Below are 72,089 nucleotides of genomic sequence, written 5' to 3' on the forward strand. Positions count from 1 at the left end.
GAAAATGGGGACGTTCAGAATCCTCACTGAAACTTGGGACGTTCAGACTCCTCACTGAAACGTGGGACATTCAGACTCCTCACTGAAACGGGTGACATTCAGACTCCTCACTGAAACGGGGGACGTTCCGACTCCTCACTGAAATGGGGGACGTTCAGACTCCTCACTGAAATTGGGGACGATCTTTCTGCTCACTGAAACTGGGGATGTTCAGATTCCTCATTGAAATGGGGGACATTCAAACTCCTCACTGAAACAGGGACGTTCAGATTCCTCACTGAAATGGGGCAGATTCAAACTCCTCACTGAAACGGGGGACATTCAAACTCCTCACTGAATCAGGGACGTTCAGTCTCCTCACTGAATTGGGGCAGATTCAAACTCCTCACTGAAACGGGGGACGTTCAGACTGTTCACTGAAAAGGGGGACATTCAGACTCCTCACTGAAATGGGGGACGTTCCGACAGCTCACTGAAACGGGGGACGTTCGGACTCCTTACTGAAACGGGGGACGTTCAGACTCCTCACTGAAACGGGGGACGTTCAGACTCTTCACGGAAACGGGAGACGTCCAGACGGTTCACTGAAACGGGGGACATTCAGACTCCTCACTGAAATGGTGGACGTTCCGACTGCTCATTGAAACAGGGAACATTCGGACTCCTCACTGAAAAGGGGGACATTAAGACTCCTCACTGAAACGGAGTGGTTCAGATTCCTCACATAAATGTGGGACGTTCAGACTCCACACTGAAACGGGGGACCTTCAGACTCCTCACTGAAACGGGGTTCCTTCAGACTCCTCACTGAAGTGGGGGACGTTCGGACTCCTCATTGAAATGCGGGACATTCAAACTCCTCACTGAAACAGGGACGTTCAGACTCCTCACTGAAATGGGGCAGATTCAAACTCCTCACTGAAACCAGGGACTTTAAGTCTCCTCACTGAAACAGGGACGTTCAGACGCCTGACTGAAACGGGGGACTTTCAGAATCCTCACTGAAAATGGGGACGTTCAGACTCCTCATTGAAATGGGGGACGTTCAGACTCCACACTGACACGGGGGACGCTCAGACTCCTCACGGAAATGGGGGACGTTCAGACTCCTCATTGAAATGGGGGACATTCAAATTCCTCACTGAATCAGGGACGTTCAGACTCCGCACTGAAAGGGGGACTTTCAAAATCCTCACTGAAAATGGGGACGTTCAGAATCCTCACTGAAACTTGGGACGTTCAGACTCCTCACTGAAACGTGGGACATTCAGACTCCTCACTGAAATGGGGGACGTTCAGACTACTCACTGAAACGCGGGACATTCAGACTCCTCACTGAAACGGGTGACATTCAGACTCCTCACTGAAACGGGGGACGTTCCGACTCCTCACTGAAATGGGGGACGTTCAGACTCCTCACTGAAATTGGGGACGATCCTTCTGCTCACTGAAACTGGGGATGTTCAGACTCCTCATTGAAATGGGGGCATTCAAACTCCGCACTGAAACAGGGACGTTAAGACTCCTCACTGAAATGGGGCAGATTCAAACTACTCACTGAAGTGGGGGACGTTCGGACTCCTCATTGAAATGCGGGACATTCAAACTCCTCACTGAAACTGGGACGTTCAGACTCCTAACTGAAATGGGGCAGATTCAAACTCCTCACTGAAACCAGGGACTTTCAGACTCCTCACTGAAACAGGGACGTTCAGACGCCTGACTGAAACGGGGGACTTTCAGAATCCTCACTGAAAATGGGGACGTTCAGACTCGTCACTGAAACGGGGGACGTTCGGACCCCTCACTGAAACGGGGGACGTTCAGACTCCTCATTGAAATGGGGGACGTTCGGACTCCTTACTGAAACGGGGGACGTTCAGACTCCTCACTGAAACGGGGGACGTTCAGACAGTTCACTGAAACGGGGGACATTCAGACTCCTCACTGAAATGGGGGACGTTCCGACAGCTCACTGAAACGGGGGACGTTCGGACTCCTTACTGAAACGGGGGACGTTCAGACTCCTCACTGAAACGGGGGACGTTCAGACTCTTCACGGAAACGGGAGACGTCCAGACGGTTCACTGAAACGGGGGACATTCAGACTCCTCACTGAAATGGTGGACGTTCCGACTGCTCATTGAAACAGGGAACATTCGGACTCCTCACTGAAAAGGGGGACATTAAGACTCCTCACTGAAACGGAGTGGTTCAGATTCCTCACAGAAATGTGGGACGTTCAGACTCCACACTGAAACGGGGGACCTTCAGACTCCTCACTGAAACGGGGTTCCTTCAGACTCCTCACTGAAGTGGGGGACGTTCGGACTCCTCATTGAAATGCGGGACATTCAAACTCCTCACTGAAACAGGGACGTTCAGACTCCTCACTGAAATGGGGCAGATTCAAACTCCTCACTGAAACCAGGGACTTTAAGTCTCCTCACTGAAACAGGGACGTTCAGAGGCCTGACTGAAAATGGGGACGTTCAGACTCCTCATTGAAATGGGGGACGTTCAGACTCCACACTGACACGGGGGACGCTCAGACTCCTCACGGAAATGGGGGACGTTCAGACTCCTCATTGAAATGGGGGACATTCAAATTCCTCACTGAATCAGGGACGTTCAGACTCCGCACTGAAAGGGGGACTTTCAAAATCCTCACTGAAAATGGGGACGTTCAGAATCCTCACTGAAACTTGGGACGTTCAGACTCCTCACTGAAACGTGGGACATTCAGACTCCTCACTGAAATGGGGGACGTTCAGACTACTCACTGAAACGCGGGACAATCAGACTCCTCACTGAAACGGGTGACATTCAGACTCCTCACTGAAACGGGGGACGTTCCGACTCCTCACTGAAATGGGGGACGTTCAGACTCCTCACTGAAATTGGGGACGATCCTTCTGCTCACTGAAACTGGGGACGTTCAGACTCCTCATTGAAATGGGGGCATTCAAACTCCACACTGAAACAGGGACGTTAAGACTCCTCACTGAAATGGGGCAGATTCAAACTACTCACTGAAACGGGGGACTTTCAGACTCCTCACTGAAACTTGGGAGGTTCAGACTCCTCACTGAAACGGGGGGCATTCAGACTCCGCACTGAAATGGGGGACGTTCCGACTGCTCATTGAAACAGGGAACATTCGGACTCCTCACTGAAAAGGGGGACATTAAGACTCCTCACTGAAACGGAGTGGTTCAGATTCCTCACAGAAATGTGGGACGTTCAGACTGTTCACTGAAACGGGGGACCTTCAGACTCCTCACTGAAACGGGGTTCCTTCAGACTCCTCACTGAAGTGGGGGACGTTCGGACTCCTCATTGAAATGCGGGACATTCAAACTCCTCACTGAAACAGGGACGTTCAGACTCCTCACTGAAATGGGGCAGATTCAAACTCCTCACTGAAACCAGGGACTTTAAGTCTCCTCACTGAAACAGGGACGTTCAGACGCCTGACTGAAACGGGGGACTTTCAGAATCCTCACTGAAAATGGGGACGTTCAGAATCGTCACTGAAACGGGGGACGTTCGGACCCCTCACTGAAACGGGGGACGTTCAGACTCCTCATTGAAATGGGGGACGTTCAGACTCCACACTGACACGGGGGACGCTCAGACTCCTCACGGAAATGGGGGACGTTCAGACTCCTCATTGAAATGGGGGACATCCAAATTCCTCACTGAATCAGGGACGTTCAGACTCCGCACTGAAAGGGGGACTTTCAAAATCCTCACTGAAAATCGGGACGTTCAGAATCCTCACTGAAACTTGGGACGTTCAGACTCCTCACTGAAACGTGGGACATTCAGACTCCTCACTGAAATGGGGGACGTTCAGACTCCTCACTGAAACGCGGGACATTCAGACTCCTCACTGAAACGGGTGACATTCAGACTCCTCACTGAAACGGGGGACGTTCCGACTCCTCACTGAAATGGGGGACGTTCAGACTCCTCACTGAAATTGGGGACGATCCTTCTGCTCACTGAAACTGGGGATGTTCAGATTCCTCATTGAAATGGGGGACATTCAAACTCCTCACTGAAACAGGGACGTTCAGACTCCTCACTGAAATGGGGCAGATTCAAACTCCTGACTGAAACCAGGGACTTTCAGACTCCTCATTGAAATGGGGGACATTGAAACTCCTCACTGAAACAGGGACGTTCAGACTCCACACTGAAACGGGGGACGTTCAGACTCCTCATTGAAATGGGGGCATTCAAACTCCACACAGAAACAGGGACGTTAAGACTCCTCACTGAAATGGGGCAGATTCAAACTACTCACTGAAACGGGGGACTTTCAGACTCCTCACTGAAACTTGGGAGGTTCAGACTCCTCACTGAAACGGGGGCATTCAGACTCCGCACTGAAATGGGGGACGTTCCGACTGCTCACTGAAACGGGGGACGTTCGGACTCTTTACTGAAAAGGGGGACGTTCAGACTCCTCACTGAAACGGGGGACGTTCAGACTGTTCACTGAAACGGCGGACGTTCAGACTGTTCACTGAAACGGGGGACATTCAGACTCCTCACTGAAACGGGGGACATTCAGACTCCTCACTGAAACGGTGTGTTTCAGATTCCTCACTGAAATGGGGGACGTTCAGGCTCCTCATTGAAATGGGGGACATTGAAACTCCTCACTGAAACAGGGACGTTCAGACTCCTCACTGAAATGGGGCAGATTCAAACTCCTCACTGAAACCAGGGACTCTCAGACTCCTCACTGAAACGGGGGACGTTCAGATTCCTCACTGAAATGTGGGACGTTCAGACTCCACACTGAAACGGGGGACGTTCAGACTCCACACTGAAACGGGGGACGTTCAGACTCCTCACTGAAATGGGGGACGTTCAGACTCCTCATTGAAATGGGGGACATTCAGACTCCTCACTGAAATAGGGGACGTTTCGACTGATCACTGAAACGGGGGACGTTCGGACTCCTTACTGAAACGGGGGACGTTCAGACTCCTCACTGAAACGGGAGACGTCCAGACGGTTCACTGAAACGGGGGACATTCAGACTCCTCACTGAAATGGTGGACGTTCCGACTGCTCATTGAAACAGGGAACATTCGGACTCCTCACTGAAAAGGGGGACATTCAGACTCCTCACTGAAACGGAGTGGTTCAGATTCCTCACCGAAATGTGGGACGTTCAGACTGCTCACTGAAACGGGGGACCTTCAGACTCCTCACTGAAGTGGGGGACGTTCGGACTCCTCATTGAAATGGGGGACATTCAAACTCCTCACTGAAACAGGGACGTTCAGACTCCTCACTGAAATGGGGCAGATTCAAACTCCTCACTGAAACCAGGGACTTTCAGACTCCTCACTGAAACAGGGACGTTCAGACGCCTGACTGAAACGGGGGACTTTCAGAATCCTCACTGAAAATGGGGACGTTCAGACTCGTCACTGAAACGGGGGACGTTCGGACCCCTCACTGAAACGGGGGACGTTCAGACTCCTCATTGAAATGGGAGACGTTCAGACTCCACACTGACACGGGGGACGTTCAGACTCCTCACGGAAATGGGGGACGTTCAGACTCCTCATTGAAATGGGGGACATTCAAATTCCTCACTGAATCAGGGACGTTCAGACTCCTCACTGAAAGGGGGACTTTCAAAATCCTCACTGAAAATGGGGACGTTCAGAATCCTCACTGAAACTTGGGACGTTCAGACTCCTCACTGAAACGCGGGACATTCAGACTCCTCACTGAAACGGGTGACATTCAGACTCCTCACTGAAACGGGGGACGTTCCGACTCCTCACTGAAATGGGGGACGTTCAGACTCCTCACTGAAATTGGGGACGATCCTTCTGCTCACTGAAACTGGGGATGTTCAGATTCCTCATTGAAATGGGGGACATTCAAACTCCTCACTGAAACAGGGACGTTCAGATTCCTCACTGAAATGGGGCAGATTCAAACTCCTCACTGAAACGGGGGACATTCAAACTCCTCACTGAATCAGGGACGTTCAGACTCCTCACTGAATTGGGGCAGATTCAAACTCCTCACTGAAACGGGGGACGTTCAGACTGTTCACTGAAAAGGGGGACATTCAGACTCCTCACTGAAATGGGGGACGTTCCGACAGCTCACTGAAACGGGGGACGTTCGGACTCCTTACTGAAACGGGGGACGTTCAGACTCCTCACTGAAACGGGGGACGTTCAGACTCTTCACGGAAACGGGAGACGTCCAGACGGTTCACTGAAACGGGGGACATTCAGACTCCTCACTGAAATGGTGGACGTTCCGACTGCTCATTGAAACAGGGAACATTCGGACTCCTCACTGAAAAGGGGGACATTAAGACTCCTCACTGAAACGGAGTGGTTCAGATTCCTCACAGAAATGTGGGACGTTCAGACTCCACACTGAAACGGGGGACCTTCAGACTCCTCACTGAAACGGGGTTCCTTCAGACTCCTCACTGAAGTGGGGGACGTTCGGACTCCTCATTGAAATGCGGGACATTCAAACTCCTCACTGAAACAGGGACGTTCAGACTCCTCACTGAAATGGGGCAGATTCAAACTCCTCACTGAAACCAGGGACTTTAAGTCTCCTCACTGAAACAGGGACGTTCAGACGCCTGACTGAAACGGGGGACTTTCAGAATCCTCACTGAAAATGGGGACGTTCAGACTCGTCACTGAAACGGGGGACGTTCGGACCCCTCACTGAAACGGGGGACGTTCAGACTCCTCATTGAAATGGGGGACGTTCAGACTCCACACTGACACGGGGGACGCTCAGACTCCTCACGGAAATGGGGGACGTTCAGACTCCTCATTGAAATGGGGGACATTCAAATTCCTCACTGAATCAGGGACGTTCAGACTCCGCACTGAAAGGGGGACTTTCAAAATCCTCACTGAAAATGGGGACGTTCAGAATCCTCACTGAAACTTGGGACGTTCAGAATCCTCACTGAAACGTGGGACATTCAGACTCCTCACTGAAATGGGGGACGTTCAGACTCCTCACTGAAACGCGGGACATTCAGACTCCTCACTGAAACGGGTGACATTCAGACTCCTCACTGAAACGGGGGACGTTCCGACTCCTCACTGAAATGGGGGACGTTCAGACTCCTCACTGAAATTGGGGACGATCCTTCTGCTCACTGAAACTGGGGATGTTCAGATTCCTCATTGAAATGGGGGACATTCAAACTCCTCACTGAAACAGGGACGTTCAGACTCCTCACTGAAATGGGGCAGATTCAAACTCCTGACTGAAACCAGGGACTTTCAGACTCCTCATTGAAATGGGGGACATTGAAACTCCTCACTGAAACAGGGACGTTCAGACTCCACACTGAAACGGGGGACGTTCAGACTCCTCATTGAAATGGGGGCATTCAAACTCCACACTGAAACAGGGACGTTAAGACTCCTCACTGAAATGGGGCAGATTCAAACTACTCACTGAACCGGGGGACTTTCAGACTCCTCACTGAAACTTGGGAGGTTCAGACTCCTCACTGAAACGGGGGCATTCAGACTCCGCACTGAAATGGGGGACGTTCCGACTGCTCACTGAAACGGGGGACGTTCGGACTCTTTACTGAAAAGGGGGACGTTCAGACTCCTCACTGAAACGGGGGACGTTCAGACTGTTCACTGAAACGGCGGACGTTCAGACTGTTCACTGAAACGGGGGACATTCAGACTCCTCACTGAAATGGGGGACGTTCCGACTGCTCATTGAAACAGGGGACATTCAGACTCCTCACTGAAACGGGGGACGTTCCGACTCCTCACTGAAATGGGGGACGTTCAGACTCCTGACTGAAATTGGGGACGATCCTTCAGCTCACTGAAACTGGGGATGTTCAGATTCCTCATTGAAATGGGGGACATTCAAACTCCTCACTGAAACAGGGACGTTCAGACTCCTCACTGAAATGGGGCAGATTCAAACTCCTGACTGAAACCAGGGACTTTCAGACTCCTCATTGAAATGGGGGACATTGAAACTCCTCACTGAAACAGGGACGTTCAGACTCCACACTGAAACGGGGGACGTTCAGACTCCTCATTGAAATGGGGGCATTCAAACTCCACACTGAAACAGGGACGTTAAGACTCCTCACTGAAATGGGGCAGATTCAAACTACTCACTGAACCGGGGGACTTTCAGACTCCTCACTGAAACTTGGGAGGTTCAGACTCCTCACTGAAACGGGGGCATTCAGACTCCGCACTGAAATGGGGGACGTTCCGACTGCTCACTGAAACGGGGGACGTTCGGACTCTTTACTGAAAAGGGGGACGTTCAGACTCCTCACTGAAACGGGGGACGTTCAGACTGTTCACTGAAACGGCGGACGTTCAGACTGTTCACTGAAACGGGGGACATTCAGACTCCTCACTGAAATGGGGGACGTTCCGACTGCTCATTGAAACAGGGGACATTCAGACTCCTCACTGAAACGGGGGACGTTCCGACTCCTCACTGAAATGGGGGACGTTCAGACTCCTCACTGAAATTGGGGACGATCCTTCAGCTCACTGAAACTGGGGATGTTCAGATTCCTCATTGAAATGGGGGACATTCAAACTCCTCACTGAAACAGGGACGTTCAGACTCCTCACTGAAATGGGGCAGATTCAAACTCCTGACTGAAACCAGGGACTTTCAGACTCCTCATTGAAATGGGGGACATTGAAACTCCTCACTGAAACAGGGACGTTCAGACTCCACACTGAAACGGGGGACGTTCAGACTCCTCACTGAAACGGGGGGCATTCAGACTCCGCACTGAAATGGGGGACGTTCCGACTGCTCACTGAAACGGGGGACGTTCGGACTCTTTACTGAAAAGGGGGACGTTCAGACTCCTCACTGAAACGGGGGACGTTCAGACTGTTCACTGAAACGGCGGACGTTCAGACTGTTCACTGAAACGGGGGACATTCAGACTCCTCACTGAAACGGGGGACATTCAGACTCCTCACTGAAACGGTGTGGTTCAGATTCCTCACTGAAATGGGGGACGTTCAGGCTCCTCATTGAAATGGGGGACATTGAAACTCCTCACTGAAACAGGGACGTTCAGACTCCTCACTGAAATGGGGCAGATTCAAACTCCTCACTGAAACCAGGGACTCTCAGACTCCTCACTGAAACGGGGGACGTTCAGATTCCTCACTGAAATGTGGGACGTACAGAATCCACACTGAAACGGGGGACGTTCAGACTCCACACTGAAACGGGGGACGTTCAGACTCCTCACTGAAATGGGGGACGTTCAGACTCCTCATTGAAATGGGGGACATTCAGACTCCTCACTGAAATAGGGGACGTTTCGACTGATCACTGAAACGGGGGACGTTCGGACTCCTTACTGAAACGGGGGACGTTCAGACTCCTCACTGAAACGGGGGACGTTCAGACTGTTCACGGATACGTGAGACGTCCAGACGGTTCACTGAAACGGGGGACATTCAGACTCCTCACTGAAATGGTGGACGTTCCGACTGCTCATTGAAACAGGGAACATTCGGACTCCTCACTGAAAAGGGGGACATTCAGACTCCTCACTGAAACGGAGTGGTTCAGATTCCTCACAGAAATGTGGGACGTTCAGACTGCACACTGAAACGGGGGACCTTCAGACTCCTCACTGAAGTGGGGGACGTTCGGACTCCTCATTGAAATGGGGGACATTCAAACTCCTCACTGAAACAGGGACGTTCAGACTCCTCACTGAAATGGGGCAGATTCAAACTCCTCACTGAAACCAGGGACTTTCAGACTCCTCACTGAAACAGGGACGTTCAGACGCCTGACTGAAACGGGGGACTTTCAGAATCCTCACTGAAAATGGGGACGTTCAGACTCGTCACTGAAACGGGGGACGTTCGGACCCCTCACTGAAACGGGGGACATTCAGACTCCTCATTGAAATGGGAGACGTTCAGACTCCACACTGACACGGGGGACGTTCAGACTCCTCACGGAAATGGGGGACGTTCAGACTCCTCATTGAAATGGGGGACATTCAAATTCCTCACTGAATCAGGGACGTTCAGACTCCTCACTGAAAGGGGGACTTTCAAAATCCTCACTGAAAATGGGGACGTTCAGAATCCTCACTGAAACTTGGGACGTTCAGACTCCTCACTGAAACGCGGGACATTCAGACTCCTCACTGAAACGGGTGACATTCAGACTCCTCACTGAAACGGGGGACGTTCCGACTCCTCACTGAAATGGGGGACGTTCAGACTCCTCACTGAAATTGGGGACGATCCTTCTGCTCACTGAAACTGGGGATGTTCAGATTCCTCATTGAAATGGGGGACATTCAAACTCCTCACTGAAACAGGGACGTTCAGATTCCTCACTGAAATGGGGCAGATTCAAACTGCTCACTGAAACGGGGGACATTCAAACTCCTCACTGAATCAGGGACGTTCAGACTCCTCACTGAATTGGGGCAGATTCAAACTCCTCACTGAAACGGGGGACGTTCAGACTGTTCACTGAAAAGGGGGACATTCAGACTCCTCACTGAAATGGGGGACGTTCCGACAGCTCACTGAAACGGGGGACGTTCGGACTCCTTACTGAAACGGGGGACGTTCAGACTCCTCACTGAAACGGGGGACGTTCAGACTCTTCACGGAAACGGGAGACGTCCAGACGGTTCACTGAAACGGGGGACATTCAGACTCCTCACTGAAATGGTGGACGTTCCGACTGCTCATTGAAACAGGGAACATTCGGACTCCTCACTGAAAAGGGGGACATTAAGACTCCTCACTGAAACGGAGTGGTTCAGATTCCTCACAGAAATGTGGGACGTTCAGACTCCACACTGAAACGGGGGACCTTCAGACGCCTCACTGAAACGGGGGACCTTCAGACTCCTCACTGAAGTGGGGGACGTTCGGACTCCTCACTGAAATGCGGGACATTCAAACTCCTCACTGAAACAGGGACGTTCAGACTCCTCACTGAAATGGGGCAGATTCAAACTCCTCACTGAAACCAGGGACTTTAATTCTCCTCACTGAAACAGGGACGTTTAGACGCCTGACTGAAACGGGGGACTTTCAGAATCCTCACTGAAAATGGGGACGTTCAGACTCGTCACTGAAACGGGGGACGTTCGGACCCCTCAGTGAAACGGGGGACGTTCAGACTCCTCATTGAAATGGGGGACGTTCAGACTCCACACTGAGACGGGGGACGCTCAGACTCCTCACGGAAATGGGGGACGTTCAGACTCCTCATTGAAATGGGGGACATTCAAATTCCTCACTGAATCAGGGACGTTCAGACTCCGCACTGAAAGGGGGACTTTCAAAATCCTCACTGAAAATGGGGACGTTCAGAATCCTCACTGAAACTTGGGACGTTCAGACTCCTCACTGAAACGTGGGACATTCAGACTCCTCACTGAAATGGGGGACGTTCAGACTCCTCACTGAAACGCGGGACATTCAGACTCCTCACTGAAACGGGTGACATTCAGACTCCTCACTGAAACGGGGGACGTTCCGACTCCTCACTGAAATGGGGGACGTTCAGACTCCTCACTGAAATTGGGGACGATCCTTCTGCTCACTGAAACTGGGGATGTTCAGATTCCTCATTGAAATGGGGGACATTCAAACTCCTCACTGAAACAGGGACGTTCAGACTGTTCACTGAAACGGCGGACGTTCAGACTGTTCACTGAAACGGGGGACATTCAGACTCCTCACTGAAATGGGGGACGTTCCGACTGCTCATTGAAACAGGGGACATTCAGACTCCTCACTGAAACGGGGGACGTTCCGACTCCTCACTGAAATGGGGGACGTTCAGACTCCTCACTGAAATTGGGGACGATCCTTCAGCTCACTGAAACTGGGGATGTTCAGATTCCTCATTGAAATGGGGGACATTCAAACTCCTCACTGAAACAGGGACGTTCAGACTCCTCACTGAAATGGGGCAGATTCAAACTCCTGACTGAAACCAGGGACTTTCAGACTCCTCATTGAAATGGGGGACATTGAAACTCCTCACTGAAACAGGGACGTTCAGACTCCACACTGAAACGGGGGACGTTCAGACTCCTCACTGAAACGGGGGGCATTCAGACTCCGCACTGAAATGGGGGACGTTCCGACTGCTCACTGAAACGGGGGACGTTCGGACTCTTTACTGAAAAGGGGGACGTTCAGACTCCTCACTGAAACGGGGGACGTTCAGACTGTTCACTGAAACGGCGGACGTTCAGACTGTTCACTGAAACGGGGGACATTCAGACTCCTCACTGAAACGGGGGACATTCAGACTCCTCACTGAAACGGTGTGGTTCAGATTCCTCACTGAAATGGGGGACGTTCAGGCTCCTCATTGAAATGGGGGACATTGAAACTCCTCACTGAAACAGGGACGTTCAGACTCCTCACTGAAATGGGGCAGATTCAAACTCCTCACTGAAACCAGGGACTCTCAGACTCCTCACTGAAACGGGGGACGTTCAGATTCCTCACTGAAATGTGGGACGTACAGAATCCACACTGAAACGGGGGACGTTCAGACTCCACACTGAAACGGGGGACGTTCAGACTCCTCACTGAAATGGGGGACGTTCAGACTCCTCATTGAAATGGGGGACATTCAGACTCCTCACTGAAATAGGGGACGTTTCGACTGATCACTGAAACGGGGGACGTTCGGACTCCTTACTGAAACGGGGGACGTTCAGACTCCTCACTGAAACGGGGGACGTTCAGACTGTTCACGGATACGTGAGACGTCCAGACGGTTCACTGAAACGGGGGACATTCAGACTCCTCACTGAAATGGTGGACGTTCCGACTGCTCATTGAAACAGGGAACATTCGGACTCCTCACTGAAAAGGGGGACATTCAGACTCCTCACTGAAACGGAGTGGTTCAGATTCCTCACAGAAATGTGGGACGTTCAGACTGCACACTGAAACGGGGGACCTTCAGACTCCTCACTGAAGTGGGGGACGTTCGGACTCCTCATTGAAATGGGGGACATTCAAACTCCTCACTGAAACAGGGACGTTCAGACTCCTCACTGAAATGGGGCAGATTCAAACTCCTCACTGAAACCAGGGACTTTCAGACTCCTCACTGAAACAGGGACGTTCAGACGCCTGACTGAAACGGGGGACTTTCAGAATCCTCACTGAAAATGGGGACGTTCAGACTCGTCACTGAAACGGGGGACGTTCGGACCCCTCACTGAAACGGGGGACATTCAGACTCCTCATTGAAATGGGAGACGTTCAGACTCCACACTGACACGGGGGACGTTCAGACTCCTCACGGAAATGGGGGACGTTCAGACTCCTCATTGAAATGGGGGACATTCAAATTCCTCACTGAATCAGGGACGTTCAGACTCCTCACTGAAAGGGGGACTTTCAAAATCCTCACTGAAAATGGGGACGTTCAGAATCCTCACTGAAACTTGGGACGTTCAGACTCCTCACTGAAACGCGGGACATTCAGACTCCTCACTGAAACGGGTGACATTCAGACTCCTCACTGAAACGGGGGACGTTCCGACTCCTCACTGAAATGGGGGACGTTCAGACTCCTCACTGAAATTGGGGACGATCCTTCTGCTCACTGAAACTGGGGATGTTCAGATTCCTCATTGAAATGGGGGACATTCAAACTCCTCACTGAAACAGGGACGTTCAGATTCCTCACTGAAATGGGGCAGATTCAAACTGCTCACTGAAACGGGGGACATTCAAACTCCTCACTGAATCAGGGACGTTCAGACTCCTCACTGAATTGGGGCAGATTCAAACTCCTCACTGAAACGGGGGACGTTCAGACTGTTCACTGAAAAGGGGGACATTCAGACTCCTCACTGAAATGGGGGACGTTCCGACAGCTCACTGAAACGGGGGACGTTCGGACTCCTTACTGAAACGGGGGACGTTCAGACTCCTCACTGAAACGGGGGACGTTCAGACTCTTCACGGAAACGGGAGACGTCCAGACGGTTCACTGAAACGGGGGACATTCAGACTCCTCACTGAAATGGTGGACGTTCCGACTGCTCATTGAAACAGGGAACATTCGGACTCCTCACTGAAAAGGGGGACATTAAGACTCCTCACTGAAACGGAGTGGTTCAGATTCCTCACAGAAATGTGGGACGTTCAGACTCCACACTGAAACGGGGGACCTTCAGACGCCTCACTGAAACGGGGGACCTTCAGACTCCTCACTGAAGTGGGGGACGTTCGGACTCCTCACTGAAATGCGGGACATTCAAACTCCTCACTGAAACAGGGACGTTCAGACTCCTCACTGAAATGGGGCAGATTCAAACTCCTCACTGAAACCAGGGACTTTAATTCTCCTCACTGAAACAGGGACGTTTAGACGCCTGACTGAAACGGGGGACTTTCAGAATCCTCACTGAAAATGGGGACGTTCAGACTCGTCACTGAAACGGGGGACGTTCGGACCCCTCAGTGAAACGGGGGACGTTCAGACTCCTCATTGAAATGGGGGACGTTCAGACTCCACACTGAGACGGGGGACGCTCAGACTCCTCACGGAAATGGGGGACGTTCAGACTCCTCATTGAAATGGGGGACATTCAAATTCCTCACTGAATCAGGGACGTTCAGACTCCGCACTGAAAGGGGGACTTTCAAAATCCTCACTGAAAATGGGGACGTTCAGAATCCTCACTGAAACTTGGGACGTTCAGACTCCTCACTGAAACGTGGGACATTCAGACTCCTCACTGAAATGGGGGACGTTCAGACTCCTCACTGAAACGCGGGACATTCAGACTCCTCACTGAAACGGGTGACATTCAGACTCCTCACTGAAACGGGGGACGTTCCGACTCCTCACTGAAATGGGGGACGTTCAGACTCCTCACTGAAATTGGGGACGATCCTTCTGCTCACTGAAACTGGGGATGTTCAGATTCCTCATTGAAATGGGGGACATTCAAACTCCTCACTGAAACAGGGACGTTCAGACTCCTCACTGAAATGGGGCAGATTCAAACTCCTCACTGAAACCAGGGACTTTCAGACTCCTCATTGAAATGGGGGACATTGAAACTCCTCACTGAAACAGGGACGTTCAGACTCCACACTGAAACGGGGGACTTTCAGACTCCTCATTGAAATGGGGGCATTCAAACTCCTCACTGAAACAGGGACGTTAAGACTCCTCACTGAAATGGGGCAGATTCAAACTACTCACTGAAACGGGGGACTTTCAGACTCCTCACTGAAACTTGGGAGGTTCAGACTCCTCACTGAAACGGGGGGCATTCAGACTCCGCACTGAAATGGGGGACGTTCCGACTGCTCACTGAAACGGGGGACGTTCGGACTCTTTACTGAAAAGGGGGACGTTCAGACTCCTCACTGAAACGGGGGACGTTCAGACTGTTCACTGAAACGGCGGACGTTCAGACTGTTCACTGAAACGGGGGATATTCAGACTCCTCACTGAAATGGGGGACGTTCCGACTGCTCATTGAAACAGGGGACATTCAGACTCCTCACTGAAAAGGGGGACATTCAGACTCCTCACTGAAACGGTGTGGTTCAGATTCCTCACTGAAATGGGGGACGTTCAGGCTCCTCATTGAAATGGGGGACATTCAAGCTCCTCACTGAAACAGGGACGTTCAGACTCCTCACTGAAATGGGGCAGATTCAAACTCCTCACTGAAACCAGGGACTCTCAGACTCCTCACTGAAACGGGGGACGTTCAGATTCCTCACTGAAATGTGGGACGTTCAGACTCCACACTGAAACGGGGGACGTTCAGACTCCTCATTGAAATGGGGGACATTCAAACTCCTCACTTAAACAGGGACGTTCAAACTCCTCACTGAAATGGGGCAGATTCAAACACCTCACTGAAACGGGGGACTTTCAGATTCCTCACTGAAACTTGGGACGCTCAGACTCCTTACTGAAACGGGGGACATTCAGACTCCTCACTGAAATAGGGGACGTTTCGACTGATCACTGAAACGGGGGACGTTCGGACTCCTTACTGAAACGGGGGACGTTCAGACTCCTCACTGAAACGGGGGACGTTCAGACTGTTCACTGAAACGGGGGACGTTCAGACTGTTCACTGAAAAGGGGGACATTCAGACTCCTCACTGAAATGGGGGACGTTCCGACTGCTCACTGAAACGGGGGACGTTCGGAATCCTTACTGAAACGGGGGACGTTCAGACTCCTCACTGAAACGGGGGACGTTCAGACTGTTCACGGATACGGGAGACGTCCAGACGGTTCACTGAAACGGGGGACATTCAGACTCCTCACTGAAATGGTGGACGTTCCGACTGCTCATTGAAACAGGGAACATTCGGACTCCTCACTGAAAAGGGGGACATTCAGACTCCTCACTGAAACGGAGTGGTTCAGATTCCTCACAGAAATGTGGGACGTTCAGACTCCACACTGAAACGGGGGACCTTCAGACGCCTCACTGAAACGGGGGACCTTCAGACTCCTCACTGAAGTGGGGGACGTTCGGACTCCTCATTGAAATTGGGGACATTCAAACTCCTCACTGAAACAGGGACGTTCAGACTCCTCACTGAAATGGGGCAGATTCAAACTCCTCATTGAAACCAGGGACTTTCAGACTCCTCACTGAAACAGGGACGTTCAGACGCCTGACTGAAACGGGGGACTTTCAGAATCCTCACTGAAAATGGGGACGTTCAGACTCGTCACTGAAACGGGGGACGTTCGGACCCCTCACTGAAACGGGGGACGTTCAGACTCCTCATTGAAACGGGGGACGTTCAGAATCCACACTGACACGCGGGACATTCAGACTCCTCACTGAAACGGGTGACTTTCAGACTCCTCACTGAAACGGGGGACGTTCCGACTCCTCACTGAAATGGGGGACGTTCAGACTCCTCACTGAAATTGGGGACGATCCTTCTGCTCACTGAAACTGGGGATGTTCAGATTCCTCATTGAAATGGGGGACATTCAAACTCCTCACTGAAACAGGGACGTTCAGACTCCTCACTGAAATGGGGCAGATTCAAACTCCTCACTGAAACCAGGGACTTTCAGACTCCTCATTGAAATGGGGGACATTGAAACTCCTCACTGAAACAGGGACGTTCAGACTCCACACTGAAACGGGGGACGTTCAGACTCCTCATTGAAATGGGGGCATTCAAACTCCTCACTGAAACAGGGACGTTAAGACTCCTCACTGAAATGGGGCAGATTCAAACTACTCACTGAAACGGGGGACTTTCAGACTCCTCACTGAAACTTGGGAGGTTCAGACTCCTCACTGAAACGGGGGGCATTCAGACTCCGCACTGAAATGGGGGACGTTCCGACTGCTCACTGAAACGGGGGACGTTCGGACTCTTTACTGAAAAGGGGGACGTTCAGACTCCTCACTGAAACGGGGGACGTTCAGACTGTTCACTGAAACGGCGGACGTTCAGACTGTTCACTGAAACGGGGGATATTCAGACTCCTCACTGAAATGGGGGACGTTCCGACTGCTCATTGAAACAGGGGACATTCAGACTCCTCACTGAAAAGGGGGACATTCAGACTCCTCACTGAAACGGTGTGGTTCAGATTCCTCACTGAAATGGGGGACGTTCAGGCTCCTCATTGAAATGGGGGACATTCAAGCTCCTCACTGAAACAGGGACGTTCAGACTCCTCACTGAAATGGGGCAGATTCAAACTCCTCACTGAAACCAGGGACTCTCAGACTCCTCACTGAAACGGGGGACGTTCAGATTCCTCACTGAAATGTGGGACGTTCAGACTCCACACTGAAACGGGGGACGTTCAGACTCCTCATTGAAATGGGGGACATTCAAACTCCTCACTTAAACAGGGACGTTCAAACTCCTCACTGAAATGGGGCAGATTCAAACACCTCACTGAAACGGGGGACTTTCAGACTCCTCACTGAAACTTGGGACGCTCAGACTCCTTACTGAAACGGGGGACATTCAGACTCCTCACTGAAATAGGGGACGTTTCGACTGATCACTGAAACGGGGGACGTTCGGACTCCTTACTGAAACGGGGGACGTTCAGACTCCTCACTGAAACGGGGGACGTTCAGACTGTTCACTGAAACGGGGGACGTTCAGACTGTTCACTGAAAAGGGGGACATTCAGACTCCTCACTGAAATGGGGGACGTTCCGACTGCTCACTGAAACGGGGGACGTTCGGAATCCTTACTGAAACGGGAGACGTTCAGACTCCTCACTGAAACGGGGGACGTTCAGACTGTTCACGGATACGGGAGACGTCCAGACTGTTCACTGAAACGGGGGACATTCAGACTCCTCACTGAAATGGTGGACGTTCCGACTGCTCATTGAAACAGGGAACATTCGGACTCCTCACTGAAAAGGGGGACATTCAGACTCCTCACTGAAACGGAGTGGTTCAGATTCCTCACAGAAATGTGGGACGTTCAGACTCCACACTGAAACGGGGGACCTTCAGACGCCTCACTGAAACGGAGGACCTTCAGACTCCTCACTGAAGTGGGGGACGTTCGGACTCCTCATTGAAATGCGGGACATTCAAACTCCTCACTGAAACAGGGACGTTCAGACTCCTCACTGAAATGGGGCAGATTCAAACTCCTCACTGAAACCAGGGACTTTCAGACTCCTCACTGAAACAGGGACGTTCAGACGCCTGACTGAAACGAGGGACTTTCAGAATCCTCACTGAAAATGGGGACGTTCAGACTCGTCACTGAAACGGGGGACGTTCGGACCCCTCACTGAAACGGGGGACGTTCAGACTCCTCATTGAAATGGGGGACGTTCAGAATCCACACTGACACGGGGGACGTTCAGACTCCTCACGGAAATGGGGGACGTTCAGACGCCTCATTGAAATGGGGGACATTCAAATTCCTCACTGAATCAGGGACGTTCAGACTCCTCACTGAAAAGGGGGACATTAAGACTCCTCACTGAAACGGAGTGGTTCAGATTCCTCACAGAAATGTGGGACGTTCAGACTGCTCATTGAAACAGGAAACATTCGGACTCCTCACTGAAAAGGGGGACATTAAGACTCCTCACTGAAACGGAGTGGTTCAGATTCCTCACAGAAATGTGGGACGTTCAGACTGCTCATTGAAACAGGAAACATTCGGACTCCTCACTGAAAAGGGGGACATTAAGACTCCTCACTGAAACGGAGTGGTTCAGATTCCTCACTGAAATGTGGGACGTTCAGACTCCACACTGAAACGGGGGACCTTCAGACTCCTCACTGAAACGGGGGACCTTCAGACTCCTCACTGAAGTGTGGGACGTTCGGTCTCCTCATTGAAATGCGGGACATTCAAACTCCTCACTGAAACAGGGACGTTCAGACTCCTCACTGAAATGGGGCAGATTCAAACTCCTCACTGAAACCAGGGACTTTCAGACTCCTCACTGAAACAGGGACGTTCAGACGCCTGACTGAAACGGGGGACTTTCAGAATCCTCACTGAAAATGGGGACGTTCAGACTCGTCACTGAAACGGGGGACGTTCGGACCCCTCACTGAAACGGGGGACGTTCAGACTCCTCATTGAAATGGGGGACGTTCAGAATCCACACTGACACGCGGGACATTCAGACTCCTCACTGAAACGGGTGACATTCAGACTCCTCACTGAAACGGGGGACGTTCCGACTCCTCACTGAAATGGGGGACGTTCAGACTCCTCACTGAAATTGGGGACGATCCTTCTGCTCACTGAAACTGGGGATGTTCAGATTCCTCATTGAAATGGGGGACATTCAAACTCCTCACTGAAACAGGGACGTTCAGACTCCTCACTGAAATGGGGCAGATTCAAACTCCTCACTGAAACCAGGGACTTTCAGACTCCTCATTGAAATGGGGGACATTGAAACTCCTCACTGAAACAGGGACGTTCAGACTCCACACTGAAACGGGGGACGTTCAGACTCCTCATTGAAATGGGGGCATTCAAACTCCTCACTGAAACAGGGACGTTAAGACTCCTCACTGAAATGGGGCAGATTCAAACTCCTCACTGAAACGGGGGACTTTCAGACTCCTCACTGAAACTTGGGAGGTTCAGACTCCTCACTGAAACGGGGGGCATTCAGACTCCGCACTGAAATGGGGGACGTTCCGACTGCTCACTGAAACGGGGGACGTTCGGACTCTTTACTGAAAAGGGGGACGTTCAGACTCCTCACTGAAACGGGGGACGTTCAGACTGTTCACTGAAACGGCGGACGTTCAGACTGTTCACTGAAACGGGGGATATTCAGACTCCTCACTGAAATGGGGGACGTTCCGACTGCTCATTGAAACAGGGGACATTCAGACTCCTCACTGAAAAGGGGGACATTCAGACTCCTCACTGAAACGGTGTGGTTCAGATTCCTCACTGAAATGGGGGACGTTCAGGCTCCTCATTGAAATGGGGGACATTCAAGCTCCTCACTGAAACAGGGACGTTCAGACTCCTCACTGAAATGGGGCAGATTCAAACTCCTCACTGAAACCAGGGACTCTCAGACTCCTCACTGAAACGGGGGACGTTCAGATTCCTCACTGAAATGTGGGACGTTCAGACTCCACACTGAAACGCGGGACGTTCAGACTCCTCATTGAAATGGGGGACATTCAAACTCCTCACTTAAACAGGGACGTTCAAACTCCTCACTGAAATGGGGCAGATTCAAACACCTCACTGAAACGGGGGACTCTGAGACTCCTCACTGAAACTTGGGACGCTCAGACTCCTTACTGAAACGGGGGACATTCAGACTCCTCACTGAAATAGGGGACGTTTCGACTGATCACTGAAGCGGGGGACGTTCGGACTCCTTACTGAAACGGGGGACGTTCAGACTGTTCACTGAAACGGGGGACGTTCAGACTGTTCACTGAAACGGGGGACATTCAGACTCCTCAATGAAATGGTGGACGTTCCGACTGCTCATTGAAACAGGGAACATTCGGACTCCTCACTGAAAAGGGGGACATTCAGACTCCTCACTGAAACGGAGTGGTTCAGATTCCTCACAGAAATGTGGGACGTTCAGACTCCACACTGAAACGGGGGACCTTCAGACGCCTGACTGAAACGGGGGACTTTCAGAATCCTCACTGAAAATGGGGACGTTCAGACTCGTCACTGAAACGGGGGACGTTCGGACCCCTCACTGAAACGGGGGACGTTCAGACTCCTCATTGAAATGGGGGACATTCAGACTCCACACTGACACGGGGGACGTTCAGACTCCTCACGGAAATGGGGGACGTTCAGACTCCTCATTGAAATGGGGGACATTCAAATTCCTCACTGAATCAGGGACGTTCAGACTCCTCACTGAAAGGGGGACTTTCAAAATCCTCACTGAAAATGGGGACATTCAGAATCCTTACTGAAACTTGGGACGTTCAGACTCCTCACTGAAACGGGGGACGTTCCGATTCCTCACTGAAATGGGGGACTTTCAGACTCCTCCCTGAAATTGGGGACGATCCTTCTGCTAACTGAAACTGGGGTTGTTCAGATTCCTCATTGAAATGGGGGACATTCAAACTCCTCACTGAAACAGGGACGTTCAGACTCCTCACTGAAATGGGGCAGATTCAAACTCCTCACTGAAACCAGGGACTTTCAGACTCCTCACTGAAACAGGGACGTTCAGACGCCTGACTGAAACGGGGGACTTTCAGAATCCTCACTGAAAATGGGGACGTTCAGACTCGTCACTGAAACGGGGGACGTTCGGACCCCTCACTGAAACGGGGGACGTTCAGACTCCTCATTGAAATGGGGGACATTCAGTCTCCACACTGACACGGGGGACGTTCAGACTCCTCACGGAAATGGGGGACGTTCAGACTCCTCATTGAAATGGGGGACATTCAAATTCCTCACTGAATCAGGGACGTTCAGACTCCTCACTGAAAGGGGGACTTTCAAAATCCTCACTGAAAATGGGGACATTCAGAATCCTTACTGAAACCTGGGACGTTCAGACTCCTCACTGAAACGGGGGACGTTCCGATTCCTCACTGAAATGGGGGACTTTCAGACTCCTCCCTGAAATTGGGGACGATCCTTCTGCTAACTGAAACTGGGGTTGTTCAGATTCCTCATTGAAATGGGGGACATTCAAACCCCTCACTGAAACAGGGACGTTCAGATTCCTCACTGAAATGGGGCAGATTCAAACTCCTCACTGAAACGGGGGACATTCAAACTCCTCACTGAATCAGGGACGTTCAGACTCCTCACTGAATTGGGGCAGATTCAAACTCCTCACTGAAACGGGGGACGTTCTGACTCCTCACTGAAACGGGGGACGTTCAGACTGTTCACTGAAAAGGGGGACATTCAGACTCCTCACTGAAATGGGGGACGTTCCGACAGCTCACTGAAACGGGGGACGTTCGGACTCCTTACTGAAACGGGGGACGTTCAGACTCCTCACTGAAATGGTGGACGTTCCGACTGCTCATTGAAACAGGAAACATTCGGACTCCTCACTGAAAAGGGGGACATTAAGACTCCTCACTGAAACGGAGTGGTTCAGATTCCTCACAGAAATGTGGGACGTTCAGACTGCTCATTGAAACAGGAAACATTCGGACTCCTCACTGAAAAGGGGGACATTAAGACTCCTCACTGAAACGGAGTGGTTCAGATTCCTCACTGAAATGTGGGACGTTCAGACTCCACACTGAAACGGGGGACCTTCAGACTCCTCACTGAAACGGGGGACCTTCAGACTCCTCACTGAAGTGGGGGACGTTCGGTCTCCTCATTGAAATGCGGGACATTCAAACTCCTCACTGAAACAGGGACGTTCAGACTCCTCACTGAAATGGGGCAGATTCAAACTCCTCACTGAAACCAGGGACTTTCAGACTCCTCACTGAAACAGGGACGTTCAGACGCCTGACTGAAACGGGGGACTTTCAGAATCCTCACTGAAAATGGGGACGTTCAGACTCGTCACTGAAACGGGGGACGTTCGGACCCCTCACTGAAACGGGGGACGTTCAGACTCCTCATTGAAATGGGGGACGTTCAGAATCCACACTGACACGGGGGACGTTCAGACTCCTCACGGAAATGGGGGACGTTCAGACTCCTCATTTAAATGGGGGACATTCAAATTCCTCACTGAATCAGGGAGGTTCAGACTCCTCACTGAAAGGGGGACTTTCAAAATCCTCACTGAAAATGGGGACGTTCAGAATCCTCACTGAAACTTGGGACGTTCAGACTCCTCACTGAAACGTGGGACATTCAGACTCCTCACTGAAATGGGGGACGTTCAGACTCCTCACTGAAACGCGGGACATTCAGACTCCTCACTGAAACGGGTGACATTCAGACTCCTCACTGAAACGGGGGACGTTCCGCCTCCTCAATGAAATGGGGGACGTTCAGACTCCTCACTGAAATTGGGGACGATCCTTCTGCTCACTGAAACTGGGGATGTTCAGATTCCTCATTGAAATGGGGGACATTCAAACTCCTCACTGAAACAGGGACGTTCAGACTCCTCACTGAAATGGGGCAGATTCAAACTCCTCACTGAAACCAGGGACTTTCAGACTCCTCATTGAAATGGGGGACATTCAGACTCCTCACTGAAATGGTGGACGTTCCGACTGCTCATTGAAACAGGGAACATTCGGACTCCTCACTGAAAAGGGGGACATTAAGACTCCTCACTGAAACGGAGTGGTTCAGATTCCTCACAGAAATGTGGGACGTTCAGACTCCACACTGAAACGGGGGACCTTCAGACGCCTCACTGAAACGGGGGACCTTCAGACTCCTCACTGAAGTGGGGGACGTTCGGACTCCTCATTGAAATGCGGGACATTCAAACTCCTCACTGAAACAGGGACGTTCAGACTCCTCACTGAAATGGGGCAGATTCAAACTCCTCACTGAAACCAGGGACTTTCAGACTCCTCACTGAAACAGGGACGTTCAGACGCCTGACTGAAACGGGGGACTTTCAGAATCCTCACTGAAAATGGGGACGTTCAGACTCGTCACTGAAACGGGGGACGTTCGGACCCCTCACTGAAACGGGGGACGTTCAGACTCCTCATTGAATTGGGGGACGTTCGGACTCCTTAATGAAACGGGGGACGTTCAGACAGTTCACTGAAACGAGGGACATTCAGACTCCTCACTGAAATGGTGGACGTTCCGACTGCTCATTGAAACAGGGAACATTCGGACTCCTCACTGAAAAGGGGGACATTAAGACTCCTCACTGAAACGGAGTGGTTCAGATTCCTCACAGAAATGTGGGACGTTCAGACTCCACACTGAAACGGGGGACCTTCAAACTCCTCACTGAAACAGGGACGTTCAGACTCCTCACTGAAATGGGGCAGATTCAAACTCCTCACTGAAACCAGGGACTTTCAGACTCCTCACTGAAACAGGGACGTTCAGACGCCTGACTGAAACGGGGGACTTTCAGAATCCTCACTGAAAATGGGGACGTTCAGACTCGTCACTGAAACGGGGGACGTTCGGACCCCTCACTGAAACGGGGGACGTTCAGACTCCTCATTGAAATGGGGGACGTTCAGAATCCACACTGACACGGGGGACGTTCAGACTCCTCACGGAAATGGGGGACGTTCAGACGCCTCATTGAAATGGGGGACATTCAAATTCCTCACTGAATCAGGGACGTTCAGACTCCTCACTGAAAGGGGGACTTTCAAAATCCTCACTGAAAATGGGGACGTTCAGAATCCTCACTGAAACTTGGGACGTTCAGACTCCTCACTGAAACGGGGGACGTTCCGACTCCTCACTGAAATGGGGGACGTTCAGACTCGTCACTGAAATTGGGGACGATCCTTCTGCTCACTGAAACTGGGGATGTTCAGATTCCTCATTGAAATGGGGGACATTCAAACTCCTCACTGAAACAGGGACGTTCAGACTCCTCACTGAAATGGGGCAGATTCAAACTCCTCACTGAAACCAGGGACTTTCAGACTCCTCATTGAAATGGGGGACATTGAAACTCCTCACTGAAACAGGGACGTTCAGACTCCACACTGAAACGGGGGACGTTCAGATTCCTCACTGAAATGGGGGACGTTCAGGCTCCTCATTGAAATGGGGGACATTCAAGCTCCTCACTGAAACAGGGACGTTCAGACTCCTCACTGAAATGGGGCAGATTCAAACTCCTCACTGAAACCAGGGACTCTCAGACTCCTCACTGAAACGGGGGACGTTCAGATTCCTCACTGAAATGTGGGACGTTCAGACTCCACACTGAAACGCGGGACGTTCAGACTCCTCATTGAAATGGGGGACATTCAAACTCCTCACTTAAACAGGGACGTTCAAACTCCTCACTGAAATGGGGCAGATTCAAACACCTCACTGAAACGGGGGACTTTGAGACTCCTCACTGAAACTTGGGACGCTCAGACTCCTTACTGAAACGGGGGACATTCAGACTCCTCACTGAAATAGGGGACGTTTCGACTGATCACTGAAGCGGGGGACGTTCGGACTCCTTACTGAAACGGGGGACGTTCAGACTCCTCACTGAAACGGGGGACGTTCAGACTGTTCACTGAAACGGGGGACGTTCAGACTGTTCACTGAAACGGGGGACATTCAGACTCCTCACTGAAATGGTGGACGTTCCGACTGCTCATTGAAACAGGGAACATTCGGACTCCTCACTGAAAAGGGGGACATTCAGACTCCTCACTGAAACGGAGTGGTTCAGATTCCTCACAGAAATGTGGGACGTTCAGACTCCACACTGAAACGGGGGACCTTCAGACGCCTCACTGAAACGGGGGACCTTCAGACTCCTCACTGAAGTGGGGGACGTTCGGACTCCTCATTGAAATTGGGGACATTCAAACTCCTCACTGAAACAGGGACGTTCAGACTCCTCACTGAAATGGGGCAGATTCAAACTCCTCACTGAAACCAGGGACTTTCAGACTCCTCACTGAAACAGGGACGTTCAGACGCCTGACTGAAACGGGGGACTTTCAGAATCCTCACTGAAAATGGGGACGTTCAGACTCGTCACTGAAACGGGGGACGTTCGGACCCCTCACTGAAACGGGGGACGTTCAGACTCCTCATTGAAATGGGGGACATTCAGACTCCACACTGACACGGGGGACGTTCAGACTCCTCACGGAAATGGGGGACGTTCAGACTCCTCATTGAAATGGGGGACATTCAAATTCCTCACTGAATCAGGGACGTTCAGACTCCTCACTGAAAGGGGGACTTTCAAAATCCTCACTGAAAATGGGGACATTCAGAATCCTTACTGAAACTTGGGACGTTCAGACTCCTCACTGAAACGGGGGACGTTCCGATTCCTCACTGAAATGGGGGACTTTCAGACTCCTCCCTGAAATTGGGGACGATCCTTCTGCTAACTGAAACTGGGGTTGTTCAGATTCCTCATTGAAATGGGGGACATTCAAACTCCTCACTGAAACAGGGACGTTCAGACTCCTCACTGAAATGGGGCAGATTCAAACTCCTCACTGAAACCAGGGACTTTCAGACTCCTCACTGAAACAGGGACGTTCAGACGCCTGACTGAAACGGGGGACTTTCAGAATCCTCACTGAAAATGGGGACGTTCAGACTCGTCACTGAAACGGGGGACGTTCGGACCCCTCACTGAAACGGGGGACGTTCAGACTCCTCATTGAAATGGGGGACATTCAGACTCTACACTGACACGGGGGACGTTCAGACTCCTCACGGAAATGGGGGACGTTCAGACTCCTCATTGAAATGGGGGACATTCAAATTCCTCACTGAATCAGGGACGTTCAGACTCCTCACTGAAAGGGGGACTTTCAAAATCCTCACTGAAAATGGGGACATTCAGAATCCTTACTGAAACCTGGGACGTTCAGACTCCTCACTGAAACGGGGGACGTTCCGATTCCTCACTGAAATGGGGGACTTTCAGACTCCTCCCTGAAATTGGGGACGATCCTTCTGCTAACTGAAACTGGGGTTGTTCAGATTCCTCATTGAAATGGGGGACATTCAAACTCCTCACTGAAACAGGGACGTTCAGATTCCTCACTGAAATGGGGCAGATTCAAACTCCTCACTGAAACGGGGGACATTCAAACTCCTCACTGAATCAGGGACGTTCAGACTCCTCACTGAATTGGGGCAGATTCAAACTCCTCACTGAAACGGGGGACGTTCTGACTCCTCACTGAAACGGGGGACGTTCAGACTGTTCACTGAAAAGGGGGACATTCAGACTCCTCACTGAAATGGGGGACGTTCCGACAGCTCACTGAAACGGGGGACGTTCGGACTCCTTACTGAAACGGGGGACGTTCAGACTCCTCACTGAAATGGTGGACGTTCCGACTGCTCATTGAAACAGGAAACATTCGGACTCCTCTCTGAAAAGGGGGACATTAAGACTCCTCACTGAAACGGAGTGGTTCAGATTCCTCACAGAAATGTGGGACGTTCAGACTGCTCATTGAAACAGGAAACATTCGGACTCCTCACTGAAAAGGGGGACATTAAGACTCCTCACTGAAACGGAGTGGTTCAGATTCCTCACTGAAATGTGGGACGTTCAGACTCCACACTGAAACGGGGGACCTTCAGACTCCTCACTGAAACGGGGGACCTTCAGACTCCTCACTGAAGTGTGGGACGTTCGGTCTCCTCATTGAAATGCGGGACATTCAAACTCCTCACTGAAACAGGGACGTTCAGACTCCTCACTGAAATGGGGCAGATTCAAACTCCTCACTGAAACCAGGGACTTTCAGACTCCTCACTGAAACAGGGACGTTCAGACGCCTGACTGAAACGGGGGACTTTCAGAATCCTCACTGAAAATGGGGACGTTCAGACTCGTCACTGAAACGGGGGACGTTCGGACCCCTCACTGAAACGGGGGACGTTCAGACTCCTCATTGAAATGGGGGACGTTCAGAATCCACACTGACACGGGGGACGTTCAGACTCCTCACGGAAATGGGGGACGTTCAGACTCCTCATTTAAATGGGGGACATTCAAATTCCTCACTGAATCAGGGAGGTTCAGACTCCTCACTGAAAGGGGGACTTTCAAAATCCTCACTGAAAATGGGGACGTTCAGAATCCTCACTGAAACTTGGGACGTTCAGACTCCTCACTGAAACGTGGGACATTCAGACTCCTCACTGAAATGGGGGACGTTTAGACTCCTCACTGAAACGCGGGACATTCAGACTCCTCACTGAAACGGGTGACATTCAGACTCCTCACTGAAACGGGGGACGTTCCGCCTCCTCAATGAAATGGGGGACGTTCAGACTCCTCACTGAAATTGGGGACGATCCTTCTGCTCACTGAAACTGGGGATGTTCAGATTCCTCATTGAAATGGGGGACATTCAAACTCCTCACTGAAACAGGGACGTTCAGACTCCTCACTGAAATGGGGCAGATTCAAACTCCTCACTGAAACCAGGGACTTTCAGACTCCTCATTGAAATGGGGGACATTCAGACTCCTCACTGAAATGGAGGACGTTCCGACTGCTCATTGAAACAGGGAACATTCGGACTCCTCACTGAAAAGGGGGACATTAAGACTCCTCACTGAAACGGAGTGGTTCAGATTCCTCACAGAAATGTGGGACGTTCAGACTCCACACTGAAACGGGGGACCTTCAGACGCCTCACTGAAACGGGGGACCTTCAGACTCCTCACTGAAGTGGGGAACGTTCGGACTCCTCATTGAAATGCGGGACATTCAAACTCCTCACTGAAACAGGGACGTTCAGACTCCTCACTGAAATGGGGCAGATTCAAACTCCTCACTGAAACCAGGGACTTTCAGACTCCTCACTGAAACAGGGACGTTCAGACGCCTGACTGAAACGAGGGACTTTCAGAATCCTCACTGAAAATGGGAACGTTCAGACTCGTCACTGAAACGGGGGACGTTCGGACCCCTCACTGAAACGGGGGACGTTCAGACTCCTCATTGAAATGGGGGACGTTCAGAATCCACACTGACACGGGGGACGTTCAGACTCCTCACGGAAATGGGGGACGTTCAGACGCCTCATTGAAATGGGGGACATTCAAATTCCTCACTGAATCAGGGACGTTCAGACTCCTCACTGAAAGGGGGACTTTCAAAATCCTCACTGAAAATGGGGACGTTCAGAATCCTCACTGAGACTTGGGACGTTCAGACTCCTCACTGAAACGGGGGACGTTCCGACTCCTCACTGAAATGGGGGACGTTCAGACTCGTCACTGAAATTGGGGACGATCCTTCTGCTCACTGAAACTGGGGATGTTCAGATTCCTCATTGAAATGGGGGACATTCAAACTCCTCACTGAAACAGGGACGTTCAGACTCCTCACTGAAATGGGGCAGATTCAAACTCCTCACTGAAACCAGGGACTTTCAGACTCCTCATTGAAATGGGGGACATTGAAACTCCTCACTGAAACAGGGACGTTCAGACTCCACACTGAAACGGGGGACGTTCAGACTCCTCACTGAAATGGGGGACGTTCAGACTCCTCATTGAAATGGGGGCATTCAAACTCCTCTCTGAAACAGGGACGTTAAGACTCCTCACTGAAATGGGGCAGATTCAAACACCTCACTGAAACGGGGGACCTTCTGACTCCTCACTGAAACGGGGTTCCTTCAGACTCCTCACTGAAACAGGGACGTTCAGACGCCTGACTGAAACGGGGGACTTTCAGAATCCTCACTGAAAATGGGGACGTTCAGACTCGTCACTGAAACGGGGGACGTTCGGACCCCTCACTGAAACGGGGGACGTTCAGACTCCTCATTGAAATGGGGGACGTTCAGACTCCACACTGACACGGGAGACGCTCAGACTCCTCACGGAAATGGGGGACGTTCAGACTCCTCATTGAAATGGGGGACATTCAAATTCCTCACTGAATCAGGGACGTTCAGACTCCGCACTGAAATGGGGACTTTCAAAATCCTCACTGAAAATGGGGACGTTCAGAATCCTCACTGAAACTTGGGACGTTCAGACTCCTCACTGAAACGTGGGACATTCAGACTCCTCACTGAAATGGGGGACGTTCAGACTCCTCTCTGAAACGCGGGACATTCAGACTCCTCACTGAAACGGGTGACATTCAGACTCCTCACTGAAACGGGGGACGTTCCGACTCCTCACTGAAATGGGGGACGATCAGACTCCTCACTGAAATTGGGGACGATCCTTCTGCTCACTGAAACTGGGGCTGTTCAGATTCCTCATTGAAATGGGGGACATTCAAACTCCTCACTGAAACAGGGACGTTCAGACTCCTCACTGAAATGGGGCAGATTCAAACTCCTCACTGAAACCAGGGACTTTCAGACTCCTCATTGAAATGGGGGACATTGAAACTCCTCACTGAAACAGGGACGTTCAGACTCCACACTGAAACGGGGGACGTTCAGACTCCTCATTGAAATGGGGGCATTCAAACTCCTCACTGAAACCAGGGACTCTCAGACTCCTCACTGAAACGGGGGACGTTCAGATTCCTCACTGAAATGTGGGACGTTCAGACTCCACACTGAAACGGGGGACGTTCAGACTCCTCACTGAAATGGTGGACGTTCCGACTGCTCATTGAAACAGGAAACATTCGGACTCCTCACTGAAAAGGGGGACATTAAGACTCCTCACTGAAACGGAGTGGTTCAGATTCCTCACAGAAATGTGGGACGTTCAGACTGCTCATTGAAACAGGAAACATTCGGACTCCTCACTGAAAAGGGGGACATTAAGACTCCTCACTGAAACGGAGTGGTTCAGATTCCTCACTGAAATGTGGGACGTTCAGACTCCACACTGAAACGGGGGACCTTCAGACTCCTCACTGAAACGGGGGACCTTCAGACTCCTCACTGAAGTGTGGGACGTTCGGTCTCCTCATTGAAATGCGGGACATTCAAACTCCTCACTGAAACAGGGACGTTCAGACTCCTCACTGAAATGGGGCAGATTCAAACTCCTCACTGAAACCAGGGACTTTCAGACTCCTCACTGAAACAGGGACGTTCAGACGCCTGACTGAAACGGGGGACTTTCAGAATCCTCACTGAAAATGGGGACGTTCAGACTCGTCACTGAAACGGGGGACGTTCGGACCCCTCACTGAAACGGGGGACGTTCAGACTCCTCATTGAAATGGGGGACGTTCAGAATCCACACTGACACGGGGGACGTTCAGACTCCTCACGGAAATGGGGGACGTTCAGACTCCTCATTTAAATGGGGGACATTCAAATTCCTCACTGAATCAGGGAGGTTCAGACTCCTCACTGAAAGGGGGACTTTCAAAATCCTCACTGAAAATGGGGACGTTCAGAATCCTCACTGAAACTTGGGACGTTCAGACTCCTCACTGAAACTTGGGACATTCAGACTCCTCACTGAAATGGGGGACGTTTAGACTCCTCACTGAAACGCGGGACATTCAGACTCCTCACTGAAACGGGTGACATTCAGACTCCTCACTGAAACGGGGGACGTTCCGCCTCCTCAATGAAATGGGGGACGTTCAGACTCCTCACTGAAATTGGGGACGATCCTTCTGCTCACTGAAACTGGGGATGTTCAGATTCCTCATTGAAATGGGGGACATTCAAACTCCTCACTGAAACAGGGACGTTCAGACTCCTCACTGAAATGGGGCAGATTCAAACTCCTCACTGAAACCAGGGACTTTCAGACTCCTCATTGAAATGGGGGACATTCAGACTCCTCACTGAAATGGAGGACGTTCCGACTGCTCATTGAAACAGGGAACATTCGGACTCCTCACTGAAAAGGGGGACATTAAGACTCCTCACTGAAACGGAGTGGTTCAGATTCCTCACAGAAATGTGGGACGTTCAGACTCCACACTGAAACGGGGGACCTTCAGACGCCTCACTGAAACGGGGGACCTTCAGACTCCTCACTGAAGTGGGGGACGTTCGGACTCCTCATTGAAATGCGGGACATTCAAACTCCTCACTGAAACAGGGACGTTCAGACTCCTCACTGAAATGGGGCAGATTCAAACTCCTCACTGAAACCAGGGACTTTCAGACTCCTCACTGAAACAGGGACGTTCAGACGCCTGACTGAAACGAGGGACTTTCAGAATCCTCACTGAAAATGGGGACGTTCAGACTCGTCACTGAAACGGGGGACGTTCGGACCCCTCACTGAAACGGGGGACGTTCAGACTCCTCATTGAAATGGGGGACGTTCAGAATCCACACTGACACGGGGGACGTTCAGACTCCTCACGGAAATGGGGGACGTTCAGACGCCTCATTGAAATGGGGGACATTCAAATTCCTCACTGAATCAGGGACGTTCAGACTCCTCACTGAAAGGGGGACTTTCAAAATCCTCACTGAAAATGGGGACGTTCAGAATCCTCACTGAGACTTGGGACGTTCAGACTCCTCACTGAAACGGGGGACGTTCCGACTCCTCACTGAAATGGGGGACGTTCAGACTCGTCACTGAAATTGGGGACGATCCTTCTGCTTACTGAAACTGGGGATGTTCAGATTCCTCATTGAAATGGGGGACATTCAAACTCCTCACTGAAACAGGGACGTTCAGACTCCTCACTGAAATGGGGCAGATTCAAACTCCTCACTGAAACCAGGGACTTTCAGACTCCTCATTGAAATGGGGGACATTGAAACTCCTCACTGAAACAGGGACGTTCAGACTCCACACTGAAACGGGGGACGTTCAGACTCCTCACTGAAATGGGGGACGTTCAGACTCCTCATTGAAATGGGGGCATTCAAACTCCTCTCTGAAACAGGGACGTTAAGACTCCTCACTGAAATGGGGCAGATTCAAACACCTCACTGAAACGGGGGACCTTCTGACTCCTCACTGAAACGGGGTTCCTTCAGACTCCTCACTGAAACAGGGACGTTCAGACGCCTGACTGAAACGGGGGACTTTCAGAATCCTCACTGAAAATGGGGACGTTCAGACTCGTCACTGAAACGGGGGACGTTCGGACCCCTCACTGAAACGGGGGACGTTCAGACTCCTCATTGAAATGGGGGACGTTCAGACTCCACACTGACACGGGAGACGCTCAGACTCCTCACGGAAATGGGGGACGTTCAGACTCCTCATTGAAATGGGGGACATTCAAATTCCTCACTGAATCAGGGACGTTCAGACTCCGCACTGAAATGGGGACTTTCAAAATCCTCACTGAAAATGGGGACGTTCAGAATCCTCACTGAAACTTGGGACGTTCAGACTCCTCACTGAAACGTGGGACATTCAGACTCCTCACTGAAATGGGGGACGTTCAGACTCCTCTCTGAAACGCGGGACATTCAGACTCCTCACTGAAACGGGTGACATTCAGACTCCTCACTGAAACGGGGGACGTTCCGACTCCTCACTGAAATGGGGGACGATCAGACTCCTCACTGAAATTGGGGACGATCCTTCTGCTCACTGAAACTGGGGCTGTTCAGATTCCTCATTGAAATGGGGGACATTCAAACTCCTCACTGAAACAGGGACGTTCAGACTCCTCACTGAAATGGGGCAGATTCAAACTCCTCACTGAAACCAGGGACTTTCAGACTCCTCATTGAAATGGGGGACATTGAAACTCCTCACTGAAACAGGGACGTTCAGACTCCACACTGAAACGGGGGACGTTCAGACTCCTCATTGAAATGGGGGCATTCAAACTCCTCACTGAAACCAGGGACTCTCAGACTCCTCACTGAAACGGGGGACGTTCAGATTCCTCACTGAAATGTGGGACGTTCAGACTCCACACTGAAACGGGGGACGTTCAGACTCCTCACTGAAATGGGGGACGTTCAGACTCCTCATTGAAATGGGGGACATTCAGACTCCTCACTGAAATAGGGGACGTTTCGACTGATCACTGAAACGGGGGACGTTCGGACTCCTTACTGAAACGGGGGACGTTCAGACTCCTCACTGAAACGGGGGACGTTCAGACTGTTCACGGATACGGGAGACGTCCAGACGGTTCACTGAAACGGGGGACATTCAGACTCTTCACTGAAATGGTGGACGTTCCGACTGCTCATTGAAACAGGGAACATTCGGACTCCTCACTGAAAAGGGGGACATTCAGACTCCTCACTGAAACGGAGTGGTTCAGATTCCTCACAGAAATGTGGGACGTTCAGACTGCACACTGAAACGGGGGACCTTCAGACTCCTCACTGAAGTGGGGGACGTTCGGACTCCTCATTGAAATGGGGGACATTCAAACTCCTCACTGAAACAGGGACGTTCAGACTCCTCACTGAAATGGGGCAGATTCAAACTCCTCACTGAAACCAGGGACTTTCAGACTCCTCACTGAAACAGGGACGTTCAGACGCCTGACTGAAACGGGGGACTTTCAGAATCCTCACTGAAAATGGGGACGTTCAGACTCGTCACTGAAACGGGGGACGTTCGGACCCCTCACTGAAACGGGGGACGTTCAGACTCCTCATTGAAATGGGAGACGTTCAGACTCCACACTGTCACGGGGGACGTTCAGACGCCTCACGGAAATGGGGGACGTTCAGACTCCTCATTGAAATGGGGGACATTCAAATTCCTCACTGAATCAGGGACGTTCAGACTCCTCACTGAAAGGGGGACTTTCAAAATCCTCACTGAAAATGGGGACGTTCAGAATCCTCACTGAAACTTGGGACGTTCAGACTCCTCACTGAAACGCGGGACATTCAGACTCCTCACTGAAACGGGTGACATTCAGACTCCTCACTGAAACGGGGGACGTTCCGACTCCTCACTGAAATGGGGGACGTTCAGACTCCTCACTGAAATTGGGGACGATCCTTCTGCTCACTGAAACTGGGGATGTTCAGATTCCTCATTGAAATGGGGGACATTCAAACTCCTCACTGAAACAGGGACGTTCAGATTCCTCACTGAAATGGGGCAGATTCAAACTCCTCACTGAAACGGGGGACATTCAAACTCCTCACTGAATCAGGGACGTTCAGACTCCTCACTGAATTGGGGCAGATTCAAACTCCTCACTGAAACGATGGATGTTCAGACTGTTCACTGAAAAGGGGGACATTCAGACTCCTCACTGAAATGGGGGACGTTCCGACAGCTCACTGAAACGGGGGACGTTCGGACTCCTTACTGAAACGGGGGACGTTCAGACTCCTCACTGAAACGGGGGACGTTCAGACTCTTCACGGAAACGGGAGACGTCCAGACGGTTCACTGAAACGGGGGACATTCAGACTCCTCACTGAAATGGTGGACGTTCCGACTGCTCATTGAAACAGGGAACATTCGGACTCCTCACTGAAAAGGGGGACATTAAGACTCCTCACTGAAACGGAGTGGTTCAGATTCCTCACAGAAATGTGGGACGTTCAGACTCCACACTGAAACGGGGGACCTTCAGACTCCTCACTGAAACGGGGTTCCTTCAGACTCCTCACTGAAGTGGGGGACGTTCGGACTCCTCATTGAAATACGGGACATTCAAACTCCTCACTGAAACAGGGACGTTCAGACTCCTCACTGAAATGGGGCAGATTCAAACTCCTCACTGAAACCAGGGACTTTAAGTCTCCTCACTGAAACAGGGACGTTCAGACGCCTGACTGAAACGGGGGACTTTCAGAATCCTCACTGAAAATGGGGACGATCAGACTCGTCACTGAAACGGGGGACGTTCGGACCCCTCACTGAAACGGGGGACGTTCAGACTCCTCATTGAAATGGGGGACGTTCAGACTCCACACTGACACGGGGGACGCTCAGACTCCTCACGGAAATGGGGGACGTTCAGACTCCTCATTGAAATGGGGGACATTCAAATTCCTCACTGAATCAGGGACGTTCAGACTCCTCACTGAAAGGGGGACTTTCAAAATCCTCACTGAAAATGGGGACGTTCAGAATCCTCACTGAAACTTGGGACGTTCAGACTCCTCACTGAAACGTGGGACATTCAGACTCCTCACTGAAATGGGGGACGTTCAGACTCCTCACTGAAACGCGGGACATTCAGACTCCTCACTGAAACGGGTGACATTCAGACTCCTCACTGAAACGGGGGACGTTCCGACTCCTCACTGAAATGGGGGACGTTCAGACTCCTCACTGAAATTGGGGACGATCCTTCTGCTCACTGAAACTGGGGATGTTCAGATTCCTCATTGAAATGGGGGACATTCAAACTCCTCACTGAAACAGGGACGTTCAGACTCCTCACTGAAATGGGGCAGATTCAAACTCCTCACTGAAACCAGGGACTTTCAGACTCCTCATTGAAATGGGGGACATTGAAACTCCTCACTGAAACAGGGACGTTCAGACTCCACACTGAAACGGGGGACGTTCAGACTCCTCATTGAAATGGGGGCATTCAAACTCCTCACTGAAACAGGGACGTTAAGACTCCTCACTGAAATGGGGCAGATTCAAACTACTCACTGAAACGGGGGACTTTCAGACTCCTCACTGAAACTTGGGAGGTTCAGACTCCTCACTGAAACGGGGGGCATTCAGACTCCGCACTGAAATGGGGGACGTTCCGACTGCTCACTGAAACGGGGGACGTTTGGACTCTTTACTGAAAAGGGGGACGTTCAGACTCCTCACTGAAACGGGGTAAGTTCAGACTGTTCACTGAAACGGCGGACGTTCAGACTGTTCACTGAAACGGCGGACGTTCAGACTGTTCACTGAAACGGGGGATATTCAGACTCCTCACTGAAAAGGGGGACATTCAGACTCCTCACTGAAACGGTGTGGTTCAGATTCCTCACTGAAATGGGGGACGTTCAGGCTCCTCATTGAAATGGGGGACATTCAAGCTCCTCACTGAAACAGGGACGTTCAGACTCCTCACTGAAATGGGGCAGATTCAAACTCCTCACTGAAACCAGGGACTCTCAGACTCCTCACTGAAACGGGGGACGTTCAGATTCCTCACTGAAATGTGGGACGTTCAGACTCCACACTGAAAAGGGGGACGTTCAGACTCCTCACTGAAACGGGGGACGTTCAGACTGTTCACTGAAACGGCGGACGTTCAGACTGTTCACTGAAACGGGGGATATTCAGACTCCTCACTGAAATGGGGGACGTTCCGACTGCTCATTGAAACAGGGGACATTCAGACTCCTCACTGAAAAGGGGGACATTCAGACTCCTCACTGAAACGGTGTGGTTCAGATTCCTCACTGAAATGGGGGACGTTCAGGCTCCTCATTGAAATGGGGGACATTCAAGCTCCTCACTGAAACAGGGACGTTCAGACTCCTCACTGAAATGGGGCAGATTCAAACTCCTCACTGAAACCAGGGACTCTCAGACTCCTCACTGAAACGGGGGACGTTCAGATTCCTCACTGAAATGTGGGACGTTCAGACTCCACACTGAAACGGGGGACGTTCAGACTCCTCATTGAAATGGGGGACATTCAAACTCCTCACTTAAACAGGGACGTTCAAACTCCTCACTGAAATGGGGCAGATTCAAACACCTCACTGAAACGGGGGACTTTCAGACTCCTCACTGAAACTTGGGACGCTCAGACTCCTTACTGAAACGGGGGACATTCAGACTCCTCACTGAAATAGGGGACGTTTCGACTGATCACTGAAACGGGGGACGTTCGGACTCCTTACTGAAACGGGGGACGTTCAGACTCCTCACTGAAACGGGGGACGTTCAGACTGTTCACTGAAACGGGGGACGTTCAGACTGTTCACTGAAAAGGGGGACATTCAGACTCCTCACTGAAATGGGGGACGTTCCGACTGCTCACTGAAACGGGGGACGTTCGGAATCCTTACTGAAACGGGGGACGTTCAGACTCCTCACTGAAACGGGGGACGTTCAGACTGTTCACGGATACGGGAGACGTCCAGACGGTTCACTGAAACGGGGGACATTCAGACTCCTCACTGAAATGGTGGACGTTCCGACTGCTCATTGAAACAGGGAACATTCGGACTCCTCACTGAAAAGGGGGACATTAAGACTCCTCACTGAAACGGAGTGGTTCAGATTCCTCACAGAAATGTGGGACGTTCAGACTCCAAACTGAAACGGGGGACCTTCAGACGCCTCACTGAAACGGGGGACCTTCAGACTCCTCACTGAAGTGGGGGACGTTCGGACTCCTCATTGAAATTGGGGACATTCAAACTCCTCACTGAAACAGGGACGTTCAGACTCCTCACTGAAATGGGGCAGATTCAAACTCCTCACTGAAACCAGGGACTTTCAGACTCCTCACTGAAACTGGGACGTTCAGACGCCTGACTGAAACGGGGGACTTTCAGAATCCTCACTGAAAATGGGGACGTTCAGACTCGTCACTGAAACGGGGGACGTTCGGACCCCTCACTGAAACGGGGGACGTTCAGACTCCTCATTGAAATGGGGGACGTTCAGAATCCACACTGACACGCGGGACATTCAGACTCCTCACTGAAACGGGTGACATTCAGACTCCTCACTGAAACGGGGGACGTTCCGACTCCTCACTGAAATGGGGGACGTTCAGACTCCTCACTGAAATTGGGGACGATCCTTCTGCTCACTGAAACTGGGGATGTTCAGATTCCTCATTGAAATGGGGGACATTCAAACTCCTCACTGAAACAGGGACGTTCAGACTCCTGACTGAAACGGGGGACTTTCAGAATCCTCACTGAAAATGGGGACGATCAGACTCGTCACTGAAACGGGGGACGTTCGGACCCCTCACTGAAACGGGGGACGTTCAGACTCCTCATTGAAATGGGGGACGTTCAGACTCCACACTGACACGGGGGACGCTCAGACTCCTCACGGAAATGGGGGACGTTCAGACTCCTCATTGAAATGGGGGACATTCAAATTCCTCACTGAATCAGGGACGTTCAGACTCCTCACTGAAAGGGGGACTTTCAAAATCCTCACTGAAAATGGGGACGTTCAGAATCCTCACTGAAACTTGGGACGTTCAGACTCCTCACTGAAACGTGGGACATTCAGACTCCTCACTGAAATGGGGGACGTTCAGACTCCTCACTGAAACGCGGGACATTCAGACTCCTCACTGAAACGGGTGACATTCAGACTCCTCACTGAAACGGGGGACGTTCCGACTCCTCACTGAAATGGGGGACGTTCAGACTCCTCACTGAAATTGGGGACGATCCTTCTGCTCACTGAAACTGGGGATGTTCAGATTCCTCATTGAAATGGGGGACATTCAAACTCCTCACTGAAACAGGGACGTTCAGACTCCTCACTGAAATGGGGCAGATTCAAACTCCTCACTGAAACCAGGGACTTTCAGACTCCTCATTGAAATGGGGGACATTGAAACTCCTCACTGAAACAGGGACGTTCAGACTCCACACTGAAACGGGGGACGTTCAGACTCCTCATTGAAATGGGGGCATTCAAACTCCTCACTGAAACAGGGACGTTAAGACTCCTCACTGAAATGGGGCAGATTCAAACTACTCACTGAAACGGGGGACTTTCAGACTCCTCACTGAAACTTGGGAGGTTCAGACTCCTCACTGAAACGGGGGGCATTCAGACTCCGCACTGAAATGGGGGACGTTCCGACTGCTCACTGAAACGGGGGACGTTTGGACTCTTTACTGAAAAGGGGGACGTTCAGACTCCTCACTGAAACGGGGTAAGTTCAGACTGTTCACTGAAACGGCGGACGTTCAGACTGTTCACTGAAACGGCGGACGTTCAGACTGTTCACTGAAACGGGGGATATTCAGACTCCTCACTGAAAAGGGGGACATTCAGACTCCTCACTGAAACGGTGTGGTTCAGATTCCTCACTGAAATGGGGGACGTTCAGGCTCCTCATTGAAATGGGGGACATTCAAGCTCCTCACTGAAACAGGGACGTTCAGACTCCTCACTGAAATGGGGCAGATTCAAACTCCTCACTGAAACCAGGGACTCTCAGACTCCTCACTGAAACGGGGGACGTTCAGATTCCTCACTGAAATGTGGGACGTTCAGACTCCACACTGAAAAGGGGGACGTTCAGACTCCTCACTGAAACGGGGGACGTTCAGACTGTTCACTGAAACGGCGGACGTTCAGACTGTTCACTGAAACGGGGGATATTCAGACTCCTCACTGAAATGGGGGACGTTCCGACTGCTCATTGAAACAGGGGACATTCAGACTCCTCACTGAAAAGGGGGACATTCAGACTCCTCACTGAAACGGTGTGGTTCAGATTCCTCACTGAAATGGGGGACGTTCAGGCTCCTCATTGAAATGGGGGACATTCAAGCTCCTCACTGAAACAGGGACGTTCAGACTCCTCACTGAAATGGGGCAGATTCAAACTCCTCACTGAAACCAGGGACTCTCAGACTCCTCACTGAAACGGGGGACGTTCAGATTCCTCACTGAAATGTGGGACGTTCAGACTCCACACTGAAACGGGGGACGTTCAGACTCCTCATTGAAATGGGGGACATTCAAACTCCTCACTTAAACAGGGACGTTCAAACTCCTCACTGAAATGGGGCAGATTCAAACACCTCACTGAAACGGGGGACTTTCAGACTCCTCACTGAAACTTGGGACGCTCAGACTCCTTACTGAAACGGGGGACATTCAGACTCCTCACTGAAATAGGGGACGTTTCGACTGATCACTGAAACGGGGGACGTTCGGACTCCTTACTGAAACGGGGGACGTTCAGACTCCTCACTGAAACGGGGGACGTTCAGACTGTTCACTGAAACGGGGGACGTTCAGACTGTTCACTGAAAAGGGGGACATTCAGACTCCTCACTGAAATGGGGGACGTTCCGACTGCTCACTGAAACAGGGGACGTTCGGAATCCTTACTGAAACGGGGGACGTTCAGACTCCTCACTGAAACGGGGGACGTTCAGACTGTTCACGGATACGGGAGACGTCCAGACGGTTCACTGAAACGGGGGACATTCAGACTCCTCACTGAAATGGTGGACGTTCCGACTGCTCATTGAAACAGGGAACATTCGGACTCCTCACTGAAAAGGGGGACATTAAGACTCCTCACTGAAACGGAGTGGTTCAGATTCCTCACAGAAATGTGGGACGTTCAGACTCCAAACTGAAACGGGGGACCTTCAGACGCCTCACTGAAACGGGGGACCTTCAGACTCCTCACTGAAGTGGGGGACGTTCGGACTCCTCATTGAAATTGGGGACATTCAAACTCCTCACTGAAACAGGGACGTTCAGACTCCTCACTGAAATGGGGCAGATTCAAACTCCTCACTGAAACCAGGGACTTTCAGACTCCTCACTGAAACTGGGACGTTCAGACGCCTGACTGAAACGGGGGACTTTCAGAATCCTCACTGAAAATGGGGACGTTCAGACTCGTCACTGAAACGGGGGACGTTCGGACCCCTCACTGAAACGGGGGACGTTCAGACTCCTCATTGAAATGGGGGACGTTCAGAATCCACACTGACACGCGGGACATTCAGACTCCTCACTGAAACGGGTGACATTCAGACTCCTCACTGAAACGGGGGACGTTCCGACTCCTCACTGAAATGGGGGACGTTCAGACTCCTCACTGAAATTGGGGACGATCCTTCTGCTCACTGAAACTGGGGATGTTCAGATTCCTCATTGAAATGGGGGACATTCAAACTCCTCACTGAAACAGGGACGTTCAGACTCCTCACTGAAATGGGGCAAATTCAAACTCCTCACTGAAACCAGGGACTTTCAGACTCCTCATTGAAATGGGGGACATTGAAACTCCTCACTGAAACAGGGACGTTCAGACTCCACACTGAAACGGGGGACGTTCAGACTCCTCATTGAAATGGGGGCATTCAAACTCCTCACTGAAACAGGGACGTTAAGACTCCTCACTGAAATGGGGCAGATTCAAACTACTCACTGAAACGGGGGGCATTCAGACTCCGCACTGAAATGGGGGACGTTCCGACTGCTCACTGAAACGGGGGACGTTCGGACTCTTTACTGAAAAGGGGGACGTTCAGACTCCTCACTGAAACGGGGGACGTTCAGACTGTTCACTGAAACGGCGGACGTTCAGACTGTTCACTGAAACGGGGGATATTCAGACTCCTCACTGAAATGGGGGACGTTCCGACTGCTCATTGAAACAGGGGACATTCAGACTCCTCACTGAAAAGGGGGACATTCAGACTCCTCACTGAAACGGTGTGGTTCAGATTCCTCACTGAAATGGGGGACGTTCAGGCTCCTCATTGAAATGGGGGACATTCAAGCTCCTCACTGAAACAGGGACGTTCAGACTCCTCACTGAAATGGGGCAGATTCAAACTCCTCACTGAAACCAGGGACTCTCAGACTCCTCACTGAAACTGGGGACGTTCAGACGCCTGACTGAAACGGGGGACTTTCAGAATCCTCACTGAAAATGGGGACGTTCAGACTCGTCACTGAAACGGGGGACGTTCGGACCCCTCACTGAAACGGGGGACGTTCAGACTCCTCATTGAAATGGGGGACGTTCAGAATCCACACTGACACGGGGGACGTTCAGACTCCTCACGGAAATGGGGGACGTTCAGACGCCTCATTGAAATGGGGGACATTCAAAATCCTCACTGAATCAGGGACGTTCAGACTCCTCACTGAAAGGGGGACTTTCAAAATCCTCACTGAAAATGGGGACGTTCAGAATCCTCACTGAAACTTGGGACGTTCAGACTCCTCACTGAAACGGGGGACGTTCCGACTCCTCACTGAAATGGGGGACGTTCAGACTCGTCACTGAAATTGGGGACGATCCTTCTGCTCACTGAAACTGGGGATGTTCAGATTCCTCATTGAAATGGGGGACATTCAAAGTCCTCACTGAAACAGGGACGTTCAGACTCCACACTGAAACGGGGGACGTTCAGACTCCTCACTGAAATGGGGGACGTTCAGACTCCTCATTGAAATGGGGGCATTCAAACTCCTCTCTGAAACAGGGACGTTAAGACTCCTCACTGAAATGGGGCAGATTCAAACTCCTCACTGAAACGGGGGACTTTCAGACTCCTCACGGAAACTTGGGAGGTTCAGACTCCTCACTGAAACGGGGGGCATTCAGACTCCTCACTGAAATGGGGGACGTTCCGACTGCTCACTGAAACGGGGGACGTTCGGATTCTTTACTGAAAAGGGGGACGTTCAGACTCCTCACTGAAACGGGGGAAGTTCAGACTATTCACTGAAACGGCGGACGTTCAGACTGTTCACTGAAACGGGGGACATTCAGACTCCTTACTGAAATGGGGGTCGTTCCGACTGCTCATTGAAACAGGGGACATTCAGACTCCTCACTGAAAAGGGGGACATTCAGACTCCTCACTGAAACGGGTGACATTCAGACTCCTCACTGAAACGGGGGACGTTCCGCCTCCTCAATGAAATGGGGGACGTTCAGACTCCTCACTGAAATTGGGGACGATCCTTCTGCTCACTGAAACTGGGGATGTTCAGATTCCTCATTGAAATGGGGGACATTCAAACTCCTCACTGAAACAGGGACGTTCAGACTCCTCACTGAAATGGGGCAGATTCAAACTCCTCACTGAAACCAGGGACTTTCAGACTCCTCATTGAAATGGGGGACATTCAGACTCCTCACTGAAATGGTGGACGTTCCGACTGCTCATTGAAACAGGGAACATTCGGACTCCTCACTGAAAAGGGGGACATTAAGACTCCTCACTGAAACGGAGTGGTTCAGATTCCTCACAGAAATGTGGGACGTTCAGACTCCACACTGAAACGGGGGACCTTCAGACGCCTCACTGAAAAGGGGGACCTTCAGACTCCTCACTGAAGTGGGGGACGTTTCGACTGATCACTGAAACGGGGGACGTTCGGACTCCTTACTGAAACGGGGGACGTTCAGACTCCTCACTGAAACGGGGGACGTTCAGACTGTTCACTGAAACGGGGGACGTTCAGACTGTTCACTGAAAAGGGGGACATTCAGACTCCTCACTGAAATGGGGGACGTTCCGACTGCTCACTGAAACGGGGGACGTTCGGAATCCTTACTGAAACGGGGGACGTTCAGACTCCTCACTGAAACGGGGGACGTTCAGACTGTTCACGGATACGGGAGACGTCCAGACGGTTCACTGAAACGGGGGACATTCAGACTCCTCACTGAAATGGTGGACGTTCCGACTGCTCATTGAAACAGGGAACATTCGGACTCCTCACTGAAAAGGGGGACATTCAGACTCCTCACTGAAACGGAGTGGTTCAGATTCCTCACAGAAATGTGGGGCGTTCAGACTCCACACTGAAACGGGGGACCTTCAGACGCCTCACTGAAACGGGGGACCTTCAGACTCCTCACTGAAGTGGGGGACGTTCGGACTCCTCATTGAAATTGGGGACATTCAAACTCCTCACTGAAACAGGGACGTTCAGACTCCTCACTGAAATGGGGCAGATTCAAACTCCTCACTGAAACCAGGGACTTTCAGACTCCTCACTGAAACAGGGACGTTCAGACGCCTGACTGAAACGGGGGACTTTCAGAATCCTCACTGAAAATGGGGACGTTCAGACTCGTCACTGAAACGGGGGACGTTCGGACCCCTCACTGAAACGGGGGACGTTCAGACTCCTCATTGAAATGGGGGACGTTCAGAATCCACACTGACACGGGGGACGTTCAGACTCCTCACGGAAATGGGGGACGTTCAGACTCCTCATTGAAATGGGGGACATTCAAATTCCTCACTGAATCAGGGAGGTTCAGACTCCTCACTGAAAGGGGGACTTACAAAATCCTCACTGAAAATGGGGACGTTCAGAATCCTCACTGAAACTTGGGACGTTCAGACTCCTCACTGAAACGTGGGACATTCAGACTCCTCACTGAAATGGGGGACGTTCAGACTCCTCACTGAAACGCGGGACATTCAGACTCCTCACTGAAACGGGTGACATTCAGACTCCTCACTGAAACGGGGGACGTTCCGCCTCCTCAATGAAATGGGGGACGTTCAGACTCCTCACTGAAATTGGGGACGATCCTTCTGCTCACTGAAACTGGGGATGTTCAGATTCCTCATTGAAATGGGGGACATTCAAACTCCTCACTGAAACAGGGACGTTCAGACTCCTCACTGAAATGGGGCAGATTCAAACTCCTCACTGAAACCAGGGACTTTCAGACTCCTCATTGAAATGGGGGACATTCAGACTCCTCACTGAAATGGTGGACGTTCCGACTGCTCATTGAAACAGGGAACATTCGGACTCCTCACTGAAAAGGGGGACATTAAGACTCCTCACTGAAACGGAGTGGTTCAGATTCCTCACAGAAATGTGGGACGTTCAGACTCCACACTGAAACGGGGGACCTTCAGACGCCTCACTGAAACGGGGGACCTTCAGACTCCTCACTGAAGTGGGGGACGTTCGGACTCCTCATTGAAATGCGGGACATTCAAACTCCTCACTGAAACTGGGACGTTCAGACTCCTAACTGAAATGGGGCAGATTCAAACTCCTCACTGAAACCAGGGACTTTCAGACTCCTCACTGAAACAGGGACGTTCAGACGCCTGACTGAAACGGGGGACTTTCAGAATCCTCACTGAAAATGGGGACGTTCAGACTCGTCACTGAAACGGGGGACGTTCGGACCCCTCACTGAAACGGGGGACGTTCAGACTCCTCATTGAAATGGGGGACGTTCGGACTCCTTACTGAAACGGGGGACGTTCAGACTCCTCACTGAAACGGGGGACGTTCAGACAGTTCACTGAAACGGGGGACATTCAGACTCCTCACTGAAATGGTGGACGTTCCGACTGCTCATTGAAACAGGGAACATTCGGACTCCTCACTGAAAAGGGGGACATTAAGACTCCTCACTGAAACGGAGTGGTTCAGATTCCTCACAGAAATGTGGGACTTTCAGACTCCACACTGAAACGGGGGACCTTCAGACTCCTCACTGAAACGGGGGACCTTCAGACTCCTCACTGAAGTGGGGGACGTTCGGACTCCTCATTGAAATGCGGGACTTTCAAACTCCTCACTGAAACAGGGACGTTAAGACTCCTCACTGAAATGGGGCAGATTCAAACTCCTCACTGAAACCAGGGACTTTCAGACTCCTCACTGAAACAGGGACGTTCAGACGCCTCATTGAAATGGGGGTCATTCAAATTCCTCACTGAATCAGGGACGTTCAGACTCCTCACTGAAAGGGGGACTTTCAAAATCCTCACTGAAAATGGGGACGTTCAGAATCCTCACTGAAACTTGGGACGTTCAGACTCCTCACTGAAACGGGGGACGTTCCGACTCCTCACTGAAATGGGGGACGTTCAGACTCGTGACTGAAATTGGGGACGATCCTTCTGCTCACTGAAACTGGGGATGTTCAGATTCCTCATTGAAATGGGGGACATTCAAACTCCTCACTGAAACAGGGACGTTCAGACTCCTCACTGAAATGGGGGACGTTCAGACTCCTCATTGAAATGGGGGCATTCAAACTCCTCTCTGAAACAGGGACGTTAAGACTCCTCACTGAAATGGGGCAGATTCAAACTCCTCACTGAAACGGGGGACTTTCAGACTCCTCACTGAAACTTGGGAGGTTCAGACTCCTCACTGAAACGGGGGGCATTCAGACTCCTCACTGAAATGGGGGACGTTCCGACTGCTCACTGAATCGGGGGACGTTCGGACTCTTTACTGAAAAGGGGGACGTTCAGACTCCTCACTGAAACGGGGGAAGTTCAGACTATTCACTGAAACGGCGGACGTTCAGACTGTTCACTGAAACGGGGGACATTCAGACTCCTTACTGAAATGGGGGTCGTTCCGACTGCTCATTGAAACAGGGGACATTCAGACTCCTCACTGAAAAGGGGGACATTCAGACTCCTCACTGAAACGGGTGACATTCAGACTCCTCACTGAAACGGGGGACGTTCCGCCTCCTCAATGAAATGGGGGACGTTCAGACTCCTCACTGAAATTGGGGACGATCCTTCTGCTCACTGAAACTGGGGATGTTCAGATTCCTCATTGAAATGGGGGACATTCAAACTCCTCACTGAAACAGGGACGTTCAGACTCCTCACTGAAATGGGGCAGATTCAAACTCCTCACTGAAACCAGGGACTTTCAGACTCCTCATTGAAATGGGGGACATTCAGACTCCTCACTGAAATGGTGGACGTTCCGACTGCTCATTGAAACAGGGAACATTCGGACTCCTCACTGAAAAGGGGGACATTAAGACTCCTCACTGAAACGGAGTGGTTCAGATTCCTCACAGAAATGTGGGACGTTCAGACTCCACACTGAAACGGGGGACCTTCAGACGCCTCACTGAAACGGGGGACGTTCCGACTCCTCACTGAAGTGGGGGACGTTCGGACTCCTCATTGAAATGCGGGACATTCAAACTCCTCACTGAAACAGGGACGTTCAGACTCCTCACTGAAATGGGGCAGATTCAAACTCCTTACTGAATCCAGGGACTTTCAGACTCCTCACTGAAACAGGGACGTTCAGACGCCTGACTGAAACGGGGGACTTTCAGAATCCTCACTGAAAATGGGGACGTTCAGACTCGTCACTGAAACGGGGGACGTTCGGACCCCTCACTGAAACGGGGGACGTTCAGACTCCTCATTGAAATGGGGGACGTTCGGACTCCTTACTGAAACGGGGGACGTTCAGCCTCCTCACTGAAACGGGGGACGTTCAGACAGTTCACTGAAACGGGGGACATTCAGACTCCTCACTGAAATGGTGGACGTTCCGACTGCTCATTGAAACAGGGAACATTCGGACTCCTCACTGAAAAGGGGGACATTAAGACTCCTCACTGAAACGGAGTGGTTCAGATTCCTCACAGAAATGTGGGACGTTCAGACTCCTCACTGAAAGGGGGACTTTCAAAATCCTCACTGAAAATGGGGACGATCCTTCTGCTCACTGAAACTGGGGATGTTCAGATTCCTCACTGAAATGGGGCAGATTCAAACTCCTCACAGAAACCAGGGACTTTCAGACTCCTCATTGAAATGGGGGACATTGAAACTCCTCACTGAAACAGGGACGTTCAGACTCCACACTGAAACGGGGGACGTTCAGACTCCTCACTGAAATGGGGGACGTTCAGACTCCTCATTGAAATGGGGGCATTCAAACTCCTCTCTGAAACAGGGACGTTAAGACTCCTCACTGAAATGGGGCAGATTCAAACTCCTCACTGAAACGGGGGACTTTCAGACTCCTCACTGAAACTTGGGAGGTTCAGACTCCTCACTGAAACGGGGGTCATTCAGACTCCTCACTGAAATGGGGGACGTTCCGACTGCTCACTGAAACGGGGGACGTTCGGACTGTTCACTGAAACGGCGGACGTTCAGACTGTTCACTGAAACGGGGGACATTCAGACTCCTTACTGAAATGGGGGTCGTTCCGACTGCTCATTGAAACAGGGGACATTCAGACTCCTCACTGAAAAGGGGGACATTCAGACTCCTCACTGAAACGGTGTGGTTCAGATTCCTCACTGAAATGGGGGATGTTCAGGCTCCTCATTGAAATGGGGGACATTCAAACTCCTCACTGAAACAGGGACGTTCAGACTCCTCACTGAAATGGGGCAGATTATAACTCCTCACTGAAACCAGGAACTCTCAGACTGTTCACTGAAAAGGGGGACATTCAGACTCCTCACTGAAATGGGGGACGTTCCGACTGCTCACTGAAACGGGGGACGTTCGGAATCCTTACTCAAACGGGGGACGTTCAGACTCCTCACTGAAACGGGGGACGTTCAGACTTTTCACGGATACGGGAGACGTCCAGACGGTTCACTGAAACGGGGGACATTCAGACTCCTCACTGAAATGGTGGACGTTCCGACTGCTCATTGAAACAGGGAACATTCGGACTCCTCACTGAAAAGGGGGACATTCAGACTCCTCACTGAAACGGAGTGGTTCAGATTCCTCACTGAAATGGGGGACGTTCAGGCTCCTCATTGAAATGGGGGACATTCAAGCTCCTCACTGAAACAGGGACGTTCAGACTCCTCACTGAAATGGGGCAGATTCAAACTCCTCACTGAAACCAGGGACTCTCAGACTCCTCACTGAAACTGGGGACGTTCAGACGCCTGACTGAAACGGGGGACTTTCAGAATCCTCACTGAAAATGGGGACGTTCAGACTCGTCACTGAAACGGGGGACGTTCGGACCCCTCACTGAAACGGGGGACGTTCAGACTCCTCATTGAAATGGGGGACGTTCAGAATCCACACTGACACGGGGGACGTTCAGACTCCTCACGGAAATGGGGGACGTTCAGACGCCTCATTGAAATGGGGGACATTCAAAATCCTCACTGAATCAGGGACGTTCAGACTCCTCACTGAAAGGGGGACTTTCAAAATCCTCACTGAAAATGGGGACGTTCAGAATCCTCACTGAAACTTGGGACGTTCAGACTCCTCACTGAAACGGGGGACGTTCCGACTCCTCACTGAAATGGGGGACGTTCAGACTCGTCACTGAAATTGGGGACGATCCTTCTGCTCACTGAAACTGGGGATGTTCAGATTCCTCATTGAAATGGGGGACATTCAAAGTCCTCACTGAAACAGGGACGTTCAGACTCCACACTGAAACGGGGGACGTTCAGACTCCTCACTGAAATGGGGGACGTTCAGACTCCTCATTGAAATGGGGGCATTCAAACTCCTCTCTGAAACAGGGACGTTAAGACTCCTCACTGAAATGGGGCAGATTCAAACTCCTCACTGAAACGGGGGACTTTCAGACTCCTCACGGAAACTTGGGAGGTTCAGACTCCTCACTGAAACGGGGGGCATTCAGACTCCTCACTGAAATGGGGGACGTTCCGACTGCTCACTGAAACGGGGGACCTTCAGACTCCTCACTGAAGTGGGGGACGTTCGGACTCCTCATTGAAATGCGGGACATTCAAACTCCTCACTGAAACTGGGACGTTCAGACTCCTAACTGAAATGGGGCAGATTCAAACTCCTCACTGAAACCAGGGACTTTCAGACTCCTCACTGAAACAGGGACGTTCAGACGCCTGACTGAAACGGGGGACTTTCAGAATCCTCACTGAAAATGGGGACGTTCAGACTCGTCACTGAAACGGGGGACGTTCGGACCCCTCACTGAAACGGGGGACGTTCAGACTCCTCATTGAAATGGGGGACGTTCGGACTCCTTACTGAAACGGGGGACGTTCAGACTCCTCACTGAAACGGGGGACGTTCAGACAGTTCACTGAAACGGGGGACATTCAGACTCCTCACTGAAATGGTGGACGTTCCGACTGCTCATTGAAACAGGGAACATTCGGACTCCTCACTGAAAAGGGGGACATTAAGACTCCTCACTGAAACGGAGTGGTTCAGATTCCTCACAGAAATGTGGGACTTTCAGACTCCACACTGAAACGGGGGACCTTCAGACTCCTCACTGAAACGGGGGACCTTCAGACTCCTCACTGAAGTGGGGGACGTTCGGACTCCTCATTGAAATGCGGGACTTTCAAACTCCTCACTGAAACAGGGACGTTAAGACTCCTCACTGAAATGGGGCAGATTCAAACTCCTCACTGAAACCAGGGACTTTCAGACTCCTCACTGAAACAGGGACGTTCAGACGCCTCATTGAAATGGGGGTCATTCAAATTCCTCACTGAATCAGGGACGTTCAGACTCCTCACTGAAAGGGGGACTTTCAAAATCCTCACTGAAAATGGGGACGTTCAGAATCCTCACTGAAACTTGGGACGTTCAGACTCCTCACTGAAACGGGGGACGTTCCGACTCCTCACTGAAATGGGGGACGTTCAGACTCGTGACTGAAATTGGGGACGATCCTTCTGCTCACTGAAACTGGGGATGTTCAGATTCCTCATTGAAATGGGGGACATTCAAACTCCTCACTGAAACAGGGACGTTCAGACTCCTCACTGAAATGGGGGACGTTCAGACTCCTCATTGAAATGGGGGCATTCAAACTCCTCTCTGAAACAGGGACGTTAAGACTCCTCACTGAAATGGGGCAGATTCAAACTCCTCACTGAAACGGGGGACTTTCAGACTCCTCACTGAAACTTGGGAGGTTCAGACTCCTCACTGAAACGGGGGGCATTCAGACTCCTCACTGAAATGGGGGACGTTCCGACTGCTCACTGAATCGGGGGACGTTCGGACTCTTTACTGAAAAGGGGGACGTTCAGACTCCTCACTGAAACGGGGGAAGTTCAGACTATTCACTGAAACGGCGGACGTTCAGACTGTTCACTGAAACGGGGGACATTCAGACTCCTTACTGAAATGGGGGTCGTTCCGACTGCTCATTGAAACAGGGGACATTCAGACTCCTCACTGAAAAGGGGGACATTCAGACTCCTCACTGAAACGGGTGACATTCAGACTCCTCACTGAAACGGGGGACGTTCCGCCTCCTCAATGAAATGGGGGACGTTCAGACTCCTCACTGAAATTGGGGACGATCCTTCTGCTCACTGAAACTGGGGATGTTCAGATTCCTCATTGAAATGGGGGACATTCAAACTCCTCACTGAAACAGGGACGTTCAGACTCCTCACTGAAATGGGGCAGATTCAAACTCCTCACTGAAACCAGGGACTTTCAGACTCCTCATTGAAATGGGGGACATTCAGACTCCTCACTGAAATGGTGGACGTTCCGACTGCTCATTGAAACAGGGAACATTCGGACTCCTCACTGAAAAGGGGGACATTAAGACTCCTCACTGAAACGGAGTGGTTCAGATTCCTCACAGAAATGTGGGACGTTCAGACTCCACACTGAAACGGGGGACCTTCAGACGCCTCACTGAAACGGGGGACGTTCCGACTCCTCACTGAAGTGGGGGACGTTCGGACTCCTCATTGAAATGCGGGACATTCAAACTCCTCACTGAAACAGGGACGTTCAGACTCCTCACTGAAATGGGGCAGATTCAAACTCCTTACTGAATCCAGGGACTTTCAGACTCCTCACTGAAACAGGGACGTTCAGACGCCTGACTGAAACGGGGGACTTTCAGAATCCTCACTGAAAATGGGGACGTTCAGACTCGTCACTGAAACGGGGGACGTTCGGACCCCTCACTGAAACGGGGGACGTTCAGACTCCTCATTGAAATGGGGGACGTTCGGACTCCTTACTGAAACGGGGGACGTTCAGCCTCCTCACTGAAACGGGGGACGTTCAGACAGTTCACTGAAACGGGGGACATTCAGACTCCTCACTGAAATGGTGGACGTTCCGACTGCTCATTGAAACAGGGAACATTCGGACTCCTCACTGAAAAGGGGGACATTAAGACTCCTCACTGAAACGGAGTGGTTCAGATTCCTCACAGAAATGTGGGACGTTCAGACTCCTCACTGAAAGGGGGACTTTCAAAATCCTCACTGAAAATGGGGACGATCCTTCTGCTCACTGAAACTGGGGATGTTCAGATTCCTCACTGAAATGGGGCAGATTCAAACTCCTCACAGAAACCAGGGACTTTCAGACTCCTCATTGAAATGGGGGACATTGAAACTCCTCACTGAAACAGGGACGTTCAGACTCCACACTGAAACGGGGGACGTTCAGACTCCTCACTGAAATGGGGGACGTTCAGACTCCTCATTGAAATGGGGGCATTCAAACTCCTCTCTGAAACAGGGACGTTAAGACTCCTCACTGAAATGGGGCAGATTCAAACTCCTCACTGAAACGGGGGACTTTCAGACTCCTCACTGAAACTTGGGAGGTTCAGACTCCTCACTGAAACGGGGGTCATTCAGACTCCTCACTGAAATGGGGGACGTTCCGACTGCTCACTGAAACGGGGGACGTTCGGACTGTTCACTGAAACGGCGGACGTTCAGACTGTGCACTGAAACGGGGGACATTCAGACTCCTTACTGAAATGGGGGTCGTTCCGACTGCTCATTGAAACAGGGGACATTCAGACTCCTCACTGAAAAGGGGGACATTCAGACTCCTCACTGAAACGGTGTGGTTCAGATTCCTCACTGAAATGGGGGATGTTCAGGCTCCTCATTGAAATGGGGGACATTCAAACTCCTCACTGAAACAGGGACGTTCAGACTCCTCACTGAAATGGGGCAGATTATAACTCCTCACTGAAACCAGGAACTCTCAGACTGTTCACTGAAAAGGGGGACATTCAGACTCCTCACTGAAATGGGGGACGTTCCGACTGCTCACTGAAACGGGGGACGTTCGGAATCCTTACTCAAACGGGGGACGTTCAGACTCCTCACTGAAACGGGGGACGTTCAGACTTTTCACGGATACGGGAGACGTCCAGACGGTTCACTGAAACGGGGGACATTCAGACTCCTCACTGAAATGGTGGACGTTCCGACTGCTCATTGAAACAGGGAACATTCGGACTCCTCACTGAAAAGGGGGACATTCAGACTCCTCACTGAAACGGAGTGGTTCAGATTCCTCACTGAAATGGGGGACGTTCAGGCTCCTCATTGAAATGGGGGACATTCAAGCTCCTCACTGAAACAGGGACGTTCAGACTCCTCACTGAAATGGGGCAGATTCAAACTCCTCACTGAAACCAGGGACTCTCAGACTCCTCACTGAAACTGGGGACGTTCAGACGCCTGACTGAAACGGGGGACTTTCAGAATCCTCACTGAAAATGGGGACGTTCAGACTCGTCACTGAAACGGGGGACGTTCGGACCCCTCACTGAAACGGGGGACGTTCAGACTCCTCATTGAAATGGGGGACGTTCAGAATCCACACTGACACGGGGGACGTTCAGACTCCTCACGGAAATGGGGGACGTTCAGACGCCTCATTGAAATGGGGGACATTCAAAATCCTCACTGAATCAGGGACGTTCAGACTCCTCACTGAAAGGGGGACTTTCAAAATCCTCACTGAAAATGGGGACGTTCAGAATCCTCACTGAAACTTGGGACGTTCAGACTCCTCACTGAAACGGGGGACGTTCCGACTCCTCACTGAAATGGGGGACGTTCAGACTCGTCACTGAAATTGGGGACGATCCTTCTGCTCACTGAAACTGGGGATGTTCAGATTCCTCATTGAAATGGGGGACATTCAAAGTCCTCACTGAAACAGGGACGTTCAGACTCCACACTGAAACGGGGGACGTTCAGACTCCTCACTGAAATGGGGGACGTTCAGACTCCTCATTGAAATGGGGGCATTCAAACTCCTCTCTGAAACAGGGACGTTAAGACTCCTCACTGAAATGGGGCAGATTCAAACTCCTCACTGAAACGGGGGACTTTCAGACTCCTCACGGAAACTTGGGAGGTTCAGACTCCTCACTGAAACGGGGGGCATTCAGACTCCTCACTGAAATGGGGGACGTTCCGACTGCTCACTGAAACGGGGGACCTTCAGACTCCTCACTGAAGTGGGGGACGTTCGGACTCCTCATTGAAATGCGGGACATTCAAACTCCTCACTGAAACTGGGACGTTCAGACTCCTAACTGAAATGGGGCAGATTCAAACTCCTCACTGAAACCAGGGACTTTCAGACTCCTCACTGAAACAGGGACGTTCAGACGCCTGACTGAAACGGGGGACTTTCAGAATCCTCACTGAAAATGGGGACGTTCAGACTCGTCACTGAAACGGGGGACGTTCGGACCCCTCACTGAAACGGGGGACGTTCAGACTCCTCATTGAAATGGGGGACGTTCGGACTCCTTACTGAAACGGGGGACGTTCAGACTCCTCACTGAAACGGGGGACGTTCAGACAGTTCACTGAAACGGGGGACATTCAGACTCCTCACTGAAATGGTGGACGTTCCGACTGCTCATTGAAACAGGGAACATTCGGACTCCTCACTGAAAAGGGGGACATTAAGACTCCTCACTGAAACGGAGTGGTTCAGATTCCTCACAGAAATGTGGGACTTTCAGACTCCACACTGAAACGGGGGACCTTCAGACTCCTCACTGAAACGGGGGACCTTCAGACTCCTCACTGAAGTGGGGGACGTTCGGACTCCTCATTGAAATGCGGGACTTTCAAACTCCTCACTGAAACAGGGACGTTAAGACTCCTCACTGAAATGGGGCAGATTCAAACTCCTCACTGAAACCAGGGACTTTCAGACTCCTCACTGAAACAGGGACGTTCAGACGCCTCATTGAAATGGGGGTCATTCAAATTCCTCACTGAATCAGGGACGTTCAGACTCCTCACTGAAAGGGGGACTTTCAAAATCCTCACTGAAAATGGGGACGTTCAGAATCCTCACTGAAACTTGGGACGTTCAGACTCCTCACTGAAACGGGGGACGTTCCGACTCCTCACTGAAATGGGGGACGTTCAGACTCGTGACTGAAATTGGGGACGATCCTTCTGCTCACTGAAACTGGGGATGTTCAGATTCCTCATTGAAATGGGGGACATTCAAACTCCTCACTGAAACAGGGACGTTCAGACTCCTCACTGAAATGGGGGACGTTCAGACTCCTCATTGAAATGGGGGCATTCAAACTCCTCTCTGAAACAGGGACGTTAAGACTCCTCACTGAAATGGGGCAGATTCAAACTCCTCACTGAAACGGGGGACTTTCAGACTCCTCACTGAAACTTGGGAGGTTCAGACTCCTCACTGAAACGGGGGGCATTCAGACTCCTCACTGAAATGGGGGACGTTCCGACTGCTCACTGAATCGGGGGACGTTCGGACTCTTTACTGAAAAGGGGGACGTTCAGACTCCTCACTGAAACGGGGGAAGTTCAGACTATTCACTGAAACGGCGGACGTTCAGACTGTTCACTGAAACGGGGGACATTCAGACTCCTTACTGAAATGGGGGTCGTTCCGACTGCTCATTGAAACAGGGGACATTCAGACTCCTCACTGAAAAGGGGGACATTCAGACTCCTCACTGAAACGGGTGACATTCAGACTCCTCACTGAAACGGGGGACGTTCCGCCTCCTCAATGAAATGGGGGACGTTCAGACTCCTCACTGAAATTGGGGACGATCCTTCTGCTCACTGAAACTGGGGATGTTCAGATTCCTCATTGAAATGGGGGACATTCAAACTCCTCACTGAAACAGGGACGTTCAGACTCCTCACTGAAATGGGGCAGATTCAAACTCCTCACTGAAACCAGGGACTTTCAGACTCCTCATTGAAATGGGGGACATTCAGACTCCTCACTGAAATGGTGGACGTTCCGACTGCTCATTGAAACAGGGAACATTCGGACTCCTCACTGAAAAGGGGGACATTAAGACTCCTCACTGAAACGGAGTGGTTCAGATTCCTCACAGAAATGTGGGACGTTCAGACTCCACACTGAAACGGGGGACCTTCAGACGCCTCACTGAAACGGGGGACGTTCCGACTCCTCACTGAAGTGGGGGACGTTCGGACTCCTCATTGAAATGCGGGACATTCAAACTCCTCACTGAAACAGGGACGTTCAGACTCCTCACTGAAATGGGGCAGATTCAAACTCCTTACTGAATCCAGGGACTTTCAGACTCCTCACTGAAACAGGGACGTTCAGACGCCTGACTGAAACGGGGGACTTTCAGAATCCTCACTGAAAATGGGGACGTTCAGACTCGTCACTGAAACGGGGGACGTTCGGACCCCTCACTGAAACGGGGGACGTTCAGACTCCTCATTGAAATGGGGGACGTTCGGACTCCTTACTGAAACGGGGGACGTTCAGCCTCCTCACTGAAACGGGGGACGTTCAGACAGTTCACTGAAACGGGGGACATTCAGACTCCTCACTGAAATGGTGGACGTTCCGACTGCTCATTGAAACAGGGAACATTCGGACTCCTCACTGAAAAGGGGGACATTAAGACTCCTCACTGAAACGGAGTGGTTCAGATTCCTCACAGAAATGTGGGACGTTCAGACTCCTCACTGAAAGGGGGACTTTCAAAATCCTCACTGAAAATGGGGACGATCCTTCTGCTCACTGAAACTGGGGATGTTCAGATTCCTCACTGAAATGGGGCAGATTCAAACTCCTCACAGAAACCAGGGACTTTCAGACTCCTCATTGAAATGGGGGACATTGAAACTCCTCACTGAAACAGGGACGTTCAGACTCCACACTGAAACGGGGGACGTTCAGACTCCTCACTGAAATGGGGGACGTTCAGACTCCTCATTGAAATGGGGGCATTCAAACTCCTCTCTGAAACAGGGACGTTAAGACTCCTCACTGAAATGGGGCAGATTCAAACTCCTCACTGAAACGGGGGACTTTCAGACTCCTCACTGAAACTTGGGAGGTTCAGACTCCTCACTGAAACGGGGGTCATTCAGACTCCTCACTGAAATGGGGGACGTTCCGACTGCTCACTGAAACGGGGGACGTTCGGACTGTTCACTGAAACGGCGGACGTTCAGACTGTGCACTGAAACGGGGGACATTCAGACTCCTTACTGAAATGGGGGTCGTTCCGACTGCTCATTGAAACAGGGGACATTCAGACTCCTCACTGAAAAGGGGGACATTCAGACTCCTCACTGAAACGGTGTGGTTCAGATTCCTCACTGAAATGGGGGATGTTCAGGCTCCTCATTGAAATGGGGGACATTCAAACTCCTCACTGAAACAGGGACGTTCAGACTCCTCACTGAAATGGGGCAGATTATAACTCCTCACTGAAACCAGGAACTCTCAGACTGTTCACTGAAAAGGGGGACATTCAGACTCCTCACTGAAATGGGGGACGTTCCGACTGCTCACTGAAACGGGGGACGTTCGGAATCCTTACTCAAACGGGGGACGTTCAGACTCCTCACTGAAACGGGGGACGTTCAGACTTTTCACGGATACGGGAGACGTCCAGACGGTTCACTGAAACGGGGGACATTCAGACTCCTCACTGAAATGGTGGACGTTCCGACTGCTCATTGAAACAGGGAACATTCGGACTCCTCACTGAAAAGGGGGACATTCAGACTCCTCACTGAAACGGAGTGGTTCAGATTCCTCACTGAAATGGGGGACGTTCAGGCTCCTCATTGAAATGGGGGACATTCAAGCTCCTCACTGAAACAGGGACGTTCAGACTCCTCACTGAAATGGGGCAGATTCAAACTCCTCACTGAAACCAGGGACTCTCAGACTCCTCACTGAAACTGGGGACGTTCAGACGCCTGACTGAAACGGGGGACTTTCAGAATCCTCACTGAAAATGGGGACGTTCAGACTCGTCACTGAAACGGGGGACGTTCGGACCCCTCACTGAAACGGGGGACGTTCAGACTCCTCATTGAAATGGGGGACGTTCAGAATCCACACTGACACGGGGGACGTTCAGACTCCTCACGGAAATGGGGGACGTTCAGACGCCTCATTGAAATGGGGGACATTCAAAATCCTCACTGAATCAGGGACGTTCAGACTCCTCACTGAAAGGGGGACTTTCAAAATCCTCACTGAAAATGGGGACGTTCAGAATCCTCACTGAAACTTGGGACGTTCAGACTCCTCACTGAAACGGGGGACGTTCCGACTCCTCACTGAAATGGGGGACGTTCAGACTCGTCACTGAAATTGGGGACGATCCTTCTGCTCACTGAAACTGGGGATGTTCAGATTCCTCATTGAAATGGGGGACATTCAAAGTCCTCACTGAAACAGGGACGTTCAGACTCCACACTGAAACGGGGGACGTTCAGACTCCTCACTGAAATGGGGGACGTTCAGACTCCTCATTGAAATGGGGGCATTCAAACTCCTCTCTGAAACAGGGACGTTAAGACTCCTCACTGAAATGGGGCAGATTCAAACTCCTCACTGAAACGGGGGACTTTCAGACTCCTCACGGAAACTTGGGAGGTTCAGACTCCTCACTGAAACGGGGGGCATTCAGACTCCTCACTGAAATGGGGGACGTTCCGACTGCTCACTGAAACGGGGGACGTTCGGATTCTTTACTGAAAAGGGGGACGTTCAGGCTCCTCACTGAAACGGGGGAAGTTCAGACTATTCACTGAAACGGCGGACGTTCAGACTGTTCACTGAAACGGGGGACATTCAGACTCCTTACTGAAATGGGGGTCGTTCCGACTGCTCATTGAAACAGGGGACATTCAGACTCCTCACTGAAAAGGGGGACATTCAGACTCCTCACTGAAACGGGTGACATTCAGACTCCTCACTGAAACGGGGGACGTTCCGCCTCCTCAATGAAATGGGGGACGTTCAGACTCCTCACTGAAATTGGGGACGATCCTTCTGCTCACTGAAACTGGGGATGTTCAGATTCCTCATTGAAATGGGGGACATTCAAACTCCTCACTGAAACAGGGACGTTCAGACTCCTCACTGAAATGGGGCAGATTCAAACTCCTCACTGAAACCAGGGACTTTCAGACTCCTCATTGAAATGGGGGACATTCAGACTCCTCACTGAAATGGTGGACGTTCCGACTGCTCATTGAAACAGGGAACATTCGGACTCCTCACTGAAAAGGGGGACATTAAGACTCCTCACTGAAACGGAGTGGTTCAGATTCCTCACAGAAATGTGGGACGTTCAGACTCCACACTGAAACGGGGGACCTTCAGACGCCTCACTGAAAAGGGGGACCTTCAGACTCCTCACTGAAGTGGGGGACGTTTCGACTGATCACTGAAACGGGGGACGTTCGGACTCCTTACTGAAACGGGGGACGTTCAGACTCCTCACTGAAACGGGGGACGTTCAGACTGTTCACTGAAACGGGGGACGTTCAGACTGTTCACTGAAAAGGGGGACATTCAGACTCCTCACTGAAATGGGGGACGTTCCGACTGCTCACTGAAACGGGGGACGTTCGGAATCCTTACTGAAACGGGGGACGTTCAGACTCCTCACTGAAACGGGGGACGTTCAGACTGTTCACGGATACGGGAGACGTCCAGACGGTTCACTGAAACGGGGGACATTCAGACTCCTCACTGAAATGGTGGACGTTCCGACTGCTCATTGAAACAGGGAACATTCGGACTCCTCACTGAAAAGGGGGACATTCAGACTCCTCACTGAAACGGAGTGGTTCAGATTCCTCACAGAAATGTGGGGCGTTCAGACTCCACACTGAAACGGGGGACCTTCAGACGCCTCACTGAAACGGGGGACCTTCAGACTCCTCACTGAAGTGGGGGACGTTCGGACTCCTCATTGAAATTGGGGACATTCAAACTCCTCACTGAAACAGGGACGTTCAGACTCCTCACTGAAATGGGGCAGATTCAAACTCCTCACTGAAACCAGGGACTTTCAGACTCCTCACTGAAACAGGGACGTTCAGACGCCTGACTGAAACGGGGGACTTTCAGAATCCTCACTGAAAATGGGGACGTTCAGACTCGTCACTGAAACGGGGGACGTTCGGACCCCTCACTGAAACGGGGGACGTTCAGACTCCTCATTGAAATGGGGGACGTTCAGAATCCACACTGACACGGGGGACGTTCAGACTCCTCACGGAAATGGGGGACGTTCAGACTCCTCATTGAAATGGGGGACATTCAAATTCCTCACTGAATCAGGGAGGTTCAGACTCCTCACTGAAAGGGGGACTTACAAAATCCTCACTGAAAATGGGGACGTTCAGAATCCTCACTGAAACTTGGGACGTTCAGACTCCTCACTGAAACGTGGGACATTCAGACTCCTCACTGAAATGGGGGACGTTCAGACTCCTCACTGAAACGCGGGACATTCAGACTCCTCACTGAAACGGGTGACATTCAGACTCCTCACTGAAACGGGGGACGTTCCGCCTCCTCAATGAAATGGGGGACGTTCAGACTCCTCACTGAAATTGGGGACGATCCTTCTGCTCACTGAAACTGGGGATGTTCAGATTCCTCATTGAAATGGGGGACATTCAAACTCCTCACTGAAACAGGGACGTTCAGACTCCTCACTGAAATGGGGCAGATTCAAACTCCTCACTGAAACCAGGGACTTTCAGACTCCTCATTGAAATGGGGGACATTCAGACTCCTCACTGAAATGGTGGACGTTCCGACTGCTCATTGAAACAGGGAACATTCGGACTCCTCACTGAAAAGGGGGACATTAAGACTCCTCACTGAAACGGAGTGGTTCAGATTCCTCACAGAAATGTGGGACGTTCAGACTCCACACTGAAACGGGGGACCTTCAGACGCCTCACTGAAACGGGGGACCTTCAGACTCCTCACTGAAGTGGGGGACGTTCGGACTCCTCATTGAAATGCGGGACATTCAAACTCCTCACTGAAACTGGGACGTTCAGACTCCTAACTGAAATGGGGCAGATTCAAACTCCTCACTGAAACCAGGGACTTTCAGACTCCTCACTGAAACAGGGACGTTCAGACGCCTGACTGAAACGGGGGACTTTCAGAATCCTCACTGAAAATGGGGACGTTCAGACTCGTCACTGAAACGGGGGACGTTCGGACCCCTCACTGAAACGGGGGACGTTCAGACTCCTCATTGAAATGGGGGACGTTCGGACTCCTTACTGAAACGGGGGACGTTCAGACTCCTCACTGAAACGGGGGACGTTCAGACAGTTCACTGAAACGGGGGACATTCAGACTCCTCACTGAAATGGTGGACGTTCCGACTGCTCATTGAAACAGGGAACATTCGGACTCCTCACTGAAAAGGGGGACATTAAGACTCCTCACTGAAACGGAGTGGTTCAGATTCCTCACAGAAATGTGGGACTTTCAGACTCCACACTGAAACGGGGGACCTTCAGACTCCTCACTGAAACGGGGGACCTTCAGACTCCTCACTGAAGTGGGGGACGTTCGGACTCCTCATTGAAATGCGGGACTTTCAAACTCCTCACTGAAACAGGGACGTTAAGACTCCTCACTGAAATGGGGCAGATTCAAACTCCTCACTGAAACCAGGGACTTTCAGACTCCTCACTGAAACAGGGACGTTCAGACGCCTCATTGAAATGGGGGTCATTCAAATTCCTCACTGAATCAGGGACGTTCAGACTCCTCACTGAAAGGGGGACTTTCAAAATCCTCACTGAAAATGGGGACGTTCAGAATCCTCACTGAAACTTGGGACGTTCAGACTCCTCACTGAAACGGGGGACGTTCCGACTCCTCACTGAAATGGGGGACGTTCAGACTCGTGACTGAAATTGGGGACGATCCTTCTGCTCACTGAAACTGGGGATGTTCAGATTCCTCATTGAAATGGGGGACATTCAAACTCCTCACTGAAACAGGGACGTTCAGACTCCTCACTGAAATGGGGGACGTTCAGACTCCTCATTGAAATGGGGGCATTCAAACTCCTCTCTGAAACAGGGACGTTAAGACTCCTCACTGAAATGGGGCAGATTCAAACTCCTCACTGAAACGGGGGACTTTCAGACTCCTCACTGAAACTTGGGAGGTTCAGACTCCTCACTGAAACGGGGGGCATTCAGACTCCTCACTGAAATGGGGGACGTTCCGACTGCTCACTGAATCGGGGGACGTTCGGACTCTTTACTGAAAAGGGGGACGTTCAGACTCCTCACTGAAACGGGGGAAGTTCAGACTATTCACTGAAACGGCGGACGTTCAGACTGTTCACTGAAACGGGGGACATTCAGACTCCTTACTGAAATGGGGGTCGTTCCGACTGCTCATTGAAACAGGGGACATTCAGACTCCTCACTGAAAAGGGGGACATTCAGACTCCTCACTGAAACGGGTGACATTCAGACTCCTCACTGAAACGGGGGACGTTCCGCCTCCTCAATGAAATGGGGGACGTTCAGACTCCTCACTGAAATTGGGGACGATCCTTCTGCTCACTGAAACTGGGGATGTTCAGATTCCTCATTGAAATGGGGGACATTCAAACTCCTCACTGAAACAGGGACGTTCAGACTCCTCACTGAAATGGGGCAGATTCAAACTCCTCACTGAAACCAGGGACTTTCAGACTCCTCATTGAAATGGGGGACATTCAGACTCCTCACTGAAATGGTGGACGTTCCGACTGCTCATTGAAACAGGGAACATTCGGACTCCTCACTGAAAAGGGGGACATTAAGACTCCTCACTGAAACGGAGTGGTTCAGATTCCTCACAGAAATGTGGGACGTTCAGACTCCACACTGAAACGGGGGACCTTCAGACGCCTCACTGAAACGGGGGACGTTCCGACTCCTCACTGAAGTGGGGGACGTTCGGACTCCTCATTGAAATGCGGGACATTCAAACTCCTCACTGAAACAGGGACGTTCAGACTCCTCACTGAAATGGGGCAGATTCAAACTCCTTACTGAATCCAGGGACTTTCAGACTCCTCACTGAAACAGGGACGTTCAGACGCCTGACTGAAACGGGGGACTTTCAGAATCCTCACTGAAAATGGGGACGTTCAGACTCGTCACTGAAACGGGGGACGTTCGGACCCCTCACTGAAACGGGGGACGTTCAGACTCCTCATTGAAATGGGGGACGTTCGGACTCCTTACTGAAACGGGGGACGTTCAGCCTCCTCACTGAAACGGGGGACGTTCAGACAGTTCACTGAAACGGGGGACATTCAGACTCCTCACTGAAATGGTGGACGTTCCGACTGCTCATTGAAACAGGGAACATTCGGACTCCTCACTGAAAAGGGGGACATTAAGACTCCTCACTGAAACGGAGTGGTTCAGATTCCTCACAGAAATGTGGGACGTTCAGACTCCTCACTGAAAGGGGGACTTTCAAAATCCTCACTGAAAATGGGGACGATCCTTCTGCTCACTGAAACTGGGGATGTTCAGATTCCTCACTGAAATGGGGCAGATTCAAACTCCTCACAGAAACCAGGGACTTTCAGACTCCTCATTGAAATGGGGGACATTGAAACTCCTCACTGAAACAGGGACGTTCAGACTCCACACTGAAACGGGGGACGTTCAGACTCCTCACTGAAATGGGGGACGTTCAGACTCCTCATTGAAATGGGGGCATTCAAACTCCTCTCTGAAACAGGGACGTTAAGACTCCTCACTGAAATGGGGCAGATTCAAACTCCTCACTGAAACGGGGGACTTTCAGACTCCTCACTGAAACTTGGGAGGTTCAGACTCCTCACTGAAACGGGGGTCATTCAGACTCCTCACTGAAATGGGGGACGTTCCGACTGCTCACTGAAACGGGGGACGTTCGGACTGTTCACTGAAACGGCGGACGTTCAGACTGTTCACTGAAACGGGGGACATTCAGACTCCTTACTGAAATGGGGGTCGTTCCGACTGCTCATTGAAACAGGGGACATTCAGACTCCTCACTGAAAAGGGGGACATTCAGACTCCTCACTGAAACGGTGTGGTTCAGATTCCTCACTGAAATGGGGGATGTTCAGGCTCCTCATTGAAATGGGGGACATTCAAACTCCTCACTGAAACAGGGACGTTCAGACTCCTCACTGAAATGGGGCAGATTATAACTCCTCACTGAAACCAGGAACTCTCAGACTGTTCACTGAAAAGGGGGACATTCAGACTCCTCACTGAAATGGGGGACGTTCCGACTGCTCACTGAAACGGGGGACGTTCGGAATCCTTACTCAAACGGGGGACGTTCAGACTCCTCACTGAAACGGGGGACGTTCAGACTTTTCACGGATACGGGAGACGTCCAGACGGTTCACTGAAACGGGGGACATTCAGACTCCTCACTGAAATGGTGGACGTTCCGACTGCTCATTGAAACAGGGAACATTCGGACTCCTCACTGAAAAGGGGGACATTCAGACTCCTCACTGAAACGGAGTGGTTCAGATTCCTCACAGAAATGTGGGACGTTCAGACTCCACACTGAAACGGGGGACCTTCAGACGCCTCACTGAAACGGGGGACCTTCAGACTCCTCACTGAAGTGGGGGACGTTCGGACTCCTCATTGAAATTGGGGACATTCAAACTCCTCACTGAAACAGGGACGTTCAGACTCCTCACTGAAATGGGGCAGATTCAAACTCTTCACTGAAACCAGGGACTTTCAGACTCCTCACTGAAACAGGGACGTTCAGACGCCTGACTGAAACGGGGGACTTTCAGAATCCTCACTGAAAATGGGGACGTTCAGACTCGTCACTGAAACGGGGGACGTTCGGACCCCTCACTGAAACGGGGGACGTTCAGACTCCTCATTGAAATGGGGGACGTTCAGACTCCACACTGACACGGGGGACGTTCAGACTCCTCACGGAAATGGGGGACGTTCAGACTCCTCATCGAAATGGGGGACATTCAAATTCCTCACTGAATCAGGGACGTTCAGACTCCTCACTGAAAGGGGGGCTTTCAAAATCCTCACTGAAAATGGGGACGTTCAGAATCCTTACTGAAACTTGGGACGTTCAGACTCCTCACTGAAACGGGGACGTTCCGACTCCTCACTGAAATGGGGGACGTTCAGACTCCTCACTGAAATTGGGGACGATCCTTCTGCTCACTGAAACTGGGGATGTTCAGATTCCTCATTGAAATGGGGGACATTCAAACTCCTCACTGAAACAGGGACGTTCAGATTCCTCACTGAAATGGGGCAGATTCAAACTCCTCACTGAAACGGGGGACATTCAAACTCCTCACTGAATCAGGGACGTTCAGACTCCTCACTGAATTGGGGCAGATTCAAACTCCTCACTGAAACGGGGGACGTTCAGACTGTTCACTGAAAAGGGGGACATTCAGACTCCTCACTGAAATGGGGGACGTTCCGACAGCTCACTGAAACGGGGTACGTTCGGACTCCTTACTGAAACGGGGGACGTTCAGACTCCTCACTGAAACGGGGGACGTTCAGACAGTTCACTGAAACGGGGGACATTCAGACTCCTCTCTGAAATGGTGGACGTTCCGACTGCTCATTGAAACAGGGAACATTCGGACTCCTCACTGAAAAGGGGGACATTAAGACTCCTCACTGAAACGGAGTCGTTCAGATTCCTCACAGAAATGTGGGACGTTCAGACTCCACACTGAAACGGGGGACCTTCAGACTCCTCACTGAAATGGGGCAGATTCAAACTCCTCACTGAAACCAGGGACTTTCAGACTCCTCACTGAAACAGGGACGTTCAGACGCCTGACTGAAACGGGGGACTTTCAGAATCCTCACTGAAAATGGGGACGTTCAGACTCGTAACTGAAACGGGGGACGTTCGGACCCCTCACTGAAACGGGGGACGTTCAGACTCCTCATTGAAATGGGGGACGTTCAGACTCCACACTGACACGGGGGACGTTCAGACTCCTCACGGAAATGGGGGACGTTCAGGCTCCTCATTGAAATGGGGGACATTCAAATTCCTCACTGAATCAGGGACGTTCAGACTCCTCACTGAAAGGGGGACTTTCAAAATCCTCACTGAAAATGGGGACGTTCAGAATCCTTACTGAAACTTGGGACGTTCAGACTCCTCACTGAAACGGGGGACGTTCCGACTCCTCACTGAAGTGGGGGACGTTCGGACTCCTCATTGAAATGCGGGACATTCAAACTCCTCACTGAAACAGGGACGTTCAGACTCCTCACTGAAATGGGGCAGATTCAAACTCCTCACTGAAACCAGGGACTTTCAGACTCCTCACTGAAAGGGGGACTTTCAAAATCCTCACTGAAAATGGGGACGTTCAGAATCCTTACTGAAACTTGGGACGTTCAGACTCCTCACTGAAACGGGGGACGTTCCGACTCCTCACTGAAATGGGGGACGTTCAGACTCGTCACTGAAATTGGGGACGATCCTTCTGCTCACTGAAACTGGGGATGTTCAGATTCCTCATTGAAATGGGGGACATTCAAACTCCTCACTGAAACAGGGACGTTCAGACTCCTCACTGAAATGGGGCAGATTCAAACTCCTCACAGAAACCAGGGACTTTCAGACTCCTCATTGAAATGGGGGACATTGAAACTCCTCACTGAAACAGGGACGTTCAGACTCCACACTGAAACGGGGGACGTTCAGACTCCTCACTGAAATGGGGGACGTTCAGACTCCTCATTGAAATGGGGGCATTCAAACTCCTCTCTGAAACAGGGACGTTAAGACTCCTCACTGAAATGGGGCAGATTCAAACTCCTCACTGAAACGGGGGACTTTCAGACTCCTCACTGAAACTTGGGAGGTTCAGACTCCTCACTGAAACGGGGGGCATTCAGACTCCTCACTGAAATGGGGGACGTTCCGACTGCTCACTGAAACGGGGGACGTTCGGACTCTTTACTGAAACGGGGGACGTTCAGACTCCTCACTGAAACAGGGGAAGTTCAGACTGTTCACTGAATCGGCGGACGTTCAGACTGTTCACTGAAACGGGGGACATTCAGACTCCTTACTGAAATGGGGGTCGTTCCGACTGCTCATTGAAACAGGGGACATTCAGACTCCTCACTGAAAAGGGGGACATTCAGACTCCTCACTGAAACGGTGTGGTTCAGATTCCTCACTGAAATGGGGGATGTTCAGGCTCCTCATTGAAATGGGGGACATTCAAACTCCTCACTGAAACAGGGACGTTCAGACTCCTCACTGAAATGGGGCAGATTATAACTCCTCACTGAAACCAGGAACTCTCAGACTGTTCACTGAAAAGGGGGACATTCAGACTCCTCACTGAAATGGGGGACGTTCCGACTGCTCACTGAAACGGGGGACGTTCGGAATCCTTACTGAAACGGGGGACGTTCAGACTCCTCACTGAAACGGGGGACGTTCAGACTGTTCACGGATACGGGAGACGTCCAGACGGTTCACTGAAACGGGGGACATTCAGACTCCTCACTGAAATGGTGGACGTTCCGACTGCTCATTGAAACAGGGAACATTCGGACTCCTCACTGAAAAGGGGGACATTCAGACTCCTCACTGAAACGGAGTGGTTCAGATTCCTCACAGAAATGTGGGACGTTCAGACTCCACACTGAAACGGGGGACCTTCAGACGCCTCACTGAAACGGGGGACCTTCAGACTCCTCACTGAAGTGGGGGACGTTCGGACTCCTCATTGAAATTGGGGACATTCAAACTCCTCACTGAAACAGGGACGTTCAGACTCCTCACTGAAATGGGGCAGATTCAAACTCCTCACAGAAACCAGGGACTTTCAGACTCCTCACTGAAACGGGGGACCTTCAGACTCCTCACTGAAGTGGGGGACGTTCCGACAGCTCACTGAAACGGGGGACGTTCGGACTCCTTACTGAAACGGTGGACGTTCAGACTCCTCACTGAAACGGGGGACGTTCAGACAGTTCACTGAAACGGGGGACATTCAGACTCCTCACTGAAATGGTGGACGTTCCGACTGCTCATTGAAACAGGGAACATTCGGACTCCTCACTGAAAAGGGGGACATTAAGACTCCTCACTGAAACGGAGTGGTTCAGATTCCTCACAGAAATGTGGGACGTTCAGATTCCACACTGAAACGGGGGACCTTCAGACTCCTCACTGAAACGGGGGACCTTCAGACTCCTCACTGAAGTGGGGGACGTTCGGACTCCTCATTGAAATGCGGGACATTCAAACTCCTCACTGAAACAGGGACGTTCAGACTCCTCACTGAAATGGGGCAGATTCAAACTCCTCACTGAAACCAGGGACTTTCAGACTCCTCACTGAAACAGGGACGTTCAGACGACTGACTGAAACGGGGGACTTTCAGAATCCTCACTGAAAATGGGGACGTTCAGACTCGTCACTGAAACGGGGGACGTTCGGACCCCTCACTGAAACGGGGGACGGTCAGACTCCTCATTGAAATGGGGGACGTTCAGACTCCACACTGACACGGGGGACGTTCAGACTCCTCACGGAAATGGGGGACGTTCAGACTCCTCATTGAAATGGGGGACATTCAAATTCCTCACTGAATCAGGGACGTTCAGACTCCTCACTGAAAGGGGGACTTTCAAAATCCTCACTGAAAATGGGGACGTTCAGAATCCTTACTGAAACTTGGGACGTTCAGACTCCTCACTGAAACGGGGGACGTTCCGACTCCTCACTGAAGTGGGGGACGTTCGGACTCCTCATTGAAATGCGGGACATTCAAACTCCTCACTGAAACAGGGACGTTCAGACTCCTCACTGAACTGGGGCAGATTCAAACTCCTCACTGAAACCAGGGACTTTCAGACTCCTCACTGAAACAGGGACGTTCAGACGCCTGACTGAAACGGGGGACTTTCAGAATCCTCACTGAAAATGGGGACGTTCAGACTCGTCACTGAAAAGGGGGACGTTCGGACCCCTCACTGAAACGGGGGACGTTCAGACTCCTCATTGAAATGGGGGACGTTCAGACTCCACACTGACACGGGGGACGTTCAGACTCCTCACGGAAATGGGGGACGTTCAGACTCCTCATTGAAATGGGGGACATTCAAATTCCTCACTGAATCAGGGACGTTCAGACTCCTCACTGAAAGGGGGACTTTCAAAATCCTCACCGAAAATGGGGACGTTCAGAATCCTTACTGAAACTTGGGACGTTCAGACTCCTCACTGAAACGGGGGACGTTCCGACTCCTCACTGAAATGGGGGACGTTCAGACTCGTCACTGAAATTGGGGACGATCCTTCTGCTCACTGAAACTGGGGATGTTCAGATTCCTCATTGAAATGGGGGACATTCAAACTCCTCACTGAAACAGGGACGTTCAGACTCCTCACTGAAATGGGGCAGATTCAAACTCCTCACAGAAACCAGGGACTTTCAGACTCCTCATTGAAATGGGGGACATTGAAACTCCTCACTGAAACAGGGACGTTCAGACTCCACACTGAAACGGGGGACGTTCAGACTCCTCACTGAAATGGGGGACGTTCAGACTCCTCATTGAAATGGGGGCATTCAAACTCCTCTCTGAAACAGGGACGTTAAGACTCCTCACTGAAATGGGGCAGATTCAAACTCCTCACTGAAACGGGGGACTTTCAGACTCCTCACTGAAACTTGGGAGGTTCAGACTCCTCACTGAAACGGGGGGCATTCAGACTCCTCACTGAAATGGGGGACGTTCCGACTGCTCACTGAAACGGGGGACGTTCGGACTCTTTACTGAAACGGGGGACGTTCAGACTCCTCACTGAAACAGGGGAAGTTCAGACTGTTCACTGAATCGGCGGACGTTCAGACTGTTCACTGAAACGGGGGACATTCAGACTCCTTACTGAAATGGGGGTCGTTCCGACTGCTCATTGAAACAGGGGACATTCAGACTCCTCACTGAAAAGGGGGACATTCAGACTCCTCACTGAAACGGTGTGGTTCAGATTCCTCACTGAAATGGGGGATGTTCAGGCTCCTCATTGAAATGGGGGACATTCAAACTCCTCACTGAAACAGGGACGTTCAGACTCCTCACTGAAATGGGGCAGATTATAACTCCTCACTGAAACCAGGAACTCTCAGACTGTTCACTGAAAAGGGGGACATTCAGACTCCTCACTGAAATGGGGGACGTTCCGACTGCTCACTGAAACGGTGGACGTTCGGAATCCTTACTGAAACGGGGGACGTTCAGACTCCTCACTGAAACGGGGGACGTTCAGACTGTTCACGGATACGGGAGACGTCCAGACGGTTCACTGAAACGGGGGACATTCAGACTCCTCACTGAAATGGTGGACGTTCCGACTGCTCATTGAAACAGGGAACATTCGGACTCCTCACTGAAAAGGGGGACATTCAGACTCCTCACTGAAACGGAGTGGTTCAGATTCCTCACAGAAATGTGGGACGTTCAGACTCCACACTGAAACGGGGGACCTTCAGACGCCTCACTGAAACGGGGGACCTTCAGACTCCTCACTGAAGTGGGGGACGTTCGGACTCCTCATTGAAATTGGGGACATTCAAACTCCTCACTGAAACAGGGACGTTCAGACTCCTCACTGAAATGGGGCAGATTCAAACTCCTCACTGAAACCAGGGACTTTCAGACTCCTCACTGAAACAGGGACGTTCAGACGCCTGACTGAAACGGGGGACTTTCAGAATCCTCACTGAAAATGGGGACGTTCAGACTCGTCACTGAAACGGGGGACGTTCGGACCCCTCACTGAAACGGGGGATGTTCAGACTCCTCATTGAAATGGGGGACGTTCAGACTCCACACTGACACGGGGGACGTTCAGACTCCTCACGGAAATGGGGGACGTTCAGACTCCTCATTGAAATGGGGGACATTCAAATTCCTCACTTAATCAGGGACGTTCAGACTCCTCACTGAAAGGGGGACTTTCAAAATCCTCACTGAAAATGGGGACGTTCAGAATCCTTACTGAAACTTGGGACGTTCAGACTCCTCACTGAAACGGGGGACGTTCCGACTCCTCACTGAAATGGGGGACGTTCAGACTCCTCACTGAAATTGGGGACGATCCTTCTGCTCACTGAAACTGGGGATGTTCAGATTCCTCATTGAAATGGGGGACATTCAAACTCCTCACTGAAACAGGGACGTTCAGATTCCTCACTGAAATGGGGCAGATTCAAACTCCTCACTGAAACGGGGGACATTCAAACTCCTCACTGAATCAGGGACGTTCAGACTCCTCACTGAATTGGGGCAGATTCAAACTCCTCACTGAAACGGGGGACGTTCAGACTGTTCACTGAAAAGGGGGACATTCAGACTCCTCACTGAAATGGGGGACGTTCCGACAGCTCACTGAAACGGGGGACGTTCGGACTCCTTACTGAAACGGGGTACTTTCAGACTCCTCACTGAAACGGGGGACGTTCAGACAGTTCACTGAAACGGGGGACATTCAGGCTCCTCACTGAAATGGTGGACGTT

The sequence above is a fragment of the Hemitrygon akajei genome, chromosome 5 (assembly GCF_048418815.1).
Source record: "Hemitrygon akajei chromosome 5, sHemAka1.3, whole genome shotgun sequence".
Classification (NCBI taxonomy): Eukaryota; Metazoa; Chordata; class Chondrichthyes; order Myliobatiformes; family Dasyatidae; genus Hemitrygon; species Hemitrygon akajei.